The sequence below is a fragment of the Cynocephalus volans genome, chromosome 17 (genome assembly GCF_027409185.1).
Source record: "Cynocephalus volans isolate mCynVol1 chromosome 17, mCynVol1.pri, whole genome shotgun sequence".
In the NCBI taxonomy this organism is placed as follows: Eukaryota; Metazoa; Chordata; class Mammalia; order Dermoptera; family Cynocephalidae; genus Cynocephalus; species Cynocephalus volans.
Window position 1 is genome coordinate 37,960,759 of NC_084476.1, and position 71,142 is coordinate 38,031,900.

Here is a 71,142-nt window from a genome sequence, read left to right on the forward strand (position 1 = left end):
GAGCCTGCTCTTTCATAGGCAAGTTGTCAAAGTCAGGCGGCTAAGGACCTACAATGGAATCATTACATGTAAATCACATCAAAACCATGCTGGTGATAGAGTGACCAACTTGTCCCTGTTTGCCTAGGACTTGCCCAATTTTAACACCAAAAGTCCTGCATCCCAGGAATCCCTCCACAGTCCTGGGTGAACCCAGACAGCTGGTCAGCTACTTCCATGGAGCACAGCAAGGCCTCTTCTTGCTTTGAAGAAAGGAAGAAAACTAATCCTGTGGGGTGGGACCCTGAGGTTCTAGCAGGTCACCGGGTCCCACCATGTCACTTCAGACCCTGTTGCTGGTTTGTGGAAGGCAACAATAAAGACACCTTATGCGGAGAGGTGGTGGTTTAAACCAGGGTCTGGCCTCAGATGAACAGAGACTAGCTGTGGATAAAATGCGCACTGGGGAGAAGAAGCTGAGACTTGTGGTTTCTTCTTTCTGCCTGTGAGAAAGGAAGACTTCATGGGAATTTGCTGGTTAAGCAGGGGCCTGAGCTGACAGCAGGGCAGTCTTGACCCCAAATGGACCTTGGCTTCCTAAGCCAGATATCCTACCCCCACCTGGGGTGACTCAGAGGCCCAATAAGGATTCTGGATGAGTTAGTAAGGAGCTTTCCCATCAGGTTTGGGGTCAAGGCCAAGATCAGGATGAATTCTATGATGGATAACAGTTGGCCAAGGATTGGAGTCAAGGTGAGGGACCCACCAGCAGTTAGGAGCTTATTGTATTAATTCTTGGTCTTTGTAGATCATTTTCAAATAGAATTTTCTTTGCTCTTACTAACAGCGATCTTTTTTTCATTCTTTAAAATGACTGGGTAACTTGTGGTTCTAATCTCCCTCTATTAACTGTGGCCATGACGTAAGTGTGGTGGCTCAGACCCTCTTAGGAGGCACTTACAAGGGGCAGCTCACTTTGCCCATGAAGTCAAATTTCAAGGAAAAATAAATAAATAAAACTTCAGATAGTAGGTGTGGAACCACAGACTTACAAAGGGACAATGGTGGCCAGCAGTGCCAGATTCCTACCCATCCGGACGTTCAAAGACCAAATTAAGTAATTTCATTCTTTCCCTGAGGCCACAACCAGTGCAATTAGTGAAGAACCTATGATGCTGGTTTGTACCACACCCAGTTTGGGTTCAGTTTCAGCTACCCTGCAGCTAACCCTTGTCCTGCACTGACTTTAGGGATGGGCCTTTGGGAGAAAGCAGGAAAGTCTCTGCACCACACACGTATGTCAGAGAGCACAGCAGGAAAGGGGTCTCTGGACCAGGACTCAGCCTCTATTTCCCACCTCCACTGTGCATGCTAATGTGATTTTGGTCAAATTACTTTCTCTGCACCTCAGTTTTCCTATCACCAAATGAAGACAATAATTCCGATCTGCCTCACAGGAGAGTTGTAAGGGATGGGACAGGCAGTGAGCCATTCCACTGTCAGGCATTGAGAAATAAACTCAATGCAATGTTCAACCCAGAGATGACTAAATCCCTTTTTAAAATCCCTTTTGGGGGCGGGGAATTCACAGCCCCTGGAGCCTAATCCCTTGGCGTCAGGCCCGCTAAGCATGCATGAGATCACAGCAGCAGAATTGATGCCACCCCCTGTTCTGTGCCCCAGCAGGCTGGGCCCAAGTGCCACACCTGAGAAGGCCCACTGCGACTTTGATGTGGGCCCAGCTGGATGGATGGGGCAGGATGGGACAAATGGCCTGGGATAGACCTGGCCCAGATTAGCTGTTCAGGCCCAGCCTGACGGCGAAGGGCCTGCTACAGTCCTCACTTGCAGGCAAGTGCCTGCCTGTAGGGAAAATGAAATTCCTGTTCTCGGAATTGCTGAGTCATTAAAGTCATGAGTGCACCAATACACACATGCACACGTGCACATATATATACAAGGGTACTTCAAAAAGTTCATGGAAAAATAGAATTGAAAGATAATTTAAATCTTTCCATGAACTTTTTGACGTTCCCTCGTATATATTAAATACCTGGACAGATGTGCAAATACACGCACAGCCATGAGAGTACATGGGCACTCATGAAGTCCCTGATGAATGCAGTGCCCACACGCGGTCGTGCACACGTGCACAAGCTTCCCCCGTGTGTACACGCACACAAGCTTCCCCCGTGTGTACACGCACACTCCCATACCAAGCACAAAGGCAGAGATGCCCCGCCCCATCCCTCCCGCTGCCATAATTTTCCTTGCATGGCAGCAGGTCTGGAAGAACCTTAGCAATGGTGATAAGGGCTGAGGTGGGGAGAGGAGATTGGGGGGAGGGGTGGGGCGGAAGGGCATCGATGTCCACAATGCTGTGCTCCACTGCCAGGTGGTTTCATCCTTGGAGGTAGATAGCTGGGGTCCACTTACCTTCCTGGGCCTCTTTTTTCTTCTCTGTAAAGTGGGGGTGATAATTGTCATGATACTTCCCCTTAGGGGCTGAGGTGAGATGCAGGGGGTCATGGGTGTGAAAGAGCTATTGTCATCACGGCTGTTATCTGCAGGAACCTGGAGCTGGAGGCTCCCAGCTCTACCATTTACTAGCTGTGTGGCCCGGTTACTTGCCCTGCATCTGTAGTGAGGAGCAAGGTGGCGTCTACCTGTCCTGTTCATACATGGAAAGCACTTGGAATGGTGCCCGGCACATAGTAAGCCCTCAAGAACTGTGCATTCTTATCGCCAGGGAACTGACTGTGAGCTCAAGGGGAGCAGCTGCCCAGGCCAAGCCCTAGGCACCCCCACAGGTGCACCGGCTGTGAAGGGAGAGTGCTGGGAGCGGCCGGAGGGGCCAGGACTGATGATGATGGAAAGCCACACTGATTTCAGTGGCGCTGGCTGGCCCCCTGCCCACAGCTAGCACGTGCATGCAGGCGCCAAGTCTAACTGATCACATGTCCTTGGCATTTCACTATGCCTCGTCCCTACCCACGTCCCGGCCCTGCTTCAGCACAGGTGACCATTGCCTCTCACCTGTTCTGCCCTTTCCCCCACTCAGTAGTCAGAGAATCCATCTGAAACTTAGATCTGATCCTCCCACTCCCCTTCTTCAATCCCTCCAGTAGCCCCCTTCACCTGAGTCCAGTTCCTCAGGGGATCTGGGTCCTGCCTCCTTCTCTCTGGAGAAGCTGTGTGCCATCTCTGTGGGCTGGACCCGCATGGGCAGGTACTGGTCAGGAAGGGTAGGCCATGTTCCATGGTGAACAGCCCATATCTCAGCGGTTCCTTCTCCAAGCTTCTGTCACACTGTGTCAGTGTAGGGAGGTGCTTGGCTCCACAGTCCCTCAGGGAGCCTCCATCTTGTAGCTGTACGTCTGAAACGTGTGTCTTCTCATGCCTCCAGCCAAGGACAGGAGTTCTAGAGGGTCACAGGCAGGTCTATACACTTCGGCCAGGAAGTGAACATGCATCACTTCCTCCCATGCCCATTCGCCAAAATTAATGCTGCATGGGGCCTGGGACAGGAGCAAAGCAACGGAATGTCTGGTGCACGCCACCATCTGCCACAAAGAGAGGCAGCTGAAGCTGAGGCAGGGGTGGGGCCCCTGGAGCACAGCCTGCTGACTTGCTCCTGTTCTTCCACCCCCAGCCCAGGCCCAAGGCAGCTCCTCAGCCACCACCTATTTGCCAAGACCGTAGAGAGGCCATTGTCCTTGCTGTTCCTTTCCAAGAGGACCCACAGTACCCATGTCTCTCAGGACCCAGTACGGAAGAAAGCTGTGCTACTCCTTAGCAAGTGGTGGCTTTTATCTTACTGACACTGACCAAATCCCCTTCTGATCCTGTTTCCCTTGTCTAGTTGGCCACTAGGAAGCTCTGGCCCAAATCTAAAGTCCAGCTCCTCTGTGTGGAAGCCTTGGCAGCACACACTCAATAACTTAACTCCCCCACATTGCAGGTGGTCTCTTTTTTACCTGCAGTTTCCCTCTGTCCCTATTTCCTAGGCCGCAGCTTTTCCATTTCCATCTGTTTTGTGTTCTCTCAATTTCTGTAAGTCTTCTTAAAACTTTTCTGGGATCAGATGGGCATTAATTAGTCAGGACATCCCTGCATTCTGTGCTGCTTCCTGTAGCTCTGGCCAATGCAGCCAGAGTTTTAGGCAAAGCTCCCAAAAGGAGAACTGAAATTTCTGACCTTTGCAGGATAGAACTGCCCCTGCAGGGCCGATGGACTACCTGGTGCTATGTAAAGGGCTTGGCTCAGGGGTCAGACCCCTGATCACTGTGACCCGACTGAGGTCACACAGTCTCATCTTGTGCCTAGGAACTGAGCACAGAGAAGAGCCTCACAGGTAGACTGCCCAGGCTGGGAAGTTCTGGGGGCCTGGAGTGGACAGACACTGTGCCGGGCACTCCCCTCCCAGAGCAGAGCCCTGGGCCTCTCCAAGGAGCCTGCAAGCCAGTGGAGAAGATGAGACCTGACCCCAAACTCCAAATTGGGGCAGATAGTGTCAAGGGCTAAGGGCAGGGAGGAGAGACAGCTGTGGGGAGCAGAGAAGACTGCAATCTCTGCTGTTTGGGGCATCAAGGAGGACTCCGGAGGAGGTGTGGCTTGGGAGCTGGGAAAGGGGAGGGTTTGGGTTTGTGGAAATGGGAACCAGAGGTGGGTGGATGGGAAGGGCAAGCCTAGTAGCAGGAAAGGCAAGGACAAAGAGCCCGAGGATTGGAAATGCAAGAGCAGGCACAAGGGAGACTGGATGGTACCGTCTAGAGGGTGAGCAAGAAAAAATAAATCCTGGAGTATGGATGAGAGCCAACCCGAAGGTCTTGAGTGCCAGGCTGCGGAGTTCGGCCTTGATCTTGTTGGACAGCAACAATCGGGGAGCCTCACAGGGTGGTGTGAGGTGGGGATAGCGGGGAGGAATACAACCAGGCCTGGTGGCCGGAAGGATCCCTGTGGCTGAGTGTTTGGCCACTGATGAGGCCATTCAGGTCTGGCCCCACTCACCCCTCCAGCATGCATCCTCTTCCTTCACATCACCCAACTTATGTGTTTATATGTGTGTGTAGCGTATATATATTTTTCTTTTTAATATCTGCTTGCTATTCTCACTAAGCCACATGTGGTTTGTAAACATCCCACATTCGCTTCTGTCTCAGGGCCTCTGCTCAAGCTGTTCATCTGCCTGGTACACCTTCCCCCAGCTCGTCCTTGTCCTGCCTACATGGCCAACTCCTACTCATCCTTCAAATCACAGCTCAAGTGTCACTTCCTCTGGGAAGCCCTCCCTGGCCGCCATGTACAAACCTCCATTTTTGCCCATAGTACACTGGGTCCCAGCGGCCCAGACTCCCCTAGTGGTCTTGCCCACAGGACTCTTTGCTCCTATAGGGACTAGGCTCAGGCTTTCTGTCTCCAAACCCCCCAGTGCCTGGCACAGAGCCTAGGCACACGGAGATACTCAGTAAATATTAATTGAACAAATATAAGGCTGGGCGAGGAGCAAAGGAAGCTCCAGGTTCCTAGATGATAATAGTGGTAGTAATCGCTCCTGCTGATCAACTATCTGCCGTGTGCCAAGGGATCTAAATATATTATCTAATTTAATCTGCACAACAAGTCTATGAGACAGATAATTTTCTTATCCCATTTTTCAGACAAAGAAAACTGAGACTCCAGAGGTTAAGTCACTTGCCCATCCAGCTGGTAAGAGATAGAGCTGAGATTGGAGCCTGGCAGGCTGGCTCCAGAGAACACACTATTACCCACTTAGTTGGGCTGGGCTATCTGGTGAGATGGTGGGTGGGGAGAATGTGGTGAGTTCTCTTTACAGTTTTTCTGCCTTTTTGTGTTCATACTTGAAGGAATGAAAAACCTTAAAATGTCAGCAAACAGGTCAGTGGTAATTATACACCATCCCACCTTATCTCACTGGGTCTATAGAAATAACCACAATTATAGCATATCACTGCTCACATGGAACTGACCACTGTCCTGGTCGTGCCTTCTTATATAGTCTCAAGGTGAGGTCTCTGTGTGTCCTGCCATCAGGGCAATGACCTCACACCTTTTGTCCTTGCTTATCTCCTGCAGATGTCATGGCACCCCCAGTACCGGAGCTCCAAGTTCCGCCACGTCTTTGGCAAACCAGCCAGCAAGGAGAACTGCTACGACTCGGTGCCCATCACCCACAGCGTTCACGACAATCACTTCTGTGCCGTGAACCCCCACTTCATTGCAGTTGTGACTGAGTGTGCTGGTGGAGGGGCCTTCCTCGTCATCCCCCTGCACCAGGTAAGGACACCTGGTAGCCCCTGGGCCCAGACAGCTCTCTGGAGGCAGCATAGGACAGAGGGGAAGTTGAAAGAAAGAGCCCAGGTTTCAAGTCTCATATGATTTAAGTCCTAGCCCTGCCTAGTACTAGCTGTGTGACCTTTATTTGCATAAAATATAATATTATGCAAATATTATATATTTTTAAAGTATTACATTTGCATAATAAACATGACAAAGGATTCATTTCCTGAATGTATAAAATGGACGGGGCGGGGGGGGGGGGGCTGAGCAGGTGCTTCGTAGCAGAGAACATCGAAAGGTCCTTTCACCTCTTTGAGTCTTGGTTTCCTCATTGGGAAAAATACACCTACCGTGGGGTTTCAGCTTGGGCAGGTGGCCTAGCTACTCCTAGGACCGCACCTCCTAGAAATGATTCTGCAAGTTAATTAACTTCTGCATAAAACATAATTTTTAATGCTTTGCTAGGCTTGGAGGAAATTGGGGAAATCTGCAAAGCTACCTCCCCCACCAAAAAAAAAGGGAAATAGACATTAAGCCAAACCTTAACTAAGAGAGGTAAACAGTAAGTGAACAGGAAGGACAGGTTTGTCCTGAGGGCAAACGTTGATAGTGTAGGTCAGACCATATACAATTGCTGATGTTCAACTGTTTATCACCCCCCAAAACGACAGTTTCATATAGATCAACCTAATAGCGGGTCTTTTCAGGATACCAACCCGGAGTCTCTGCCTTAAGGGAGAACACCTGAAGGGGCCAGAGGGGGATCCTGGGTCGGGAGTGCTGTGTATGCAGCAGCAGCAAATGTGAAGCTTCTCCAGAGGAAAGTATCCCAGTGTGGACAGGATTCCTACAGATTAAGATCAGGGAAATATGAATTCACAAAGACCACCAAGCATGTACACCACCATCAATAAGAGTCAGCTGAAACAACAGATAGCAGACTTAGACCCCCAAAGGACTTCAGAAGTTAAAATCATAAATATAGATTAGAATCTCATAGACCAGGTTTTCTGATCACAATGCAATTAAGCTAGAAATCAACAACAAAAGATCAATGTAAAATTCCCATTCATTTGGACATTTAAAAACACATTTCTAAATAACTTACAGGCCAAAGACAAAATCAAAATGGAAATTTAAAAATACTTGGGACTAAATGGTAATGAAATATATCACAAAACTCATAGGATGCCGGGAAAGTGTGCTTCAAGGGTAACGTACAACACTAATGCTTATATTGGAAAAGGAGAAAGGCTGAAAATTAATGACTAAACATTCAACCAAATAAGTTAGAAAAAGAACAACAGGGTAAAACCAAAGAAAGTTTGAGGAAGGAGATAATAAAAAGCAGAAATCAAAGAAAGAGAATATAAAGATACATTAGGGAAGATCAAAAAAGCCAAAAGTTGGTTCTTAGAAAAGACTGATAGACAAGTCCCTGGAGAGACTGGTCAAAAATAAAAGAGAAGTAATGAACAACATCAGGAACAAAAAAGGCAGCATAATTGCAGAGCTTTAAAATCTAAGACATTAATATAAGAAATTTATTTATGCCAATAAATTTGAAAATGTTGACAATATGAGCAACTTTCCTAAAGAATATAACTTGTCTATACTGATTCAAGTAGAAATAGAAAACCTGAAGTCCTGTAACTATTTTAATAATTAAGCAATAAAAATTTCACTTCAAGAAAATGACAGAAGGAAAAGGCAAGCTATAGGGTGGGAAAGGATGCTTGCATAATAAACGTGACAAAGGACTCATTTCTTGAATGCATAAAATGAACCAAAAAAAAAAAAAAAGCTGAACAGTGCTTCATAGCAGAGAAAATCCAAATGGCTAATAAGCATTTGAAAAGTACCAACCTCATTAGTAAACCACAGTGAGATACCAGTGCACCCCAGATTGTCAAAAATGCAAATGTCTGACAATAGTAAGTGATAGCAAGGATATCAGATGCTTCTAGTGGGAGCATAAACTGGCACATTTGTTTTGGAAAAGAGGAAAATACACATACCTGTGACCCAGCAATTCCACTCCTAGGTAAATGCCGTGCAGAAATGTGTGCTTACATGCAATAGAACAGAAGTATGAGAATGTGCATAGCAGCATTGTTTATATTATTGCAAAACTGAAAAACCCATAAGTCCTAGGATTAACAAGTAAATTATGGTATACCCATACTAATGAATATACACAACCATGAGAAGGAACAAAGTATAAATATGTATAACAATATGATTGAATCTTAAAGATAAAGTTGAGTGAAATTAGCCAAACAAATTATCAATTATACCATTCTATTTACCTAAAATTAAAAACAGAGTACATTAAACTACACTTTAGGAATGCATAACTAAGTAGTACATTTTTCAAGAAAAACAAGAAAGGAACTACCATGAAAAATCAGAATGATGGTTACCTCTTGGGGAGGGAAGAGGGTTATGATTGGAAAGTATCTCTTAGGGAACGCTCCTCTGTGCTAGTCATGGTTCATGGCTTGACCTGGGAGGGTGGCAGTTATGGTTAATTTATTTTCCACAGTTCATTAAGCTGGTCGCTTATTTTCTATGCACTTTTTTGCATGTTCTTCATACTTCACATGTACATACACATAAGAAAGACTCCAGGCCTATATGGTTTTACAGGCATGTCCTACAAAACTTTCAGGGAACAGGTTATTCTCATCTTTTACAAACTCATCCAAGGATAGGAAAAGAGGGACTACTCCTTTCCTCATTCTGAGGACAGTGCAATCTTGATACCAAAATCAGGCAAGGACAGAACACAAAAGAAGAAAATATAGATCAATCTCACTCATGAAGATGAATGCAAAATTACTAGCAAAGAGAAGCTAACAGTGAATAAGAAAAGATACATTCTGACCAAGTTGGATCTATTGTAGAAACCAAAGGTGGTTTAATATTAGTAAATGAATAAAGGTAAATCATCATATTAACAAACAAAAGGAGAAAAACCATGTGGTTATCTTCATAGATGTAGAATGGCATTTGATACAGCTCAATACCCATCCATGAGAAAAGTTTCAGCAGACTAGGGATAGACAGGAATTCTACAAACCTATAGCAAAGAGAATTTTTTTTTTTTTTTTTTTTTTTTTGTCGTTTTTTCGTGACCGGCACTCAGCCAGTGAGTGCACCCGTCAGTCCTATATAGGATCCGAACCCGCGGCGGGAGCGTCACCGCGCTGCCAGCGCAGCTCTCTACCAAGTGCGCCACGGGCTCGGCCCAGCAAAGAGAATTTTAAAACCTTTTTATTTTGAAACAATTTCATCCCTACAGAAAACTTGCAGATACAAGTATAGTTGAATGAACTCCTGATTATCCTTCATCTGGTTTACCACTCATTAACATTTTGCCAGATTTGCGTTGTGTTTGCGTGTGTGTGCATGTATGCATGCGTGTGCGTGTGTGTGCGTGTATGCGTGTGTGTGCGTGTGTGTGTGCGTGTGTGTGCATGTATGCATGTGTGTGCGTGTGCGTGTGTGTGCGTGTATGCGTGTGTGTGCGTGTATGCGTGTGTGTGTGCGTGTGTGTGCATGTATGCATGTGTGTGTGTGTGCGTGTATGCGTGTGTGTGTGAGTGTGTGTGTGCGTGCGTGTGTTTGGAAACATAGAAGTTCTAGATATGGCCTCTCACCCCCTTAATACTGTATTTCAGTCTGTGTCTTCTAAGAACAAGAACATTCTCATATACTGACAATATAACCACATTCTGGAATTTTAACATTGATACAATGCTAATTATAATACACAACCCAAATTCAAATTATACTAATTGTCCCGATAATGTCCTTTATAGCAAATTTTTAATTAAACTTTTTATTTTGAAGCTGTAGATTCACAAGCAGTTGTAAAAAATACAGTGAGATCCTATGTCCTCTTTACCCAGTTTCCCCCAGTAGTAACATCTTACCAGACTGTAGTACACCACAATTAGGAAATCGACAAAGATACAGACAACATAAGAATATTTCCATTATCACAAAGATCATTCCTATTGTCCTATTATAGCCACATCCACTTCCTTTGGCCCCCACTTTCTCCTTAACCTTTGTCTTAGTCTGTGTAGTGTTGCTATAACAAAATACCTGAGTCTGGGTAATTTATAAAGAATAGAGGTTTATTTGGCCCACAATTCTGGTGGCTGGAAAGTCCAAGATTGGGCAGCCTCATCTAGTGAGGGCCTCAGGCTGCTTCCACTCATGAAAGCAAAAGGGGAGTGGGTGTGTGCAAAGAGATCACATGGCAAGTGAGGAAGCCAGAGAGAAACTGAGGAAGACAGACTCTTTTTAACAACCTGCTTTTGCTGGAACTAATCCATTCCCAGGAGAGCAAGAACTCACTGACCCCCCCCAAGCGGGGGGGGGGGCGGCATTAATCTATTTATAAGGGATCCACCCCCATGACCCAAACACCTCCCACTAGGCCCCAGCTCCCAACACTGCCACACTGGGGATCAAATCCCGACATGAGTTTTGGTGGCTGGACGGATCTGCATCCAAACCATAGCAACTCCGGGCAATCACTAATCTGTTTTCCATCTCTGTACTTTTGCTGTTTTAAGAATGCTATATAATGGAATCATACCATATATAACCTTTTGGGCTCCACATTTTTCACTCAGCATAGTTCTCTGGAGATTCAGCTGGGCTGTTGCACATATTAGCAATTCATTCCTCTTTATTGCTGAGTAGTGTTCTGGGGTTCAGATGCACTACAGTTTATTCAGCCATTCATGCACTAAAGCCACCTGCTTGTTCCGAGTTTGGGGTTATTAGGAATGAAGCTGCTGTAAACATTTGTGTACAGGCTTTTGCTTGAACATATGTAAATCTCCATTTCTCTGGGATAAATGCCCAGGAGGGCAATTGCTGAGTCAAAAAATATTTGCATGCTTAGTTTTATAAGAAACTGTCAAATTATTTTCACAAATAATTTTTTAGTATAAGTAAAATATTGCATGGGACCAACATATACTAAAAAATTATTTGTTGTTAATGTGAAATTCTAATTTAAGTGGGCAGCCTGTATTTTTATTTGCTAAATCTGGCTTCCCTACTCCTAGGTGATACCAGTGCTGCTGGTTTGCAAACTATGTTTTCAGTCGCAAGTCTCTAATCTAGTTCATTTTTATAATTATGAAAAAAGTCTCAAACACAAAAGGAGATAAAAACCATATAAGGAACTCTTCTACACCCAGAGTCTAGAATTACCAAGAGTTTGCTACTCTTACTTCAGCCATCCTTTTTCTCACTGAAGTATTTTAAAGCAAATCCTGGACATTTTGTCATTTTACCCACACACAATTCAGTATGCAATTCTAAAAAATAAGGACATTTTCTGACGCTAACCACAATGCTGGATTGCGACATTAACAATAATTCCTTGCGTCGTCTGATTTCCAGTTCATGTTAAAACGTCCAGATTGCCTCATAAATGCCCCTGCATGTGGTTGGTCTGAGTCAGGGTGCAGATAAGGTGCACGCGTTGTGTTTGGTTGGTATTTTTCTTACATAACCACATCCAGTATTACTGAGCAGACACCAGAGGCTGAGAGAGGGGAATGGACACATCTGCCCATCCATCCCATAGTATTCACCTGTGCAGACAGGCCTGCAGGGGCCCTATGTTGGACCCACACTGATGCCTTGTGAGCACTGGCCCATTTTGTTGGGAGCACTGCCCCATTGTGCAGATGGGGCTGCTGAGGCTCAGTGAGCTGACTTCCCAGAGGACCCTGAGCAGTAGGGCGAGGACCCGAATGGGAGCCCAGGCCTGGCTGTGGCCTTGGGACCTCGTTCTCACTTAACCCACCCATGGCTCCTGAGGTTTGGCTCTGATTCACATCGGCTCCTTGTGGTTACCAGGGATTACAGTCCATGCCAGGCACAGAGAGATGTCAGGAAATGAGCAGTGTGTGGACAAAGGAAGGGACAAGCTGGCTAATCATTTTATGAAGTGTATAAAGGAGTGTCAGAATTGGAAGCTGGAATTTATTCTCAGAGGGGCTGGGCTGCTCGGGCAGTGTCAGATGTCCCAGAGGGTGTGACGCTACATCAGGGTCCCTCCCCCCTGTACATCGTGACCCAGGTGAGCTATTGGAGGGAGGCTGGAAGGGGAGTTTCGCAATCTGCACCTGCAGCCTTGGCAGCCGAGGACTGTGCTCAGGGAACAAAGGCAGCAGTGGGACAGTGTGGGCAGGGCCCTGGGCCCAACCTGCAGCAGAGCCACCCCGCAGTGGGGGTGGACTGTGGAGGGTGGACTTTGCTGTGAGGTGTGGAGGGTGGGGAGGGATGGAGGCAAGGGCAGGCTGAGCCCCTGGGGGTGGGCCCTGGAACACTGCTGGCAGTGAACCGGGCCAGGACGGGGCCGTGGGCCTAAGGGGCCGAATGGACACCATGGCCTTTGGATGCCTGGGAGAAGGGGAGGGGGCACTTCACTGCTGTGCCCTCAAGCCTATGTCTGGCTGATTAATTCAGTTGGTTAGAGTGCAGCTTTGTAACACCAAGGTGAAGGGTTTGGTTCCCCGTAATGGCCAGCCATGAAAAAACAAATGCCTATGTCTATCCATGTCACTCCCCTGCTCAAACACCTCCCAGCACTCTCCATTGCCTGCAGATAAAGTCCTGTTTTCCTCATGAAAGCCCTGCATAGTACACACCTGTTCCCTCCACACAGATTCCCCTTCTAGAAATGCAGAGTTTAGGCTAGTCTGGTTTTTGGGGGGAAGACTCGTCCAGTTCCAGGAGTCTGCTCAGTCTGGAAAAGATCATACTCAAGGAACAAGTCCTCTGCCTTTGAATATGGAAGGAGCTGACCCAGGACAGAGGGGCAAGTGTGTCTGTGGGTCTCCAAAGGACAGAGCTAGGACCAGAAGTGGGGAGTAGGGGGAGTGGGAGGGGCCACAGGGATGTCACATTGGACTCGAAGTAAGAAGTGTTTTCTCAGAATTAACAAGGTCTGAAAGTGGAATAAACCACCCTGGGAGGAAGCGAGCTCCCCATCCCCACAGGTGACCAAGCGGGGTTCCCAGGTAACCTCTGCAGTTCACTACCTCCAGCCCTGGGTGTCGGATTCTACAGTAAACCCTCTGCATGCTCATCTGCGCACTCATAAGGGGGGGGCTAATGAATGACTTTGTGCCCTAAATCCTTATGGGAATGTGCTGTGCATTATAGAAGCCTGTGCGCTTCCACGGCCAGGGGACCCCTCTCATCTCTCCTTCTGCTCAACTCTGGCCTCCTCCGGGGAGGGGTCCCCCCCACCCCAACCCACTGGCCCCACATCTCACCCCCTCTAGATACCACGTGGCTCCTCTGTCCTCTTGCGCATCTCTCCAAGGGTCCAGCCATAGGCCCCGGGCAGGTGAGTGGACTCATGCCCAACCCTCACCTCTCTTGCTTGGCCTCCTCTCCCATCTCATCCTCCAGCCTGTCCTCCCCACTGGCTACGTTAGGAGGCTTCCCACTGCTTAATTAAAACCTACCTGTGGCCCTGCCTTTCTGACTTGAAATGCCTCCCTTCTACCTGGACTGGTCAAAGTCTCCCTCTCTTTAAGGCCCAATTCAAAGGCCTCCTCCTCCAGAAAGCCTTCCCTGACTCATCCCCCAGGCCCTTTGTGTGCCTTTCTCTCCAAGCCCTGAGTACATTATATCCTGCCTTCTCCATAAGGCAGGTGGCTCCCGTAGGGCAGGGACCGTGAGTACCCCATCTCTGCCACCACCTGCAAGCAATGGGGGGCCTGGTGTTTAGTAGGTCCTCAACAAAAGGCCTGTGTGATGCTGATGATGACTGTGGCATGAGGACGGCAAGAAGCAGACCAGGCCACAAGAGGAAACATTCCCAGTTCTCCTGGCTTTGCTGTGGGCTGGTTCTGTTGTCCTCAGTATGCCATCGTCACCCTCTCTGATCCCCAGCTTCTGCACTGTAAACGGGGATTCTTGCACTACTTCTTAGGGTGGTTGGGAGAAATAATATGGAGCAAGGCACTAGCTCTGGGCCTAGCACATATATGACCCTTAACCATGACTTCCAAAGAAAAACATTTAAAAATCTATTCCTTGTAGACATGTGAACATGGCTGAACCAACTACTTGAGTTCATCAGTTGGAATATGATCAAGCCACCAGTTTATTCACTGAGGTCACCCCTGGAACAACTGCCCATCAGTTGCATAGGAGGTGATGGGAGCCCCCCTGGAGAACAGTTTGGCCTCATGCTAAGTATATCCCTTGGCCCCTGAAACATACCAAGGCACAATAAAAACTGGGTAATTGTGATTAGCTGTGATGCACTTACCCTGGCTAATTTACTGAGAGCTTACCATGTACCAGGGGCTGTCTTAAGTGCTTTGCATGTATTGACTCATTTAATCCTCACAATCCCCTATGAATGAGGTCCTAGTACTGTTGCCATTTTGTAGATGAGGAAACTGAGGCACAGAGAGCTGAGATCACTTGCCCAAGGTTTCACAGTAGTACGTAGCATATCAGATATTCAAGCCCTGGATGCCAGGGTCCTCCTGTCTGCCTAACCTCTTCCACACTGTGTAACCCACTTCTGCCTGACCTACCAGCCCTGCCTCCCAGTCTCCACCCTGGGCTGTTGGGAGGCTCATTTGAGGCCATGACTATGCCCCTGTGCTAAGGGTCATGTTGGTGACCTCACAGCCTCTCCCATCCTGGTAGCAAAGGCCTGTCCCCCACCCACCTGGCTCTCCCCGCTGGGGTGCAACTGTCCTGTCCATTCCATCTGCCCCAGGACAGCCCCTCAGAGACTTGGAGGTTGTGCCTCTCCAGGCTAAGCAACCCAAGCCCAGGAACCTAGTCTGCGAGGAGAACAGATGTAACTCCCCTGATTTAGGGTTTGTGTCCCCAATAAATCAGAGGCCTGTCCTTGCCTGACTACTTGCCTAATGGGCAGGAAGGTGGAAATAGCCTCCTGATTATAAATGTTTCTGCCCTGACAGGCTTTTAGCAGCTCAGTCAATAGCCCATCAGACTGGCTAATGTCTGTGCCCAGTGGTCCTCAGCATAAAACCCTTTTGGACACAGAGCAGTCTGCAGATCTCAAGGGATATGTCTGCTGAGAAGGAAGGAACAGAAGCTGTCTGGGGCTGGGGCCTCTGCTCTGAGAGCTGCCCTGCTGAGCCATGCCTGGCCCTGAGGCACCATCCCTGAGTCAGTGGCTCCCCAGCCCAGGTGGAAGGCAGGAGGTGTGGCTCTGAATAGGGCTCCTGGGCAGTTTGCCTCCTGGCAACCCAAGGCTAACCTGGCAGCCAGCTCTTCCTGAGAAACCTGCAGGACAGAAGTTGGTTCATGGCCTTGGGCCAGAGTGTAGAGATAAAGGCCCTGTGAGCAATCAGTGGCCCATAGCAAAAGACCCAGTACTTCTCATGCCCTTTGACCCAGGAAATGATCCAAGAGAAGGGAAAGGCTGTGTGTAGGAAGGGGGCCCCGTCGGTGACTCAGAGAATGCTGGAACTCCCTGACGGCATAGTAAGTACATCACAGGCTCACACTTGGGGAGCTAAAGGCCTGGGCTGAAGCCCAACTCTGTCCCTCGCATTCCCAGTGACCCTGCACAAGTCCCTCCTCCAGTCTAGGCTTCCCCAAGACTTGGGTCAGTGAGAGAATGTGGTGATCCATTAGTGATGCCTGCCACAGGCACAGGATAAGAAAGCCCAGCTGTGTGCTCACCATTCCTGGTCTCTGAGAGCCCTTCAAGCATTTCTAACAAATTTTTGGCTAATTTTGAAAGAATTCATCTTTTCAGAAAATCTGTAGTTTTGTTTTTAAATATCTTTTTTATTGCAAAATTTACACAGCTAAAAATAAAAAAAACAAACAAAAAATAAAGAAGATGATAAAACCATCCATTCATTCCACCATCTAGATATAACTGCAATTAACATTTTGGTGCATTTCTTCCATTTCTTTCCCTCAGTTTTGATATACAGGTATACTTGTGTGTACGTGCACACATATGTATACACATAATAATACCTCCTATTATTGAGCACTTACTAAAGCACCTCACCATTCGACTTTTCATGCTCAATATCTCATTTAACCCTTACAACAATCCTGCAAGGAAGAGGTCATCATTCACAATTTACAGATGAGGAAAAAGAGGCTTGCAAAATTTAAACAGGTACACGACATGCTCAGATTTTGGTTTTCAAAAGCTCACCCAGATGACAGTGTGCAGAATGGCCCGGAGACTGGGCCAGAGGTCAGTGGCTGCAGCAATGGCCCCATGGAGGCCTGAGCAGGGCCCATAGGTGCAATGTCTTTCCTCCAGGGCCCTGTCTCCAGATGCTGCCCTGCTGGAGTGAGCACCTCTCTTCCCTGTCCAGGAGCCCACCTTTTCAGCTGTGGAGGAGGCAGACTATTTGAAAGAAATGGAATTTTTGCCCAGCTCCTTACACATCACTAACAAATGACACAAGTCCGAATTCTTGCCTTCTCTCTCTCTCTCTCTCTCTCTGAATGCATGTGTGTATATAATTGTTTTTTCTGAACCATTTGACGGTAAGTTACATACATCTTGCTCTTTACCCCTAAATGCTCCATTGTTTCCTAAAAATAGGACTATTCTCTTACATAACCACGTACGTTATCAACTTCAGTAAGCTTAACACTGCAACAATACTTCCCTCTAATCTACCATTCTTGTTAAAATTTGTTAAATAATCTTTTTTATAGGATTCTCCTCTCCAACAGGGGATCCAGTCTAGGGTGAGGTGTCTAATACCTATTTCCAGAGGGGAGCCCGGACCACCTCCTCTGTTTGCAAGCAACTGAAATGTTAAGCCTCCATGAACCAGGGGCTTAAGTTGTCTGCATTTCCTGGTTAGCCAGAGGTGAACCCCAAAGCCCTGCCTGCTTAGCAGCCTTATTAAGCAAGGTTAGGGATCACCGCTGCATCTTTGCTCAGTCACGATTGGGTGCGGCCTCAGCGGCATCACACAGAAATGCAGTGGTCTCTGCAGAGAAGGGGAGGTGGGAGAAGGAGAGGAAGTTGAGTGTTCCCTGAGCCCACCCTGTTTTTGAAAGTTCCTTTGCAAAAAATCCTGAGACTACTGATTCTGCAAGGTCAAGGACTGTCTTGTGTTCACCTTGCGTCTAGCACCTGGAATAGGGCCTGTTCTCTAGGTAGGTCATGAATATTTGCTGAATGGATAGATTTTGGTCAGTTTTCTTCTAAGCCGTCTCTGTCACTTAGATATAAAAATGGGCAGGGGGGCATTCTGGTGGATGGGCTTGAAGACCTGAGGCTGGACAGTGGACGTGGATGATGGCTGCATTGGCAGGCAGAGGCCTGGATCCTGGTCCCTGTTCTGCCAAGGCCGTGCGGGGTGATGTGCAAAATGAGGGATCTGTCACTGCCAGTCCCAAGTTTCTGTGGCTGGACCGATGGGGTACTCCTTGACCCCAGGCAATCCAAGTCTTTGGTGGAGTTGGAAATCTCAGCTTCCCAGCTGCATGGCATGGTCTACAGGACCTATGTGTCCCTTCTAGTACCTATACAGAAATTCTCAGCAGGAAAGGGGAAAAAGGAGCGAAATGCCCTTTCTTTTTAATTGAGATATAATTCACATACCATAAAAGTCACCATTTTAAAGTGTACAACTCAGTGGATTTTAGTATATTCACAAGGTTGTGCGACTGTCACCACTGTCTAATTTCCAAATAATTTCGTCACTCTGAAAAGAAGCCGCACACCAGGACTAACGGGCACAACACTGTACTATCTACCCTAACTGAATCATTGCGCAGGATATACACGTATTATTACAATAACACACTGCATCCCACAAAATAAATATAAATGAAATTGGAAAAAAAATGAGTAAATAAAATCAATCATGCACTTGAGTTTAAATTCAAAAAAAGAAAAAAGAAACCCCACATCCATTAGCAGTCACTCCCCATTTCTCCCTCTCCCCAGCCCTAGGCAACCACTAATCTGCTTTCTGTCTCCATAAATTTACCTATCCTGGATTTTTCATCTGCATTAGTCAGGGTTCTGCATACCAGGTACCAGGCGATGTGTTCATTTGTTCAAGCAATACAACCACATCTGGTACCTCATCTAAGTGGGCTCATACAACATGTGGCTTTTTGTATCTGGCTTCTTTCACTTAGCATAATATTTTTGAGGTTCGTCCATGCTGTAGCATGTATCAGAACTTCATACTTTTTTTGGCTGAATGATATTCCATCGTATGAATATACTACATTTAGTATATCCGTCCATCACTTGATGGACACTTGGGCTGTTTCCACAAGTTGGCATTATGAATGATGCTGCTATGAACATTGGTGAACAGGTTTTTTGTAGATCCCTGTTTTCACTTTTTTTAGGGATGTACATAGGAGTGGAATTGCTGGGTCATCTGCTAACCTACTGAGGGACTGCCAGACGATTTTCCAAAAGGGCAGCACCATTTCACATTCCCAGCAGCAGTGTAAGGGAAATGCCCTTTTATTGAACAATCACCATGTGCTAAGCACTGTGCCAAAACTTTCCACACCTCATCCCCTAAGATCCTCATGCCAACCTGCAAAATACCTATCATTGCCACCATCCTACCAAGGAGGACACTGGGGCTCAGAGAAGCAAAGTGACTCCCCCAGGATCCCACAGGGGATGAGTGGTAAGGCCTAGACTTACCCAGTTCAGTCCCTTACATTTTCCTGTTTACTCTGTGACTGCTGACTGACTGAGTCACCATCCAGGTGCTAATGTTGAACTAGCCTCCTCCTCAATCTTTCTGGGCACTGTTTTGCAGACAGGAAAGTTGGACCCCCACTACCCAAAGGTCTGCGGGCACAAAGGGAACGTCTTAGATGTCAAGTGGAACCCTTTCGATGACTTTGAGATTGCTTCCTGTTCTGAAGATGCCACAGTGAGTGTCGGCCCATGAGGTGCTTCCCTTTCCTGGAGAGAGTGGGACTGGAGCAGGGATGCTGGGACAGTGTCTGTACTCAACTCTGGTGCTCCCAGGGTGAGGCCAGCATGAGGGGGGGTGTTAAGTTAGACTGAGGAGGAGAAGTTCTAGGTGCTGTGGGACTTGGCACCTCTCCTCCTCTCTGTGGGCCTCAGTTCCCTCACCTGTAAAATGGGCATAATAGCTCCCACCCATCTAAAGGAGCTCCAGTGCGATTCATATTCTCATGGGAAAGTCTGTCTTTGGGGGGAACTATAAAATGCTATGAGGGGCATTTTTATTGAGGTCAGAAAATATTGTTCCACAATCTCACAGACAGTAAGGAAGTGAGCTTTAAAATGATGAGAGTGGGCTGGCCAGTTAGCTCAGTTGGTTAGAGTGCGGTGTTACAACACCAAAGTCAAGGGTTTGGATCCCTGTGCTGGACAGCTTCCAGAAAAAAAAAAAAAAAAAAGAATGAAAAATGGATGCTGAAACCATCTGAAGAACTTCAGTCCTACCAATTTTTTTGAGCTTTTGTTCTGTACCAGGGTCATAGTCCCTATCCTCACAATGTTCAGTGTTATTTATTTATAATTCATTTTGTACCTACTTCTAAAACATGGTGGGTATGTCTTAAAACAAAAAACACAGGTATGATCAGGTGATGAAAATAGGGATAAAAGTCATAGTTACCATCTGTTGTGAGCCTGCTGTGTTCCTGACTCTCATTACACTTATCATTTCACTGCTGGTCTTCCCAGCAACCCACATAGTAGGACATTTTTCTGATGAAGAAGCTGAGGGTCAGAGAGGTGCAGCAATTGACCCAGGGTTACATGGTTCATGAGAGGCAGAGCCAGGCTTCAAACTGAGGCCTGTCTGACTCCAGAGCCCATTCTCTTTCCACGGAGCTAGCTACACCATTCCCTAAAGAGCAGCAGCACAGATGGAGGAAGTGAGGAAATACTAGAAACGTTTGCTATGGAGGTTGCACTAACTGAGCTCCTACTTTAGCTCAGAGCTCCCTCGCAGCCAAGGTAAAAGGGGGAATAGAATGTATTGCAGAACGCTTACTGTTTGATCAAAGGAAACAGACCAGTTAATTGAGAAAGGAAGGCAGAAAGTTCTAAGAGGACTTGTATCAGTTTCCGTGTGGAAGATACTGAGGGACATGAAGGGCAGTGTCTGCCAAGGTGATTTTGCCAAAGGGGCAGTCAGGCCCTGTGAGAACTGGCCCTGTCTCTGGGTGTAGGGCTTCTGCCAGGGTGTCACATATCTGACACGGTCCCCACTTGTGTAGTATCTGCCCTTTCAGGCCTGCATTGAAGGCTCCCTTCAAGGTCTTATTTATTAAATCCCTAGCTGGCCTCATTGCCTGTCACTGTTCCTTCCCAAGTGACCCAGGGCAAGGAGAGTGGACACGATTATTGTGGGTGACAGTGCCTTTTCTCCCAGCAGCCGTGCCCAGAGTAGATTCATAGAGTAAATTCATTCTTGTAAAGTGCTCAGCTACCTCTTCCCTGTCCCCAGGACCTGGTTGAAGATGACCCTCTAGCCCTAGGGAGTGGGCAGTCAGAGTCTGTTTTCGAGCTGGGATCCAGTTCTATGCCTTAACATCCCTCACCAGACCTATCTGTCTGGAGCCTGGCAATTGCTCTTGTGGGGTTGGCTTCCAAGTTTTAAATCCAAGACCAGCAGGAAATAAATATTTGCTAAATTGAAAGCAAAGTCATCTACATGAAAAACCTGTCGATCTCTGAGGGAAACAGCACATACAATCACATAGGGGCCTGAGAACCTTGCAGGACAAGAAGGAACATCAAGTCAGCACCATCCCGGGCCTCATCCCCCTCTGTGGCACTGCCCTGTGCCTCTATTTGTACACCTCCATGACAGGGAGCTCACTCTCTACCATGGCAGCCTCTTCCATCCTCCGACAGCACTACTCCGGAAGGAAGCTCCAGCTCTCCTCTCAGGCCCGCATTATGAAATACAGGCCGATGGCTCTATCTAGCCCCTGGCCTTTACTCTTTACTCTTCCAGGCCATCCAAAGTGCCCCTCCAAAGCAAGAAGCTTGTCCTAGCCCAGATCTGCTCCAGAGCCTGCACTAGCTCCCTCGTGCCCTGTGGATGCAGCACAAACCCTTCATCCTGGCATCTCAGGCTGCACCCTGGGTCTTTGGGACAAGGAGGGAGTAGACCACTGTACTTCGGGGGATATTCTAGGCTGGGAGGCAGATGTGCGCTGGCATTGAACTGGAAGATGGGCCTGCAGGCCCCACCCCACCTGCCTAGTCCCTCAGCCATCAGGATAGCAAAGATTACCCAAGGGCAGATTTGGAGTCCTCAGCTCCTCTCTGGTCAACGACAGGCCCTGCTCGGGCTGGAGGACCTTGGTGAAACCCCTGTTCCACTTAGGGCCCCCAGCTGTCCCTCCACTGAGTGAGAGGTGGCTATGGAGGGAGCTCCCGTAGTCCTTCTGCTGGGCACAGCCAGATCTGTGGCTTAGGATGGCGAAGGTGCCAAGGTGTCCCTCGCTAACATGCCCCTGGGCCATGTCTCCCCTGCCAGATTAAGATCTGGAGCATCCCCAAGCAGCTGCTGGCGAAGAACCTCACAGCCTGCAGGAAGGAGCTGCTGGGCCATGCACGCAGAGTGGGCCTGGTGGAGTGGCACCCCACGGCTGCCAACATCCTCTTCAGCGCCGGCTACGACTACAAGGTGAGTCTGCTATTAGTTTTCTGCAGCTGCCCTAACAAATGACCACAAACTGGGTAGCTGAAGACCACAGAAATGTGTTCTCTCATAGTTCTGGAGCCCAGAAATGCAAAACCAAAGTGTTGGGAGAGCCATGCTGTCTCCAAAGGCTCTGGGGAAGAATCCTGCCGTGCCGCTTCTAGCTTCTGGTGGCTGCAGGCATCCTTGGTCTGTAGCTGCATCACCGCAATCTCCGCCTCTGTCTTTGTTTGGCCTTCTCCCTGTGTGTCTGTGTGTCCTCTCCTCTTCCTACAAGGACTCCTGTCATAGCACTTAGGGCCCGACCTAATCCATTATGACCTCGTCTTAACTAATTTTATCTGCAAAGACCCTATTTCCAAATAAGGTCACATTCTGAGGTTCCAAGTGGATGTGAGTTTTGGGGGGACACTATTCAACCCGTTATAATCTGCCTGGAGGAGATGGGCTCGGTACTGCCCAGAGAATCTTCCTCCTGCCCGTTGACTACCAAGCAAGCAGGCTATAGGCCATGTGGATTGGGAAAATTTGTGGTACAGGAGACCTAGATTCTATCCCAATTTAATCTGTAACTGGCAGTATGATCTGGGAAACTCTCTTGTCTGCTCTGGGCCTCAGTTTCCCAGGCTGTACACAAATAGGGTTGGTGGGACCATAGCTGTGGCTTTTTAACTCTTCCCTTTAACTCTGTAGGGGTTTACGGAGGCACCTCAGGGCCCTGAGTGATAGATAAAGGGTGGGGCGGGAGCTGTTGGAGGGCTCTGGTTCTTCCACCACCTTCAGGTCAGAAGTGCTCCTCTATCTGTTTACGGAGGGTATGTCTGCAGGGCTGCTGCATATGATTCTATATACAACTCCAGGAGGCGCTATTCACATCATGGACTATGGGAATGGATTGCACTGGAGCTGTGCAGTGCACAGTCTGTGCAGCTAAACATGGCAGCCCTGGGAACTGCTGCTAATAACTGTTTGAAACCCCCTGGATTAGCTTGTACCCTGGGGTTCTCACAGCATGATGTTTTGTTGCTCAAACGCAGATGGTGTTTTCCTTTCACTGTTAGACAGCCTGACTTCTGGCTTTCCCCTCCTGCCACTTGCAGCTTCCACCGGCAGACCCATCCTCCCACCCAAGCCTTCTTGGCCAGGCTGCCAGCTGTGGCTTCCCTCCTGGGGATACCATGTTTCACTGTGGCTCGGCGTGTAACTTTGGGGGCCCCACGTGGGGGGGTGGCCGCTGTGCTCAGAGCTGGCTCTCTGCCTTGCAGGTGATGGTCTGGAATCTGGATACAAAGGAGCCTGTAATCATAAGCCCTGTGAGGATAATTAACTGTCACCAAGATGTGATCCTTTCGATGTCCTTCAACACCAACGGCAGCCTGCTGGCCACCTCCTGTAAAGACCGCAAGATTCGGATTCTTGACCCCCGAGCAGGGACCGTCCTCCAGGTCACTGCTGGGCCAGGGTCTGGCTTGGGGTGGGAGGAACAAGGGGCAGAGTGGGGCTGGGAGAGGCTTCTGAGAACAGGACAATAACGCTGTCTGCATCTGGCCAGCCCTATACTAGTATCTCCATTGGTCCTCTTGGCATTGCTGGGAGGTAGGATGTGCCATCTCCATTTTTTAGACGAGAAAACTGAGGCCGAAGGGATGTCAAGTGACTTACCCACACTGAGAGCTGGCCTAACTCCAAAGCTTGCTGGTGTGCCTCCGCTCTGTCACTGGCCCTAGGGCCAGGAGGCCTGAGGGTACCACCGTTTATCCACTGTGTACCCTTAGGCAGGTGCTTTCTGCTCTCTGAGCCTCTGTCTCCTCATTTGCAACAATGGGCTATTAGCCCTTCTCAGAGGATTACCAGAATGCTTAACAAAAATACTGGGGAGAGACTCCATGTGGATGAGAGCGGCCCAGGAAGGCTTCCTGGAGGTAGTGCCCCTGGAGGATCTTTCAGGCACAGTTGGGTGAGAAAGGGGGGAGCAGCAGCATAAGCAAAGCAGGGAGGCCAGAAACCCCAGCTGCCACCCGGGAGTCCTCTCCCAGCATCTCTGTGACACCTACCACATATGTCCCTACAGGAAGCCAACTACAAGGGGCACCGAGCCAACAAAGTGCTGTTTCTGGGGAATCTGAAGAAGCTGCTGTCCACGGGCACATCCCGATGGAACAACCGGCAGATGGCCCTGTGGGACCAGGTGAATCTCACACGCACCCCACTGCCACCCCTCACCATCACGCCTCAGCTACGAGTGCTGGCCTCATTCATTCCTTCATTCACACATTCATTCCTTCAAATCTCACACACTTACTTAGCATAGTCTGCAGGTGCTGGGTATCCAGTGTGAGTGTCAGGGAGATGCCGACCGCCCCTGGGGCGAGCCCAGACCATGTGCATCTTGTCATTCAAGGAGGGAGATGAGTCAAGACCCAGGAGAGGCCCGGGTGTAGGGGAGGGGAGGTGGCTAAATCTGGGACGAGGATAAAGGGGAACAACAGAGGGAGAGAGGGCCTTCTGGGCAGAGGGGATAGCTGGAGCAAAGGCCTGGGATGAAATGCTAAGGGCGGTGGGTGGGAGGAGCTTGCCATTAGGGCAGCCAAGGGTGGCAGTGAGGGCCAGGGCCAGGCCAAGCAGCACAGTTTTAGGGAGCACTTTGCAGGAGTTTCGGAGACTGGACAAATCACTTCCCCTCTCTGAGTCTCCTCCTTCATCTATTAAAATACATTTTTAAAAAACAGGTGGGGGAGGATTGAAAGGAGACCAGGTGTGTCCAAAGTGATTGGCCAAGGGCAAGATGCTGACAGAGTAGGTGGTGGTGGTGTTTCAGTGCCTTTAAAACTATCATCTCTGGGCTGGCTGGTTAGCTTGGTTGGTTAGAACATGTCACTGATAACACCAAAGTCCAGGGTTTGATCCCTGTACTGGCCAGCCTCCCTCCCCCCCAAAATTACCAAAATGTCACTTGCACCAGGGGGTAGCCCACAGATTGGACCTTAAGAACCAGGGACATCTTCCCCTCACACATACACACAAGATCAGACTTTCTCTCTTACACACACACAAACCCAGAGCCCCATGGCAGAATCCTTATCTCAGAGTGCGCCACTGAGGGCCCCCAGGAGTGATTCATCAGCCTTCCGGGTCTCCCCTTCCCTTGCAGGACGACCTCTCTGTACCTGTCACAGAGGAGGACCTCGATGGCTCCTCAGGCGTGTTGTTTCCCTTCTACGATGCAGACACCTACATGCTCTACGTGGTGGGGAAGGTCAGCCTGGCACAGGAGGGTGGTGGCCACCTGGACCCCCCGAGGCAGGAGGCAGAAATATCTGAGCCTAGGCACCTGCATTCCCACCACTGCCACAGGGCAGGGTGTGGAGCTGGGAGATGGGAACTGCCAAAAAAAAACAAAAAAGAAAGAAAAGAAATATTCATACCTAGTCCCACTGGTGGCCAGACAGCAGCTGGGGTGCAGGGCAGGGACAGGCAAGAGTCGTGGCCCCTCTTCCCCTGTGGAACAGCACCCCACTCCCACCTTCCCACCTCCCAAGGAAAACCAGGGGCCAGAGCTGTGGCTGGACCCCTGAGCTAGTACCTCCCCAACTCTGGGTCCAGATGAGGAAGAACCAGTTGGTGTGTCTCAGCAGGGCCGTTCTGAATTTTGGGCAGAATAGGTCTTCATTGGGTAGGACTATCCCATATTTGGCATCCCTGGCCCTTAACCACCAATGCCAGGAAGAGCACTCTTCTCCCAACCCTGCCAAGTCATTATGACAATGAGAAATGTCCCCCAGGGGTAAGACCCACTGGGTGGTCTCTGAGGACATGCCATTTCTGGCCTCCATGTGCAGCTCTTGGATGGGAGTGGGATTTGGGCCCATGTTCCCAGAGCTTCTGCATGGAGGAATGAGGGTGTCTTGGGGTCCTGATTGGGGGGACTGAGTATTAAAATGAGGACCCCCCTTCCTGCCTTGGTGACAGGCCCTGAGTTCCCTGGGGTTCCCCTGTGGGAGGTGGGTTTGCCAACTGATCACTGCAAAAGCCAGGATTTGCTGCATGGCAGCGGTGCCCAGGAGGGCTGCTGATGGGCACCAGCTCTGAATCTCAGCCTCCTCTTCCTCCTCAGGGAGATGGGAACATCCGCTACTACGAGGTGAGCGCCGACAAGCCTTACTTGAGCTACCTGACTGAATACCGCTCCTATAACCCGCAGAAGGGGATTGGTGAGTGTGGGACACCGAGGCCACTTGGGGTCCGGGCTTCAGTGCTGGGCCTGGGGAGACAGGGATGAGTCAGACAGGAAGGGAGATGGCTCAGCAACACTCTGACTTGATGGCGGCTGTCCGTGAGGGGTGCAGCAGCAGAGAGGAGGAGGTCTGGGAAGGCTTCCCGGAGGAGGCAACGTTTGAGAAGCTGAAAGAGGAAGCAGAGCACAGTGTGGGGAGAGAAGAAAGTGTTCTGGGTCAAGGTTAAGCAGTTACAGCAACAGCAGGGAAATGGAAGGGGCTGACCTAAAAAAGCCTCCAAGGAGAAATCCCCACCTCCTTTTTAAGAGTATTTGGGGATTTCAAAAGACCCAACTATGTGTTGTCTATAAGAAACTCGTGTTAAACATAAAGAGACAGCTAGATTAAATGGGGCTGGAGAAGATATACCATGCTAACACTAATCCAAAGAAAGCTGGAGTAGCTATGAAGAGCATTTGGGACACAGGAGCTGTGTAGATGAAGATGGGAAGCTTTGAGCACAGCAAACTGCCTAGAAGAGTCTAGCTAAAATAATTTAAAGCCTTGAAAGTGGAGACAGAGTTTGATTATTCAAGTGCACTTGTCCAGCACAGGCCCAGCCCAGTGTAGGTATTTGTTCACAGGCTGTTTGTTGAGGGATGGAGGTAGAGCAGGGCAGTCTCCGTTCACATCCAGGTGTGCAGCCTGCCTTTGCCACTCACACTGGGTCCCTGGGGCTCCCATCCCAGCTGGAACTTCTTGGCCCTCCTTGGCCATCTGCCCACAGGTGTCATGCCAAAGAGAGGTCTTGATGTGTCCTCCTGCGAGATCTTCCGCTTCTACAAGCTGATCACAACCAAAAGCCTCATCGAGCCCATATCTATGATTGTGCCCCGGCGGGTAAGGGTAGTAGGGGCTGTCTGGGAGGGAGGTGGGGAACCCATCCTGGAGAAAACAGACCCAGGGGTGTCAGTCCCAGAGCCTGGAGCCCATGTTCCTAGAGCAGCCAAGGGAGGCCGAGAGCCACTCCTCCAGGAGAAGGCCTTTCTCCTGGTCAGTGAGATGTTCCCGGGAGCCAGGAGTCCCGGGTCTCGTCCTACCTCTGCTCTTGAGCTGCTGTGTGACCTTGGGCAAGTCTCTTTGCTCTCTGGGCCTCGGTTTCCTCGATTCAGAAGGAGTCAGGGCCCTCCATCTCTGGGCAGCCTACCCTCCTCCCGCTCCTCACTGTCTGGACTTCTCCTGCAGTCAGAATCCTACCAAGAGGACATCTACCCCCCAACGGCAGGGGCCCAGCCTTCCATGATGGCCCAGGAGTGGCTCAGCGGAATGAATAGAGGTGAGGAAAGTGGAGGAAAGGCCTCAGGCAAATGCAGTGGGAACATGGAGTGCCCAGTGGCTCCAAGTAGCTGGGACAGGTTTGGCCTGTCTCTTTATCCTCCTGTAACCTCAGAGGACAGGCCCTTAACAGTCAGTCCCCAGAGGCTAGGATGGTCACATGCAGGTCCAGGAAGGCAGGAGCTTGTCCCAGGTAGCTCAAAAAACTCTGTCCAACTCAAGGGATCTTGCCCCATGAAAACCTTCTTTACCCTCTGGGGCTATACAGGGTGACTAGATATTCTCAGCTGGGGTCCCCCTGCCTGTTCCCTCACCCCTACCTCTGCAGTTATTCTTTGACCCAAGAGACCCTCTAGGCAGCAGCCCCACCCAGGCTCTTTGGCCCACCCTGCCTGGCCTGACTCGCTGGCCCTCTCCTGTCAACACAGGGGCCAGCCCTGCAGAAGAAACAAGGTGTGTTCCCATACCTGCCCCAGCAACGCCCTCTCCCTCCCTGCCATTTCCTTCACACACACCCCGCCCCACCAGTGGACTGCAAGAGCCTCTGCCTGAGTGGCAAGTCACGGTTTTGTAAACCCTTAGACAGGTCTCGCCCTCCCTGAGCCTCAGTTTCCTCATCCCTCTCTGTGATGCCTGCCTCCCCTGCTTCCTGGGGGTGTTGGGAGAATTAATAAACTTGGGAGATGGCCCAGTGCAATGTGGGTGGGAATGTCCTTACAAAGCAGAGTTTGGGGGCAGCTCCAGTGCACACCCCATGCTGTTCCTACAAACCAAGCTGCACTTAGATAGTTGCACACGTGGGTATTTGTATCCACTTGCCCTGGTCTGTGGGTCTGTGCCTGTCTACCTGTGGCTGTTTCTCCTACACCTGTTGTGTGCACCTGTGTGTCTGCCTGTGTCTCCGAGTGCCTGCCTGTGTGAGTGCCACCTCATGCCACCTGCTCGTGGGCCTCTAGTCCTCCCACAGCCCTTTGCTTCCCTCCTAGGGCCAGTCCTGGTGTCCCTTAGACCTGGCTCCGAGCTGCTGAGCCCCCTGCCACTGCCTTCAGAGAGACCCATCTCCAACTCTGTGGCCCTGGCCTCGCCCCAGCTGCTGGACCAGACAGAGAAGCTGACTGCAGAGGATGGCCAGAGGACCTTCTCCCGGCTGGAGAAGGCGCCGAGGTGGGCAGCAGAACACAAGCTGGAGGAGAAGAAATCCTGGCTCACAAACGGCTTTGACATATTTGAATGCCCTCCACCAAAGACAGAGAACGAGGTGTGAACGAGGGTGGGGTGGGCCTTCATGGGGGGCATCCGGGGCAGCTGGGGGGATCAGCACCCCTCTCCAACCCCACCCCACAGAAGAAGGGCTGAGGAGGGAGAAAGTGAGGGGAAAATAAGCAGCTGTGTGGCCTGGCCTCGTCGCTCAACTCACTTTGTTGATTCACTCAACAAACGGGCAATGAGCACCACCTGTATGCCAAGATGGTGGGTATACATACAGATGGTGGGGAGCCATCTGTAAATAGTTCAGTATCTGCAGAGGCTTTGACCTGGTGGGTATTAAAGTCCCTTCCAGTTCTGATGTTCTAGGATTTTCTGTGCTTTCAGAGTCAACATTTAAGTGCCTCCTGTGTGCCAGGTCCCAAGGTAGACACGTTAATATAGCATGTGGTTGAATTCTCCCACCAGCCCTGGAAGTCAGTGTGTAGTGTTTAGAAACACAAGGGCTGGCGTCTGCCAGAGGGATTCTGATCTTGTCTCTGAGTACTCACTCCAGGGCCTCAGACCTGGTGGCTGAATGTCTCTAAGCTTCAGTTGCCACAGTAAAGTGGGGGTACTAACACTACCATCCTCATAGGGGTGTCACGAACATCCAGTGGGGTAGCAAAGGTCCTTAGGAGAGCACCCAACATCTAACAGCCATTCTGTACAGTGGCAACAATTATGACGATGATGAAGTTAGTTTTCTGACCCCCAGTTCCCAGAGAAGGAAATTGAAGCGCAGAGATAAGTACCTCGCTAACCGTTTAGTAGTGATGAAAACACCAGTCTCCAGACTGCAAGGCCAACTATCCTTTCCTCCATCCCATGGGGGGATCTATGGAGGCAAACTATGCCTGAAACATTCAAGTCTTTTTGAATTTCATTTATTGGGTGCAATAAACAAGGTTTCTGTGAAAGATCTATGGAATGACTGTCCCCTCAGGACTCAGCCACGTTAATTTCATCACCTCCACTTGTCTGAGTCAAAACAGGGTAGTGTTTTAGCCTTTCTGCTGGTGTCCTTCCCACTCGTGTCCCAGGACACACAGGTGATCTTGCCCTCTGATGTCTGCTTTCCCAGCTGCTGCAGATGTTCTATCGGCAACAGGAAGAGATCCGAAGGCTTCGGGAGCTGCTGACCCAGCGAGAGGTCCAGGCCAAACAGTTGGAACTGGAGATCAAAAACTTGCGGATGGGCTCAGAGCAGTTCTAAGCAGAGATTTCTACCCTCCTCACCCTCAGGGACACCACTTGGCTCCATGGGGAGGTTCAGAACCAAACCACAAGTCCCCCGAGAACAACCACTATTTCTATATTTTTTACCAGAGAATGAAACTCTCAGTCGCTGAAAGAGATTCCAGTGGGACGTGGTGCCGTTTTTCTATCTGCCTTCTTGCAACAACAGTTTCTGAACTGACTTTGTTTTTACACGATACCTTGCCTCCTGTGTAATTCTGTTTTTAAGGGTCCGTGACGAGCTATAACTTCTCAAGGGGAAAGAACATTGTGGAAAGGTAGAGCTGGAAGGATCTAGGAGGTCAACCTGCCTGTGATTTTCAAACCATGTTCCATAGAATAAAGGGAAGACTAAGCAGGAGGGCTGTCTCCCCTTCCCCACATCCCCACCCCATTCCAACCAGACAGCTCCCCTTCTATCTGTTTTATATGTCAGGCTACTACGGAATACATAGTTCTGCTACTAAAAACATTCTTAGAAGTTTGAAAACCAGTGATCTAGCCCAACTCCCTCATTTTATAGGTGGGGAAACTGAGGCCCAGAGAGAGGCAAGTGAGATTTGTTTCCTGGCTGGACTGGGCTGTGATCCTGGTCTCCTGGATCTGTCTTTCTGCTGATTCTGGTCTGATGCACAGAGAAGGAATCCATTGGTTCTGGCTTCATCTGTGCCCGACTTCCTCAGCAGCCTCTTGCAAGGACTTCCTTCTCTGATCTCAATTTCTCCATCTGAACAAAGGGATCCTGGAACAAGCTGCCCTCTGTACAGGATCTGCCACCTGAGGAAAACCACATGTGGGGTGATAATCTGGGTTTGCTGCAGAAATTCCCAGATACTGGCCAAGGGCCAGAGGGATTCAGCCCAATTCTAGAACACAGACAGGAGGTTGGAACAATCCACTTCAATAAGAATCATTGAGAAGTGGATAGACACTCTCCACTTTGTGGGGATGCAGACACAGAGCCGTGCCCATGACTGCTGACTGCCACCACCAAGGCCCTTGGGTACACAGCCTGCCTCCTCCAAGATGATGTGAGCAGAGGTCAGCCCAGGTTAACAGAAAAGGCCCTCCCCAGGAGGTAGAGAGCCCCCAGCACTGAGTGGTATGCCAGCAGAGCCCCATGGCCATCCACCCATGAGGGCTTCTGGAGAGGGATGACTGCACTAGGTAAGTAGGGTCAGATGGCCCTAAAGTTCCCTCCTGGCCCTAAGTTTTTCTGCATCCCTCCTTTTTGAATCTGTGTTCTGAGCCCTGCTGTAAAGTTCTTTCTTTCTCAGTGGTCAGTACAAGAGCCCAACAAGAGACTGGGAATGATTAGAAGTGAAATTTGTTCCTGCTTACCAAGAAGGGCAGACAATAAGTTTTCTCCATCGCACAGGGTGATTCTGGAGTCAAGATAGGGACTGCAGGAGGCCACCTAGCCTAGTAGGTTTCAACCCAAGCTGTACATTAGAGTCTCCTTGGGAGCATTCAAGAAATAGAGACACGCAGGCTCCATCCCAGACCGATTGAGGCTGAGTCTCCAGAGTAGGGCCTGGACTTCTGTATATAAGCTCCCCAGGTGATTCTGCCATACAGGGATGATGGAAACCCATGGGACAAGTCCATCTATAGCCATATGCAAGAAAGATGAAGAGGACAATGAGTGCCAGACAGGAGCTCGGACTCAACCCCAGATCCTCTTAAGTCCTGGCTGCTGGCTCCTAAAATGTCAAGAAGTATTGTCCCAAACCCTCCCCCAAGATCTCTAGGACCCTCACCTGCAGCATGATGGGGGCTCTGTGTTCCCGTTTGCCCCTTCCCCTGGCCATGACTGATTCCCTTTGTCTGCACAGGCCAGACATCCATGTTCCTTGTCTCATTCTTCATTTACTCAGTCCCTGGGACTCCCACCTGAAGCACCAGCCAAGCTTGCCTTAGTGTGCTCCAGAGCAAAAGCCCAAATCCCAGGCACTGTCAGGGAAGCAGAGTTCCACTGGATGGGGCTACCTCTCCTACCTTATTTGTGGCCAGCACTGCACAGTTTACAAAGCCCTCCCACCTCCACTCATTGACACATGCCACTCTGAGACAGGTCAGGCAGGCTTTTTAATCCCCAGGTTCAGAAGGGAAGACCTAGCTGCAGAGAAGTGAAGAAACATCCTGTCCAAGGTCACTGGCTGCCAAGTGGTAGAGGTAGGGTTGAGTTCAGCGAGCTCCCGGCATGCCTCTGCACAGCGCCAGCCCTTCTCAAGCTCTCCCCACCCCTAAGGGACCCAGACCTCACACTTAAAAACAGGACACAGGCATCTTTGAATAAACTTGTTTCCTTTTTTTCTTTTTCTGTTTTTTTTTTTACATCTAGAATAAATTATTTAAATTATTTCACAGCAAGGGAGAGGGATAGGTAATTTTTATCAGATATTTTTTTAAGCCATCTTATTTTTAAATTACGTTTTGTTTATGTTCTTGAGCTGATGACGTGAAACTTGCCCAGCATTTGCAGGGTCCAGCCAATTGGCAGTGTGTGCATTTGGCTCCTTACTCCATACCCTGGGAGTCCCCTTTCTGTTGACTCAGGAACTTTCTGAGAACGAGGACAGGACTCGGAGATGAGCTTTAGGGGGTGACCAACCTTATCGCTACAATAATTGTGCTTCCTGGAACAAAACTTGAGATTGTATCATAGAGAGAAACAGGAAGTCAGAAATTGATCTATGCTTTTAATAGGAAACCGTGCCTGAAACAGTTTGAATGATTGTTTTAATGTTGCTTCTGAAATTCTTTGAACCTTTGTTAAAAAAAGATAAAAGAAAAAAGGAAGAAAAGTGAAAATTAATACATGTGGAATCGTGTAATGGAAAGAATGTAATAAAATAATAAACACCTGGCTAGACATTTTACTAATGGAGCTTTCCTTTTCTTGATTTGTTCTGCAAATACCAACGAAGCACTTACTGTTTGGGCCAGACACCAGCCTGGGGAACAGGTAGGACAGAAATGGTCCTTGCCCTCTGCAAAGTTTTCAGTCCTGACTGGAGGAATGGGAAGGGTCAGGATAGGGGACATGCAGACTGCTCTGGGAGGAGAAGCAGGGAAGGCTTCCTGGCAGAGGTGATAGGAAGAAACCTGAAGGATGAGTAGGAGTAAGCAGGACAAGGGGCATTTGGGGAACAGAAGAATGTTCCAAGCAGAGAAAATTGCATGTTCCCCAGTCTGGAAACAAGCAAAGGGTGAAGTATAGACAGGGCAGGGACCAAGGGTCTTAAGAGAAGAGGCAAGGGCCCTATGGAAGCTGAGGTTTTAGCCTGGGGACAACCGAAGTTTGGGGTGGGGGATGTGAAAGTTGTCAGTACTGAAATGGAGTCACTTACATCAAAACCAAACTAAATGTGGCCAAAAGGCCACGAGGGAGAGGCCTTCAGGAACAATTTGCCTGATATCAGGAACTATTGCAAGAGGTCCACCAAACCACAACCTCGCACAAAGGTCCCCTCTATGAGGGCATCTGCCCAGCAACTGCCTGTTCAAACTTGGGCTGACACTACCCTTGTTATTAATTCTTGTAACCAAGGATTATTATTTTAAAACAACGTGTGCAATCCTCCTCATTTTGCCTTAAGTAAACCCTGCTTTTCTTTGCCTCGCTGGGTAGCCCGCGTCCCCCCTGCGTATCACGGCAGGTGTGTCCCTGGATTGCAATGTTTCTGCTCCTTCCGGAGGAAACTCATTAATCTTTAGAGAATCTGTTGATTTACGCTGACGGGGTTTCCTACCATTGTGGGAATGGTTATCTCATCTGAGGAAAGGGCAAGAGGGATCAAGGAAAAGTGAGAAGTGTAGGTGATGCACACCCTCCAGGAAGGCCACAGCCAACCAGGGTCCCAGTCGCAGGGTCTAGCGTCACTAAGCAGGAAGCCCACCTTCTTCCAGTTGGCCCATGAGGCGCGAGCCCCCCATTTCTGCTGTGGCCACCTCCAGGCCAGGCCGGGCGAGGGGAGCACCCTCCGAGGCCCGAGCCCACTGGGCGGGACGACGCTGCCGCCCCGGCGGCTGGTGGCGTGGTCCTCCCGTCCCGGATCTGGGCCGACCCAGGGCCGCCCCGCCCACGGCCGACTTTCCATTCCCCGTGGGAGCCCGCCGCCCTGGGGTGAATGGCGGGTGCAGCGGCGCCGAGCCGGGCTCCTGGGGGACCGGGCCCCGCCGAGCCCGAGGCGGCGGGTGCCTGGCGCTGTCCAGAGCACGGCGACCGCGTGGCCGAGCCCTTCTGTCGCCGCTGCCGCCGCTGCGTGTGCGCGCTTTGCCCCGTGCTGGGAGCGCACCGCGGCCACCCGGTGGGCCTGGCGCTGGAGCAGGCGGCGCACGTGCAGGTGGGACCGCGGACGGCGCGCGGGGGGCGGGCGAGCCCAGGCGCAACCGGCGAAGAGGGGGCGTGCCGGGGCCCACTGCCGGTTCCCAGTTAGAACCTGGAAACCAGGAGGTGTCCCACAGGTCATCTGGGTGGTGGACCTGTTGTTCAGAACGGGAAACCGAGGCGCAAGGAAGGGCAAAGGCGAGCCAAAGCCATCAGTTAAGCTTCAGAAAAGAAGTGGGTTCGGGAGGGAGAACTTGGGAGTCCAGGCTGGTACCAAGACGTCCTTGAACTCGTCCACCATGGCGGGGCCACCACACTGCCTCTGGGCTGGAAGAAAATCTGCTTTTTAGTTAACAAAGGTGAAAACCCTCCCTGTCAGAAAACAGGTGTGTAGCCCCCCAAAGCCACACAGCCATCTCCTGGTTTACTCTATGTAGAGTTCACAGAAGGGGCTGTGTGAACTGACGACTGCCTGATTGCCCTGGGAGCAGCCCGTCACCTCTATCTACCCTGCCACTCCCCTGCCCCCAGCAGACACTCGCATTCCAGCTCATCACAGCCTTGTGCAGCTATTACTAGTATTACAGCTATCTCACAGATAACAAAGGAAGGCTCTGGAGGCGGGGCGGGCCTTGAACCCAGGACCCCAACCAGCCAACTGTCCCCCGCGGGGCCTATTCCCACCTGGAGCCTTCGCCCATGCCTAATCCTCACAGCTGCCCAGGTTTCTGGCCCTGTCCACTTTGCAGGTGATTTGTTCTGTGGGCTTGATCAAATCCCTCCAGCTCTCTGGACTTCATGAAGGCTGGGCTAGGCAGGCCCTCCTATCTCTGAAAGACATCGATTCTACCACTTCCACCTCCAACAAGTCTTCTGTGACCAACGCAGCCCCAGGATGACCCCCCTGCACAGCATGATGACACCGCCACATGGTGACAGCCTTGGAACTCCTTGGTGAAAATGGGTTCAAGGCCCTCTCTCCACAGCCTTCCTCTTCTTAGGTATAAAATGGCTGTGATAATAATAATAACAATAATAGCACCTCAGAAAACTGTTATTCAGAGTTATCAAGGCTCTGTTCCAGAGATATGGCTCAAGGGTCTCACCCAGTTGTCCGTCTGTCCACCCACATACCCCCACCTATGAGTACCCATTTTTGCACACATACCCCCCCCCACTTGCTCACCTATCCATTTAGCTGTCATCCAGCCATCCATTCATTCATTCATCGAACATCTATTCAGCACATACCTTGTGCCGTGAGTCAAAGTATAGATCAAATCCTTCCTTGACCTGGAGGGGCTCCCTGGCTGATTGGGGAGAACAGAAAGTGACAGCCCGGTATGATATGTACTAAAATTGGGGAGCCCAAGGCAGTGGTCAGTGGGAGCCAAAGAGAAGACAGTGTGAACTGGGACAGAAAGCCTGGGAAGGTGTCTTGGGGGAGGTGCCATTGGAACTGGCCTTGAGGGATGAGAAGGGTTTCACCAGGTACCAAGAGAGGAGAAGCAGCTGTGGCTGGAGGGCACAGACCCCTGGAGGTTGGGGGTATCCTTGCGTGATGGACAAGAGTTAGACTTGAATGCTTAGAAATCACCTGGGGTAAGGACGTGCTCCTGGAAGTTGAGGCCTTGGCTTATACTTGAGTTATGAACATCCCCCTGCCTACCACCTTGGCTAGAGTAAAACTGTGCACAGGTAGCAAAAGCTTGTTGGTTGTTAAAAGAACAATAAGAGCTACATGCATTGAGCGCTTGCTGTCTGCCAAGCACTCTGTGTACATCTTCTCACTTCGCCCCCCAGCAACCGTGTGGGGTAATCCCTGTGTTTACAGTGGAGGAAACCAAGGTTTAGAGAGGTGAGGGCACAAAGCTGGGACTCAGACCTAGGTTTCTTTTGGAGCTTATGCTCCTGACACCTTGCCCAGGCACTTCCAGCTCTCCACTTGAAGTTGGCAGCCCCTGGTAATTCTGTATGATTCAGCAAACACTTCCGGGTCACTCCCTAGTCCCTATGGGGAGTCAGGACTGGAGCAGGTCTGCCCTCAGGAAGCTCTCTGTCATCCTGTGTAGCCAGATCTGGCCCCAGCGGCTAAGTGTGAGGCCAGCTCTAAGAAAGGCCAAGATAAAGATAATGTCACACCTGTAGGGGAGGGGGATGCAGAGCAGACCTTTGGAAAAGTAGCAATTTCAGAAAGCAGAGACATGAAAGGTAGGAGGGAGAGGGGAGCATGAACCCCATGGACCTCTCACTCAGTCCGGGGCTAGAGGGCCAAAGACTTTCTGGAATGTATATTTCATGAGGACTGTTCCTGGACAGGGCCCAGCTCATAACAGGTGCTCAGTTAATACTCACTCAATAAGGGAATGCTTTTCCCCAGACCCAGCTGCTTGCCTTAAGGATCTATTTGAGGGGATGGAAAGGCAGTTCCCAAGCAAGACTTGTTCTAGAAAGAAAAGTGTGTGGGGGGTGGGCATCAAGACTGGAGGAATACCTAATAGGGGCCTCTGAGGATCAGAGGGGTCCTAGCCTCAGCTCATCCTTCAACTTGCCACGTGACTTTGGGCAAGTCACCTCACCCTCTGAGTGTCAGGCACCTCCACTGAGAAAGAATACAAGGGTAAGAGATGACCCTGTGGGGTCTTATTGTCTCGAAAGTGACAGTATTATGATTTTTTTCCTAACTCTTTCACTTACAGAAACTCATCCAAGAATGTTTAAAGCAGTTGGCAACCAAGAAGCACCAGCAAGTTGGTAACATAACCCAGACAGAAGGTGCTGCCGAGAAGCTCAAGGCAAGTGGACATTTCTTCCGTATTCCAGTGGAGATGCCCACAGGTCCCCTCCGGCACAAGGGTCCCCCCAGTATGGGGCTGCAGAAAAATAAAAACCAATCTCAATCAGGTTTGGTGAGGCCTGGGGCTTCTAGAATTTAAGGGCCCCTCTTTGAGAAAAAGAACACAAAAGTACAGACAAAAATAGGTGGAGGCCATGAAGGGGCCGTGCAAGTGACAGACCCTAAGCTCCTGTTTCATTAGCTTGGTGGCAAATCTAACTCTGCCCAGCACCCCAGCCCTGCCCCCAACGCCTCACAAAATGGAGGAACAGTTTTTTCTCCCGCCAGCTCCAAGGCCTTCCTCTGCATCAGCTGCCCATTCTCTTGGGGGAATCGTCCTCCGTCCCCCGCAATCCAGATCACCTAAAACAAATCAAAACGCAGCCTAAAGAATATGCACATATTTCTTTAGGTTTCATTGCCATGTTGAAAGAAAGTAGATAGGGTATCAATATATTCCATTCATATGTGCTTTCTTCAGGTTTCCCCTTTCAGAATGATGCTTATTTAATTGGATTCTATTGTGGGGTTTGAATGGGAAGTTGAGGCTGAGTATTATTCTTGTGAATAGCCATTTTGACTGTGAAAACATTGTTGCATTTTGAGGAGACTTTTGTGTGAACTCAGCCGATCCCTTCCCCTCTCAGCTTCAGCCACTTCCTCCTGCAGTGAGGGCTGGGGTGGGATGCTGTCCTGGGGTCTGTCCCACTGAGCTGTAGGAGCTCGACTGCCTCTACAAGTTGAGCGGGGAGATGGGCTCCGTCAGTGGGAGTCGCTGGCCCCCAGTCTTGCTGAGGCCGGGCCCATCTGCACAACATCCCTTATCTCTCAGCTGTCTACACACCCCAGTATGCTGGGGACATTGTGGTTCACACTTGTGGCCCCAGCTTAATTATTAATAGTGTCCCTCATGGCCTCAAGAGCTGGACTCTGAGCTCAGGAGGGTATCTCAGTTCATGGATTTGGGAAGTGAAAGTTGGCACACCAAAGGGATGGGGGGGAGGTCCTTGAGCTGTTCCGCCTGAAGAACAGAGTTGGGACACAGTTCACTATCTGCAAATCTCGGAGCAGATAGGGTTTGGGGGCCTCCAAGGAAGAATTAGGACCAGTGTGGAGGGTCTAAGGGAAGGTCTGGAGCAGGTATTAGCCTAATTTAAGAAATGGTTTTCTTTCTTTAGAGCCCTCCCACAACTTCTTAACTTTTTACTTTGAAAATTATAGATTCACAAGAAGTTGCAAAGATATGCAGAGTTTTGTGTACCTTCACCTAGCTTACCCCAAGGGTTACATCTTGGATAACAATAGTACAATATCAAAAAAAAAAAAAAATTTGACAGTGTGTGTGTGTATAGTACTGTGTCAGCTCATCACATGTGTAGATTCGCATAACCACCACTACCATCAAGATGCAGAACCATTCCATCCCCACCAACACCCACCTCCTGCTACACCTGCACAGTCACCCCACCATCTCCCCCCAATAACCCCTAACCCCTGGAAATAGCTGATTTGTTCTCTATCTTTATAATTATGGCATTTGAGAATGTCGTCAAAATGAAATCATACAGTACATGATCTTTTGAGGTTTTTTCACTCAGCTAATGACCTTGAGATCCATTCAAATTGTTGCGTGTATCAATAGTTCATTCCTGTGTATTGCTGAGTAGTAGTCCAGTAATCCAGTAGTATAAATGTACAATGGGTTTTTGTGGGGTTTTTTTTAACCATTCATCAATTGTAGGATATTTGGTTGTTTCCAGCTTTTAAAGCTGCTCTTAACAATTGTTTACAGGTTTTCATTTGGATATAAGTTTTCACTTCTCAGGGGTAGATGCTCAGGAATGTTGTTGCTGAGTCATATGGTACTTGCACATTTAGTTTTTTAAGAAACAGCCAGAGTGGCTGTGTTATTTTACATTCCCATAAGCAATGTATGAGAGATAGTTTCTCCACATCCTTGCCAACATTTGGGATTATCACAAGTTTTTATTTTAGCCTTTCTGATAGGTGTGCGATGATATCTCGTCATGGTCTTAATTTGCATTTCCCCAATGGCTGGTAATCTTGAACACCTTTTCACGTGCTTAATTGCCATCTGTATAGCCTCTTTGGTGACATCTCTCTTCATGTCTTTTACCTGTTTCTTTATTGGATTTTTTTTTTTACTGTTGAGTTCTAGAGTTGTCTGTCTATTCTAGACATGAGTCCTTTGTCATATGTGTAGTTTGCAAATATTTTCTCCCAATCTGTAGATTGTCTATTCATCGTAGCTTGTCTTGTCAGGTTTTTATTTTCAGAGAAAGTTTTTAACTTTGATGAAGTCCAACTTATCAATTTTTTTTTCCTCTTATGGATTATGCTGTTAGAGTCATGTCCAGGAACTCTTTGCCTAGCCCTAGATCCCAAGTATTTTCTCCTTTTTTTTAAATAAAAGTTTTGTAGTTTTACTTTTTACATCTAAGTTCATAATTCATTTTGAGTTAATTTTTAGATAAAGAGTGAGATTTCGTTTAAGGTTGTTTTGGTGGAGGTTTTTTGCTTATGCGTATTCTATTGCTCCAACACCATTTGTTGAAAAGACTATTCTTTCCCCATTGAATTGCTTTTGTCAAAAAATCAGCTGGCATACTTGTGTGGGGCTACTGCTGGGTTCTCTACTCTGTTCCATTGATCTATGTGTTTGTCTTTCTACCTGTGCCACACAGTCATGATTACTACAGTTGATATAATAGGTCTTGAAATAACTGATGCCTACTATTTTATTCTTCTTTTTCAATATTATTTTACCTCTTCTAGTTCCTTTGCCTTTCTGTTTAAATTTTAGAATGATCGTGTCTATGTCTATAAGAAAAAAGACTTTGCTGGGATTTTGATGTAAATGGAGTTAAACCTATATATCAATTTGGGGAGAACTGGCATCTTTATTTTGTTGAGTCTTCCACTCCATTGACATGGTATGCCTCTTCATTATTTAGATCTTTGTTTTCTTTCATTAGCATTTTGTAGTTTACAGCATGCAAATCCTGTACATGGTAGAGTGTGGTGCTGACAACACCAGGGTAAAGGGTTCAGATCCTCATACCAGCAAGCCTCCAAATAAACCAAAAACAAATCCTGTACATGTTTTGTTAGACTTACACCAGTCAGGCCCTCATAAGGTAACAAGAAAATGAAATTAGTGGTCAGCACTTTAAAGTGAGAGGTATTTGTATGAACATTTAGATTTAGAACAGAAGGAAGATGTTGCCATCCCATGCCTGCACTCCCACATGGGCGCTGTTGAAGCTGGGCAATGGGTGCTCCCATGAGAAGGGATCTCCTGGCACCCCCGTCCACTTCCCTCCCTGTGTCACTAGCCTGGCTCCTGTGGACATTGACATTTCAACTTCTGATTAAGAAGCAGATTTTTAAAATTTGGCCATAATCCTGCCACTTCAGGCAAACCACTATTTATATTTTGAGATTTTTTTTCAGTATATGTATATGTTTTTATATAGTTTGAGACATGTTATTTATACAATTCTAATATCATATCCCAAGTCTGGAGGTGAAGGTGGTTGGTTCATTTCCTTGTGTGGTTTGTCACCTCGGTGTCAGTGGTTATGTACCATGGATGGCTGATATGTCCTGGGTTGTGAGAGTGCCCTTCAGAGCACTGTGGCATGAGCATCTCCAGGGGATGCTATAAGTTTCTGCAGTTTCAGACCCATTTTCAAATTAATTTTTCAGTTTTGAGGTTCCATGAATTCAGACTCCAAGCCTGCTCAATGCAAACCTGTTGTTCTGTTTGTTTTGCTGGTGATTTTCTTTTCACCCATGACCCTGATGGATGACCAGATTCCTTGCCCTTTCTTCCTGGCCCAGTGGGTGGAGTTTTCCTGGTGCCTGGTTCATGGATGGAACGGCTCTTTGTGAATCCGACTGGATGCAGATCGTCCCCTTGCCACTCCCAGCTGGAATGGAGCCAGGTGCCCTGGGATCCCCCCACATAGCCAGGCCCCAGTGCCATGCGGTTCTCACCTACACAACCCTCCACCTTCACCCCTGCCTGGGGCACTTGGTTTAAGCTCCTGCCCCGGCCTCTGACACTTTCTTTTTTATGGTATCTGAGAATTTCCTTTGCTTTGTATGGTTGTTTTATTTTGAGCGTGCTTATACAATTTTAAAATTTGCTCATTTTGTCAGTATTTCTCTAGTGTTTGAAGTAGGAAATGAAATTTTCCATGTCAGCTCCTTCTCCCTTATTGACCAAAGGTATATGTCACTTTATATATGGGTCTTTGTTATTGTTTGTTAAGTTCATAACAATTTCCTAGGTCATCCAAAATTCTTTGTCTATAGAACATGGTGCTGATAACACCAAGGACCAGGTTTGATTCCTATATCGGTCAGCTGCCAGAAAACAAACCAAAAAACAAATATTCTTTGTCAATGTCAGTATTTGAGGCTATGTATTCCATTATATGGATCTGCCATGATTCTTTAAGGCATTTTCCTAATGTTGAACATTTAGATTATTTCCAGATTTTCACTAATGTAAAATAACAGTGCAGTGGACATTTTTGGCACTTAGATTTATTTCCTTTGGGATACAATCCTAGGAGTGACACATCTGCAGTAGGCACAAACGTGTATAAGGATCCTAGTGCATTCCATTGAGTGGTGGTTGGCGTAGCATGTGGCAAAGAAGCCTGGGGCAACCATGCTGCTCGTTACTTACTGACACAGAGGCAGTATCGATGCTCTTCGACTGACGATGGGGTGATGCATCCCGATAAGCCCATCGTAAGTTGAAAATATCATAAGTTGAAAACGCACTTAATACACCTAACATCATAGCTTAGCCTAGCCTGCCTTAAATACACTCAGAATGCTTACATTAGCCTACAGTTGGGCAAAATCATATAACACAAGACTATTTTATAATAAAGTGCTGAATATCTCATGTAATTTATTGAATACTGTACTGAAAGTGAAAAACAGATGGTCGTATGGGTACCCAAAGTACAGTTTCTATCAAATGGGTATCGCTTTCACACCACTGTAAAGTCGAAAAATCCTAAATCGAACCATCATAAGTTGGGGACCATCTGTACTGGGGGAAAGGCCATTCACCTGAAAACAAATCCACAAAACGGCTTTGTAAACAAATTAAAATCAGTAAAGTTTATACCTGGTCTAAAGTCCATTCTTTAGAAGCCAGTGACTAGGCCTAATCAACCAGTTTTTTCCAGAGAACAATTAAAAAGGACTTGGTCATTAATCCCCAACCAACACCCATTAAATGATATTTTCTTACATCCTTGTTAATAGGCTGTCTGCGTCCCCCATCATAGCTCCTCAGGGGCCAATACATCCATGTAGGGAAAATTCAACACGTGCCTGCTACCCTAACTTCTTACTCACCCTAAGATTAGATGGTGATATAGCAGAGTGATTATGTTCTTCTGTCTGAATCTTCCACATTTCTACAATGAGCTTTTGATTCTTTTATGAATGAAAAAAAGTATGCATGTGTGTATATATATGTGCGTGTGGCATACATATATTTAAGATTGGTTACTATTCATTGAATCCAGAGATAGTCAGGAATTTAGAATGTGCACCGGCTGTTAGAGCTGTAAGGTCCTTGGAGATGGGAGTGCCCAGGAAGAGGAAATCCTTTATCATTGCTCACATAGCAAGGTAGGACCTGAGGCCACGGCTGTATCCCTAAGTCCACCCAGGGAGCTAGAAACCACTTTGAGGATTTCAGACAAGAGGGGATTAATTCAGGGAACGGTGACACAAGCGTGGAAGAGGCTGAGAAGCCAACCAGAATATGTGAGCCAGGTGCAGGGGCCAGGGCCACCTAGGCAGAAGCTGGAACCAGAGTGAGCCTTCTTGTGGGAGCTGGAGGGTGGAGGGGACTCAGGGAGGCAGCCACTCCTGGAGACACTGCCCTGTTTGAGGGATGCCCTGGCTGCTTCCTCCCCATTGCCCTCACCCTCTTCCCATCAACTCAACCAGCCTGAGGAGGATACTGGAAATGCAGCCTGCAGGGCTCAGCCCCTCTGCCCTGCAGAGCAGAGCCGAGGACAGGCAGAAAATGGACCTGAGACACACAGGCTCAGACTGGCACAGGCCCCAGTAACTCCTGGGGGATGGAACAAATAGCCTCAGTTCTGGTTCTGTGGCTTTCCCAGGGTCCCAGCATGGGGTCAGGCAACCGGCAAGGTGATGTGAACCAGGCTTTGCCAGACTGGGGATGGGAGGAGGAGGACTCAGGCATACTGCTGGCCATGATGATGCTGCTGGTCTCCACCATACCTGCTGGGCATGGCCACCCCTCTGCCTCCTCCAGCCAGGCACTGCCACCTTATCAGAGTCCTCAGGGCCCAAAGCTGAAATGGCCAGGGCAGGGCTGGAGAGCATGACCCCCTTCCTGGGTGGTACACTCCACAGCAGGCACCCACAAAAGGGTTGTCCAAAGTCATACTGAGTTTCAGCAAAACAGCTCCTACCGTTCTCCTCACAGGCTCCTACTCTCCACAGGACCCAGCAATGGATTTGCATAGCAGCCAGCACTCCATATTGCAAAACCCCTCGACCTCCCCAACCAGGGCTTCATGGCTGGCCAGATTCTTTCTCTCCCCAGTCCTCAGACTCTGTCCAGCCCTCACCCAACTACCAGCTCCACCCAGCCGTGTCCAAACCCCAGCCCGATTCAGCTGGGATCCAGTTTCACTCTGAACCAATGCGGCCCAAACCAGACAGTGGACTTCCTTGTTTTACTTCTAGACTATTTTCTCTCTCACCATATTGTGTAATCAGCATCATCTGCTTACATCTTAAGTATTCTGGTGGCTGTTTTCAAATAGTTATTCCTGTGCTGAGAGTTATGACAAGGTGTAAGGTCCTTAAGCTCCTTCTGTATATTCTTCTTTACAAAGTGGATCTGTAGAAACTGCTTGGAGCATTGCTTGGTTGGGAGGAGATATTTGCTCTCTTGGTTTCTCACATTTTCTTTCCTTCATTTGGTCATTCAATAAAGATATATTTCTGTGCAGGCACATTGACCCATTACAACCATGTTATAAATGTGGACTAATTCCCAGCTAGCCCAAAGCCAATTTAATCCATAAGGGCTGTGGTGTGAGCTAGCCTCAGAACCTAACCACTGCCTAGAGCATTGTATAGAAAACACAGATTTCGGGAACTCATCTATCTCCTGCCAAACCACACATTGTCCCACTAAGAACAGAACATGGTGTCACAGGGGAGCCTGCCCACCACCCATGACTGGCTGAATACCAAGGGTTGTTCTGCTGTGTGGACCGTATAGATATTTGGGCTAAGGAAAGGGGCTGGTCTATGTTTTTTTGAGTGTTGGGGTTTTTTTCCAATTGATTTTCTGTTTTATTTTTTCATTGTATAAGTAATACATGAATACATGCTCTTTTTTCCTTTTTCTTTTTTTTATTTAAAGATGACTGGTAAAGAAGGGAGGGAGGTTTTGGTGATGGGGAGCATTAATCAGCTACAATGTATATCGACAAAATAAAATTAAAAAAAAAAAAAAAAAAAATAAAGATGACTGGTAAGGGGATCTCAGCCCTTGACTTGGTGTTGGCAGCACCACACTCTCCCAAGTGAGCCACGGGCTGGCCCTTTTTTTTTTAGCGGCTAGCTGGTACAGGGATTGAATTTGGACTTTGGTGTTATCAGCATCTATGCTGTAACCAACTGAGCTAACCAGTCAGCCCACATGCTCATTTTTAAAAATGTAAACAATAGTATAGTATACTCGTACTAGGGCACTTCAAAAAGTTTGTGGGAAAACAGAATTACAAGATAATATGAATCTATGAAAAGGGGTTTATTTGGCTTACGATTCTGGGACAGCTGCATCTGGCACAGGCAGCAGGCTGCTTCTACTCATGGCAGAAAGTAGCAGGCAGCTGATGGGTACAAGCAGGTCACATGGAGAGAGGAAGCAAGAGAGAGACAGAGAGGAAGTGCCAGGGTCCTTTAAACCAGCTCTCAAAGGAACTAATAGAGCGAGAACTCACTCACTATCTCCCCTCCCCCAGGGAGAGCATTCATCCATTCATGAGGGATCGGCCCCCACGACTCAATCAGTTTCCAGCACTGCCACATTGGAGATCAAATTTCCACACGAGTTTTGGAGGGGACAACACATCCACACTCCATCACCCCTTAATCCTACACCTCTTCCCAAATGTGTCAGGCCAGCCCGTGGCTCATTCGGTAGAGTGCGATGCTGATAACACCAAGGCCACGGGTTCGGATCCTGTATAAGGATGCCCCGTTCGCTCACTGGCTGAGTGTGGTGCTGACAACACCAAACCAAGGGTTGAGATCCCCTTACCGGTCATCTTTAAAAAAAAAAAAAAAAATGTGACCACTACTAACCGGCATTTTAATCGCACTTGCAAACATACAGATGTATATATCCGCATATAGTTTTTGTTTTATGTTTGACATAGATGGGACCATCGTATATGTATTATTCTGCAGCTTGCTCTTTTTCACATGGTATGTTGGAGAGCTCTCCATGCCATGACAGAAAGGTCTGCTGCATTTTTTTTGGCGTTTTTCCCTTTGGTGTTTTTTTTTATGGTGGTAAAATATACATAACAAAGAAGTTGCCATGTGCTCAATTCAGTGGCATTAATTACTTTCACAATGTTATACAACCACCACCAACCACTCTTTATTTCAAAAACTTTTTCATTACCCCAAACAAAAACTCTGCAACTATTAAGCAAAATTGCTCCCCCTCCCCCTCCCCCTGCCCCTGGTAACCTCTACTCTACTTTCTGTCCCTATGAATTTGCTTATTCTAGATATTTCGTGTAAGTGGAATCATATATTATTTGTCCTTTTGTGTCTGACTTCAGTCAGGATAATGTCTTCAAGGTTCATCCATGTTATATCATATGTCAGAATGCTGCATTCTATTTAATCCCTATAGATGATTTCATTTTATGAATGTACCATTATTTATATAATTAATGTATGTACACATTTCATTGGAAATTGTGAATTGAAAATTATGACCAACTGTTCTCTATCCTCTGTGTATAAATGCTGTGGTGAGAATCCTGGTACACAAATAAATCTTCATGCGTATGTGAAAGCCTTTTCCAGAATCAATTCCTGTAAGAGGAATTGCTGCATGAAAGGATATATGCATTTTAAAATTTGATAGGTATTTACCTATTGCCCTCAAAATGCAGTACTAGTAGACCCTGCCACCCACAATGTATATGAGTGCCCTGTCCCACATACCCTTACAGATTCTGGTATTTCAATTAGTTGAAATTCTTCCAATCCAGTGGTCAAAAAATATTTTCTGATTACACTGCCCACTTCCTTGAATTCATCTGTTTATTGGCATTTGCATATCCATGTCTTATTTTTAGTTAAATTATTTTTTTCTTTACTATATATTACAGATAGAAGTCTGTGTATTTTGTTACTGGTCATGTAGCTTTTGTTTATAATGTCTTCTTAGGAAAAATTTTATTTTTTGCATGGTCAAATCTGCCTTTGTCTCCCTTTTCTGCTATTTCAGTTTTGGGTTCCATCGATGGAGTCCTTCCTCTCCCAAATTTACTTTAAAAATTGTTTTGTGGGCTAGCCAGTTAATCGGTTGGTTAGAGTACGGAGTTGTAACACCAAGGTCAAGGGTTCATATCCCCATACTGGCCAGCCCCCCCACTCAAAGATATTGTTTTGTATTTTATTGTAATAGATTTATTATTTGGGTTTGTTATTATGTACAGTGCTTTAATCTATCTGGGCTTTCTTTTTTGTTTGTTTTGTTTACCTTTTATTGTGGAAAACCTCAGGTATACACACGTTATTTTGGAGCACATCACTGACATACCATTTTTTCTGTAAAAGTTTCAGCACATTATATCTGAAAGATAACTCATTTTTAAAAAACACACAACCAAAGTATGATTACACACCTAAGAACATTAATGATAAATAGTTTTTTAATATCATTAGATATCCAATCAGTGGTCATATTTCCAATTGTGTTGTAATGTCACATTTTATAAAAGTGTTTGAATTAGGAGTGAAATAAAGTCTTGAAAATACAATTGGTTTGTACACTTCTTAAGGTGATAGTTAACTTGTTCCTCTGTCCTTTATATGTCCTCTAAATTGTATCTTTTAGTTAGATCTAGAGGTGTGATCAGATTCACATTTTTTGACAAGACTAGTTCATAAAGGGTTTCCGTCTAAGTTTATTTTTGTATACAATATCAGGTGAAGGTCTAACCTGAATTTTTTTTTCATATACATGGTTAATTGTATGTTGTACCAACCATCATATAGTCAATAGGTCATTCTTTCCTCCCAATAATTTGAAATGCCACTGTTATACCACAGCACAAAGAGCACACACATGTGCACATACACTTACATCTCTTTATGTATAATTTGGATTCTTTTAAAAATTCTTTCTTCTGAGCTCTTGACCTTGCCTATGCTTGAGCCACATAATTTGTTTTGTTGTCTAATAAGGCAGTTTTTTTCTTTATTGATCTTTTAAAAGCAATTTGGCTTTTCTTGTGCTTATTCTCCCCCGTAATAATTTAACATTTTTTAATCGTCATGCTAAGATATTGATTGGGATTTCATCAAATTTACAGACAAATAGCATCTTCATAATAATGAATCTTCATAGCCAAGGAAATGGTTTTTTCTTCCATGCAGTCAGACGTGGTTTTTTTTGTTGTTTGTTTGTTTTTATGACTTTCAGTACAATTTTGTACTTTCTTTATCTAGGTCTTTACAGTTTTTGTTAGTTTTTTTTGTTTTGTTTTGTTTGTTGTTTGTTGGCTGGCCGGTAGGGGGAACCGAACCCTTGACCTTGGTGTCACAAGGCTGCACTCTAATCAACTGAGCTAACTGGCCAGCCCCTGGTTGATTTTGAAATATTTTGCTATTTCCTCCCCCACTATTTTAAAAAGGATCGTTATTTCTTCATGCATTTTCCAGTTGGTGATGGCTGGTGCTCAGGCAAACTTTGGTGTTTATAAGTTATCTTGGATCTGACTGGCCACCTTGTTGAACTCACTTATTAGATGCTATAATTTTTTTTCATGTTGATTATTCTGGATTTTGTGGCTGGAAAACATACCATCTGCAACTGGTTTTCTTTTTAGGCTCATGCAGAGTCAAGCAAAACCTGGCTGGTGGGGAAATTCACTGAACTCAGATTACTACTTGATGAAGAGGAAGTGCTGGCCAAGAAATTCATTGATTAAAAACACACAGCTCACTCTCCAGGTGTACAGGGAGCAAGTTGAGTCTTGCGAGAAGCAAATTGATGTCCTGAACGATCTCTCCAACAGGGTCTGGAGTATCAGCCAGGAGCCCAATCCTGTGCAACTGCTTCAGGTAATGCTAGGGTTTCTGCTCTTACAGATGTCCCCTGCCACCCACAGTTCATCTTGGTTTTTGTGGCTTCGAACACAGTATCTACTCACTAAGTAAATACACAGAGAATTGCCTTGTGAGGATACAGACTTTGTTGCCCTCCTGTAAGTGGTCAGAGAATATACATTGTTAGGAATAATATACATCTCAGTCTAATTAAATAATACTAACAGCTACCATTTTTGAGGGCCTCTGTGTTTCAAGCACATTATGTATCTCAGCTCTAATATTTATGAGAACTCTGCAAAGTGGATATTCTCACCCTATTTTATGAGTGGTAAACTGAGGCTCAGAGAGGTGAAGTAACTGACTCACCCATGCTCACATGGCTGGTAGGTAGCAGAGCTGGGATCAGAACCCGAGTTGGTCTGACTCTAAATCCACAAGGTGCATTGACTGGCCCTCAGCCTGTATAGTCAATTGAAACACTCCTCCTGAAAAGGGAGGTGTCCTTTCAGCTACTGTGCACATTCCAAAAGCTAGTCACAATCTGCTCAGGAGAGAGCAAAGGATAGTGCTCCTTAGCCGTTGGGCGTTGTTGAAAACATGTCTAAGAAATAGCCTCTGTGGTACTCAATGCTTCATTTAGTGTAGGATGGTGTTCCTGTCTTCATGGAACCATGGGGGAAACTCTGGTGTCAATACCCCTGTGTACCTGTGCGCTTGGATTGCTTTTCCATTAGTAAGTTCCTGTTTTCTTCTTTGCCTTGGCTTCTGGGAAGCTCAGAGCCAAATATGCTTCAACTAGCTAGGCTAAAACTTCATGGCATACGTTTTGTCTCATCTGACTGTGGCTTCTTTACGTTCTTATCCTGGTTTTCTCTTTGCTTCATTTTTCTCACTGTAAAGGAAAATCTCGCAGTATCAGCTGGCCTTTGTAAGGTACTTTAAAGACCGTGAGACATAGCAGGGTACAACTAAAGGTGGCACTGAATCTAACCGCAGATTAGCATGGGCTCTGGCTGGAAAATAAGGCAGACCAATAAATCAGACAGTACAAAACTAGTCAAGCCAGTCCCCAGGTGGATAATTCCACTCTTGTGCTTTCACGTGGCCTCAGTCTATTCGGCCTGTGCCTCATTACCAGCTAGGAAGCCAAATTCTGGGTGAGATGCTCTCCTAGGCACAATGGGTACTGTACTTTAAGAGGGACAAGATGCACAAAGTGGTACATTCGTTTATTTCTTTCTAAATATGTAATGATAATTTTTAAGGAATAATACAAAGGAATGCTTCCATGGAGAAGAATGCTTTTCTCACATCATAAAACACAGTTTCAGGGCTTTGTCATCTTTTTTTTTTTATTCTCTTGTGCCAAAGCTACTGATTTTAATTGTTCATCACTCCTTCCTTCTATTTACTCATTTATTTATTCATCAAATACATACTGAGCCAGGCCCCTTGTTGGACATTAGGAGCTCATAGTTGGGTGGAGAGACACACTCAGAAGCAGTAATGTACAATATAGCTCAAGTGAGCTAGCAAACATATGTCCAAGAAATGTCTAACTCTCTATGGCAGGGGGTAGGGGGTTAGTGGTCAGGGAAGACTTCTAGGAAGAGGTGATGGTGGAGCTGGGTGTAGGAAATGAGTAGGAGGAGCTCACCAGGTATACACAAAGGGACAAAGCAGAGAGGACATCCCAGGCAGAAAGGAACTATGTACATGTGAGAGCTTGGCAGGCTGGAGAGCTACCTGGGGTCCAGCCTGGCTTGAGGAGGGGTAGAGGTGTAAGCGAGAGATGAGCTGGATTGGGAGGTCAAAGTTAGTTCATGGAGGGTCTTATGTGGCAGACCATGGAATTTATACTTTGTCCTATAAAGAGATAGGAGCCAGGAGAGTGCTTTGAACTGAAAAGTGAAAGCATTAACATGGTCAGGTCATTGCTTTAGAAAGGACACTTTAGTCTGGAAGGATGGACTGGGGAGACCAGGACCAGAGTCTGGAAGGGAATTTGGGAGGAGACCACAATGTCCAGGATAGAGATGATGGTGGCCTGGACCAGGGCAGGGATAGTGGGGATGGAGAGAAACAGGCAGGTTCCGGAGATGCAACAGGAATGGTGATTGGAAGTGGGGAATGAGTAGGGGGATCCAAGATGATGCCTGGGTTTCTGGCTCAAGACGTGGGTGAGCTGTTCCCTGAGTCTGCAGAGGCAAGAAGCAGATGTGCTTTGTTTCATTCATTCATTGATTCCATCATAAATATTTATTAAGAACCTTCTATGTGTCAGGCCCTGTGCTAGAGTTTGGAGTAATCAGGTGGTGACAATCGTCCTCTATTGGTCCCCACTCCTAGCCCACCTATTTGCCCTCTGGGCTACCTGCCCCCCTCCCCGGAACTGCTCCCTGCTCTCCCTGGACTTCCTGCTAGTACTCTGACTTCCTCAACAGCCAGCTCCACCCCAGCGCTCTGGGGGTGACCTTAGCCCTGGTTCCCCACCAAAAGGAGGATGGACTCTAGATCCTCGGCTTCTAGGCGGGGTGGGGCTTGGAGGCCATCCCCCAGCCTCCTCCCAAGGTACAGCTTCCTGCCAGGTGAGGCCTGCTTCTGCCCGACAGCCAAGTGCTGGGCCACCCCGGCTCCCTCCTGAAGCCCACCTGCCCATCCCTTCTTGGGCAGCACTGCCTGCTAGCCAAGGCCTACTCACCGAGGCAGTCTGCTGTCTTCCAACCCTTTGACCCTTCAGAAAGTGCAGTCAGGCTTCTTACCTGCAAACATGAGTATCTACTGTAACTGTTTTAAGCAAGAAAGGAGTTTATGAAAGAGTATTAGGTAGCTCACAGGATCTCCAGGAGCGCAGAGAATAAGGATGGAAGGCCAGGCAACAGGAATGACGTCCCGGCCACAGCAAGGGTTTGCACCAGAAGAGACCCAGCTATGCCCCTGCTGGGCAAGACATCACAGCTCACACCACCGACCCAGAGGCCCTACCACTGCTGCTGTCACCACTTGCACCCTCACTTCCAAATCCAAGCCTTGGATTGAGGGTGTCTCATCACATGCCTGCACCCTGAGTACAAGGGGGGCTGGTAGAGTGAGTTTTATGGCTGCTACTTAGCAAAGCCACATAATACAGGAAGGATATTTAAGAGGTGCTATATGGGCAGGAAACAAGACACATGTTCGCTGTGTTGGCCGCACCCTCTCAGTCAGCGCTGCAGCTGAACTGATATGTCCAGGGTCTTTGCCTCCCTCTTGGGACAAGGTTTCCTGCTCCCTCTTTTGGACAAGCCTCAGGGACTCCTTCCCCAGAAAGACTGGCCCCTCACTCCTTTTGTGCCCCTGGACCTGAGGCAGATGCCTGTTACAGTCTGTGGGAGGCTGAAGCCTCCCAGCGAAGGGCCACTCAAGGGCAGGGGCAGTCAGCCCGACCTCCCCCACCCCTCACAGCTGGCACAGCGTGGGCCTCCATATGTCTTGCGCCTCAACAGGGCCTGCTGTGTGGTCTCTCTGGGGCTCTGCTCCTGGTGGCCCGGCCAGTGCAGGGTGGGGCCTGGGCTTGTTCCTGGGGGCAGCCTGCAGCTCCTGAGCCACCCTGACGTCCATGCTCCCACGCAGGCGTACACGGCCACCGAGCAGGAGGTGTAGTGGCAGATGCATCTCGGGGAGCTGTGCCACCCCGTGCCCCTCTCCTTCGAGCCCGTCAAGAGCTTCTTTAAAGGCCTTGTGGAAGCCATGCAGAGCACATTACAGACGCCACTGGATGCGCGCCTTAAGGAAAGTAAGTCGCGTGGGACCAATGTCGTGTCCTTAACTCCCCAGTGCCCTCTAGCCCAGAGACAACCGCAAAGCTCTCCAGCCTAGTCATGTCTCTCACACAGAGGCTGTGGTGGGGCGGTCAAGGGTTCCTGGGCCTGGTGCCAACCCACCCTTACGACTCCACCTCCTGCCCTTCTTGAGGCCATGTCCTGCCTCCCTCCAGCCATCGGCTCTGCTTCTGCCCCTCAGACCGCTCCAGGTCCTGCCACGCCTCAATTTTGCCTGCTCTGGGCTCCCAGCCAGAATGGCCACCTCTTCCTCCTTCTCTTCCTCTGCCTGGGGCCAAGTCCCACCCCCTGCAAAGCAGACTGGCCCAGCCTTGCTCACCTGGGAAGCCTTTCCCTGCCACCCTGTTTCCCCAGCTCACTCCCTCTCCTGGCCATCTTCCCTTTGCCCTTCCCCCTCCAGGGCCTGCCCAGGGCCCACCTGGGGGTGCTCATGAGGTGGACACATGAACCCCCTCCTTGCCCCTTGTGAATGTCTGAAGGGCCGAAGCCATGTCAAGTTGAGCTTTGATGTCCTCGCAGGCCTGGCACAAAGCAGGTACTCAGAAATATATGTTCATTTATTCATTCTTTGATCTCTGCTATTATGGCTCATTAAGAACATGTATTGAGCTTTGTTGTGTACCAGGCTTAGCAGGGAACAAAACAAAGCTCCTGCTTTTGTGATGCCCACAGTCTTTTGTGGGGAAGACAAACAACATGCAAATATATGTCAGGGATAAGCATTGCCATGAAGAAAAATAAAGCAGAGTAAGATGAATGGAGAGTGACAAGGAGGAGGAACTATTTTACGTGGGGCAGTTGGGAAGGCCTCTCTGAGGAAGTACTCTCTGCAGGCTCTGTGAGTCTGAAGGGCAGGAGAGCCCAGTGGTCACATGCATGGCCTCTGGACCCAGACTGCCTGGGGTCCTGTCCCAGGTCCACCACTTCCTGACCCTGCCATCTTGGGCAAGGCACCTAACTTTTCTATGTCTGTTTCCACATCTGTAAAATGGAGAGAATAATATAGTCCCCTTTCACGGGTTGTTGTGAGGATTAAATGGGTTTTTATATAAAGTGCTCAGGCGTGATAAGCAATATGTAAGCGTTAGCTGCTACTATTGTTGTGGGCAGCGGGGAGGGACATATTCCAAACAGAGGCAAGAGCAAGTGCAAAGGCCCTGAGGCGAGGTAGGAGTGAGCCTGGCACATTGAAGGAGCAGCAGAGAGACCAACAGGAGTGGAGATGGAGTAGAGAGAGTGCGGAGGGAGAGAGAGGGGGATCGAGGAAGCTTCAAGGGTTTTGGCCTGAGCAACTAGTAGAGTCACTTTCCATGTCGTGTCCTGACATGGAAGAGAGCATCTAGGATTGGAGGGAATGAAATCTTTGGACCTGTTTGGTTTGAGAAGTTTGACCTCCTATGTGGTGATATCACATAGGCAGCAACAGGATCTATGATTCCAGAGTTCTGGGGAGAGGCAAGAGGGGTTCACCTAGAGGTGTGTTTCCCACAGATCTCCGCAGGCCCCTGTGGTGCGTGTTGTGAGAGAGGGATTGGGGAAGGGGCTACTGCAGATGAGCTGGTCAGGGAAGGTGGGAGGAGGTGAACTGCAGCCCTCACAGCTGGGAAGGAGGCAGCACAAGCCCATGGTTGAGAGGGGGGCGGTGCTCCAGGCAGAGGGAACACCGGTGCCAGTTCCCGAGGTGCAGGAAGAACTTGATGAGTTATTTGCACGGAGAGAAGGAAGCCAGAGTGACTGGAGCACAGCGAAGGAGGAAAGATTGGCGGGAGATGAGGTTGAAGAAGTTGGAAGCCACCTTACCAAACGGACTGGCAGAAGAGTTCCAGCTCTTAAGATCAGGAGAAAAAGAGAGGGACAGAGGTGAGAGGAGGTGAGACAGAAATGCTACAAGCATCCACTGAGCACCCTCTGGATACAGAGAGAGATGAAGCCAGACAAGGGACCGTGGGAGCTCAGAGGAAAGAGTGATTCTGATGGGTAAACCTGGAAGACTTCCTGAAGGAGGTGGCACTTGAACTGGGCCTTAACAAACCAGTAAGATTTTGACAGTTGGTCCTTGTTAGTATAGTTGAGAGAGAAAACAATAGGATTTCGAAAGTCAGAGTGAACAGAGAAAGGCATTTCAAACTGAGACAAGAATGCTAAAGCATGTTTGGGACATTGTGATGCATGCAGTGGGGCTGAACAGTGGGTTTTCCTGGTTCATTAAGGCAGATTTTTTTTTTTAAAGATGAGCGGTAAGGGGATCTTAACCCTTGACTTGGTGTTGTCAGCACCACGCTCTCCCAAGTGAGCTAATCGGCCATCCTTATATAGGGATCCGGACCCCACAGTCTTGGTGTTGTCAGCACCACACTCTCCCAAGTGAGCCACAGACCGGCCCTAGGCAGATTTTTAATTTATGGATGGTGTTCTCTTTTCCCTTAACTTCCACTGGAATTTTGGATGCACAGTCCAATTGAAAAATTCTTCTTGAGATGTAGTTATTTTTAAAAAATCACTTGTCAGGATTTTAGCAGACAACATATCTCGATTTTTAAAAAAAGAATAAGTCATCCATAAAAATATGGAAAAAGAAGAATCTTAGCAGTCTACTGGAGAAAGCTCTGGGCTTGTCAGTATCCAGTGAGTAGGCACTGGCGTCCTCGCCCCCCACCTCTTGCAAGAAGTTACTCATATGCACCCAAAATGCCATTCACTCACATTTACATTCTCAGTGGTCCATTCCCCCCAAACTGGCAGTGTCTGAGTCCATGAAAACAGCTAACACTTGCTCTGTGAGGTAGGTGCCTTCATTATTCCCATTTACAGATGAGGAAACTGAGGTTCAGAGAGGTTAACTGATTTGCCTTAGATTGCACAGCTGGTAGGTGACAGAGGCAGAATTCAAACAGATTCTGGTTCCAGGGTCTGTGTTCTGATTCCCTGGACTCTGATTCCTGTCAGGCCATCACCCCTCCTCTACCTCCAGATGAGGCCACCATTCCTCACTATCCCAGGTAATTCTGAGAGGAGCTGACTCCCAGGAAGGACCCAAGGAGGTGTGGGGGTCTTGCATACCGCCACCCTTCCAATGCCTCACCCATGTCTCCACCTGTATGTTTCAGATACTGCAGGCTCAACAGGATTGAAACAGGAATCCAGCACCTCCCCGCAAGTCTGCTGCTTCTTGACTCCAATCTGCTCTTTGATTCCCCACTCCCAGTAACCTGTTAAGTCCTGGCACTCAACCCAGCCCCCTTCTCCATCCCTGCTACCCCAGTTCAGGCTTGAGCCTCCTACCAGGAACCCTTTCCTCCAGTCTTACCCTGCCCCATCCATTCCCCACCAGAGAGATCTTTGGAAATTGTTCTGCTCTTGTCGTTCCCTCACTCAGGCACCTTCTGACCCCTCCAAGCCCCAGAGCCCTTTCACCTTTCTTCCCTGTGACCTGGAGCACTTTCTGCCTTGGGTCATAGTTCCAATGAGTCCATTTCTCACCTCACTTTCGTGACTGAGCTGTAGAGAGCAGGGACCATATGGCTTGGGTATTCCTTCTCGTCTGAATGAGACCTGAATGTGTCCTTTCTGAGGACTCAGCTCCAATTTCTTGTTTTCCATCGTTATCCTGGAATTTTCATTTCTGCCTTGCGGTTGCCTCCCACCCTTGAGTGCTGAGTACAATAGCTGTTTGAGCTTCGGCTGGCTGGCAGGGTTATGGCTCACCCACAGCCCACCACTGCTGACTTCACTTGTCCTGGAGGTCTCCTGTCCCTGTGACTCCTGTACATTCCCTACTAATGTGCATGTGATTCTTGGGCAGAGATTATGCACATCCTCTGTTGTATAGTATTTTTAGTATGTTTTATAATTTGTGCTGCTTGCATGAGCTCCAGACACTCATTTCTCACAATTCATTACAGACATGGACTGCCAGCTCTCGGGCTCCTCCAGTGCCAAGCCTGGTACGTTGTTGAAAACAAACTCCTCACCAGAGCGATCGCTCTTCTTAAAATGTAAGACCCGGGAGTGGGGAAAGGGTGGAGAGGGTGGGAGGCTGGGGCGGAGGGGGTCATTGAAATGGAGGCCCCCCTTTTTTTTCCTTTTAAGAGCCCCAACTTGGTTTTTTTTTTTAACTTTTAGTAATATTTTTTTAAGACAGAAATAATACATGTTCATTGTAGAAAAATCAGAAAACAAAAGCAAAAAGAAAATTATTCATAATCCCTCTGCCATAGATGGCTACTATTATTACTTGTCCTTTTTCTTTGGCTTATCTAATATGCATATAATGGTATATTTAATATATTTTTTTTCTTTTACAAGTACGGTGTCATACTAGACATGCTGTTTTGTAATCTGGTTTTTTGTTTACTGATATAGTGTGAACATCTTTGTTCCCTTAAAAAATTACACAGGTAATGCATGTGTCTTGTAGAAAATCAGAAATTACAGATATACAAAAAGAAAACAATTGCCTCTCCCAGAGATAGATGCTGTTAATATTTTGGCATATATTTGTCCAGACATTTTAAAGCACACAAATGTACATATTTTTAAAAATGGGATCATATTATAGATGTATTAGTCCGTTTCTGTTGCTTACCCAACAAAACACATGGAACTGGATATTGTATAAAGAAAATGAAATGTATTGCTTACAGTTTCTGAGGCTGGGAAGTCCAAAGTCCAGGGAACACATCTGGTGAGGGTGTTGGTGGTGGCGACAGTGACGCAGGGCATCACATGAAGTGGCAGAGCAGAGAGAGAGCAGACACTGACTTCCTCACTCTCTCTCTTTTTAAAAGCCCTCAGACCCACGCCCACGACCACCATTATTAATCCATTCACTACAGCACGGTCCTGCAATCTAATTACCTCTTCACCGCCCCACCTTTCAATTACCATAATCTGATGTCCCACCTTCCCAGCAGTCACAGTGGGAGTCAAGTTTCTAATACATAAAACTTGGGGGACACATTCAAGCTTCAATGAGTTTGGGGGGGCCATTCAATCCACTAAAATAGATTTAATAAATTTTTTTTTTTTTGGCAGCTGGCCAGTACAGGGATCCAAACCCTCAGCCTTGGCATTACAAGGTGGTGCTCTAACCAACTGAGCTAACTATCCAGCCCTAGTAATTTTTTATTTACTGTTTCAACAGTATAGCTTGAATGACTTTCTATTTCAATAAATATAAATATTATCATTGTTTTTAAAGGATGCAAGGTATTGCATTGAATGGATGTGTGTCATATTTAACCAATCTCATAATGTTGGATATTGAGACTGGCTTACATTTTCATTTCTATAAACAGTGCTGCAATAAACATCCATTCTTGTATATATTTGTTGAATTAATGAATGAGTAACAATACACCTTAGCTCATTTTTGGATTATTTTTTAGGAGTAATTTCTCAAAGTGGAATTACTGGGCGTGCATTTTTTAAAGTAAATTTTTTTTGAGATATAAAATGTGTTGCTTTGCCTCCTACGGATTTGTCACCCCTTTCCCCCTGGGTGACGGAGCCACCAAAGATTACTCAAAGCCCATCTCTTTTGAGCAGTGAGAAGCCCCAGAAAGGGGTTAATATTCCAGGACCCTCAAGCACAAGGCGTCCTTCCATTTAGGAAATTAACCATGAATTGGGGTTATCTTCCTGCATTTATTCTCCAGACCAAGAAGCTACAGGAAGAGACATAGATGGGGTTTTGCTAAGTACAGTTTAACAAGATTTAAAATAGAAGCTGGTAACATTCAGTCAAAACAAGTCAGATGACATTCTGTTAGGCAATTAAGTGATCCACTAACAAAGGCTTGATTTAGCAAACATTCCTTTTCCCTCTAGAGCTTTTTAGTAACTTTACATATCAATTAGTAACTTGTCTGTCTTAGAACCAGCCGCCTTTGCTGTGTTACAATTCTTATCTTGCAACAGAGACTCAATGCCCTGGGGGAAATTTCCTGTCCTTTGCAAGGTCAATATTTGAAACTGTAAAGCTTTGGAAAACCAGGCCCTGTGAGGTATTTTTGCTTTATGAATCCTCTACAAAAATGCATAAAGAAAAATGCACAAATTGAAGATGTGCAGCTCAATCGTTTTTAAAAAGTAAACACATTCTGTAACCTCTCTCAGATCAAGAAATGGAAATTTCTAGCTCCTCAGAACCCTTTATCTTGCCCCCTCTTATTTACTAATGCCAACGGATATCCACTCTCCTGACTTCTAATACTATAGGTTAATTTTCCCTGTTTTCGAACTTTATATATAACCAGATCATTCAGACTGTACTCTCTTGTGTCTTGCTTCTTTCAATCAACATCATATTTATGAGATTTATCCATATTATTGCGTGTAGCAGTAGCCTGTGCATTTTCACTGCTGTACAGTATTCCATTGTATGGTTATAGCACATTTTATTTATACTACTGGTGGACATTTGGATTGTTTTAGTTTTTCCTATTGTGAATAATGTTGCTATAACATTCTTGTGCATGTCTTTTGATGCACATGTGGTATGCATTTCTGTTGAGTATTTATCCAGGGTGGGAGAAAGTGATGCCCACTATAAACACTTCTATTCAACATTGTTTTAGGTGTCCTAGACAGTAACTCAAGGCAAGAAAAAGAAATGAAGGCAAGAATAAGGATTCGGAAGGGGGAAAAAAAGATAATTATTCAAAGATCACATGATTATTTACAGAAAATCCCCAATACTCTATAGATAACTTAGAAGTACTAAGTGAATTTAGAACAGCTGCTCAATATATCAGTATACAAAAATCAATTGTATTTATTTATATTAACAATAAGTAATTAGAAAATGAAATTTTAAAAATACACTATTTTCAGTAACTTTTTTTAAAAACTAGGAATAAATATAAGAGATGATGTGAAAAATCTCTCCACAGAAGTTTCCACAACATTACTGAAATTAAAGACAGCATAAATAAATGAAGGGATATACCATGCTCATGTACTGAAACACTCACTGTGTTAGTTTCCTGTGACTGTTGTAACAAAGTATCACAAACTTAGGAATTTAAAACCACACAAATTTGTCATATTACAGTTCCCTAGGATAAAGTCCAACACAAATTTCACTGGGATAAAATCAAGGCTGGGGTTCTTTACTGGAGGCTCTAAAGGAGAATCTATTTCCTTGCCCTTTCTAGCTTCTAGAGGCTGCCTGCCCTCCTTGGCTCGCGGCTCCTTCTTCCATCTTCAAAGCCAGCAATGTTTCTTCTCTCTGACCATTCTTCTGTAGTCACATTTCCATCTAACATTCCTGTTCTGCCTTCTTCCACTTTTAAGAATTCTTGTGATTATATTGCTCCCACCTAGATAATCCAGACTAGTTTCCCTTTCTTAAAGTCGGCTGATTAACAACCTTAATTCCTCTTTGCCATGTAACGTAATATGTTCACAGGTTCCAGAGACTAGGATGTGGACAATTTTAGGGAGCCATTATTCTGAATACCACACTTACTATTGTAAAATATCAGTTCTTCCTAATTGATCTATAGATTCAATTATAATCCTATTCAAAATCTCAGAAGGCTTTTTTTTTTTTTTTTTTTTGGTAAGTGACAAGCTGATTTTAAAATGTATATAGAAAATAAAAGAGTAGAAAATAGCCTGACTAGCTTCAACAAGAACAAAATAGAAAGTTTGGAATCATATTCACTCATGGTCACCTGATTTAGGACAGGAATTACATGATGGTATAGTAGGAAAAAAATAATCTTTTTGATAAATGATACTGATTAGTTGGCTATCCATATGGAAACAAATGAATCTAGACATCCACCTCACACCAAAAACAAAAATAAATTCCAGGTGGATTGGAGGCCCTTATATGAAAGATAAAACAACAGAGCCTTTAGAACATAATGTAAGAGAAATCTTCATGATCTTAGGAGGCAAAAGTTTTAAAAACAGCACACAAAAAGCATTAACCATAAAAAAAAATTGGTATGTTGGACTTCAATAAAATTAAGAATTTCTGGGCTGGTGGGTTGACTCAGTTGCTTAGAGCACAACCTTGCAAATCCAAGATCAAGGATTCAGTTCCCCATACCAGCCAGCTGCCTCCGCCCCCAAAAAAGAATTAAGAATGTCTGTTCATCAACAGACACTCTGGAGAGTGAAAGAAGCAAGCCTCAGAGTGGGAAAATATATTTGAAAAGATGTTGGACAAAAGACTCATCTGAAATTTGTAAAGAAGTTCTTCAAATTCATAAGTAAAAGGCAATTAATTTAAAAAATAGGCAAAAGACTTAACAGGTGCTTCACAAAGGAGGATATCTAAATGGCCAAAAAGATATAAAAATATGAAACATTAGTGATCAGAGAAATGCAAATTAAAACCTCAGTGGGACGGCACTGCACACCCACCAGAATGGCTAAACTTTGAAAAACCAATACCACCAATGGTTACCAAGTATGCAGATAGCAGCAATTTCTCTACACTGCTGGTGAGAGTGTAAACAGTTTGGAAAACCGTTTGGCATTATCTACTAAAGCTGAACGTCCACATACATGGTATAATACAAGGAGAACTGTTAATGGGAGTTTAAATCACTACAGGACAATTCTGGAGGACTGTTTGACAATATTTATCAAAGGCCTTAAAAACAGTCATATCTGTTGCCCCAGCAATTCCTCTTTTAGGAATATACCCTAAAGACGTAATCAGATACATAAAAATGTAACATTAGTGATTCTAAAAGCTTTTTAAAAAGCCTAAGTATTAAAAAAAAAAATTAAATTATAACGTGTCCATAGATCAGAATTTTATGGTTATCATTGAAATGCTTGTGTAAAAGAATATTATTTTATATGGTAAAGCGTTCATGAATATATCAATGCATTTTTAAAAGCAGATTACCTAAGAGCATGTATGGTATGATACCAACATTAAGAAAAACTATAAAGCAGCAAGTTAAGGGGGAAAAAATTGGAAGGACATACACCCAAGTGATAAGTAATAGAATGATTTTTTAATTACATTTTTAGAAATTGGCAGTAGATTCCATGCTACACAATTCAAACGGTATAAAGGGTGTACAGGAAATTTTCTCTCCTTCCCGTCCCCCAGCCACCTCCCCAGAGGCAATCGGGGTTAAAGGGGTTGCCTTTCAGTCTCAGGCGATTTCCGTGCTTTCCCTTTTTGTATCGTGCGTGTGTGCGGGCCCGGGAGCGGGCGGGCCCTGGGGGCGGGGCGCAGCGCAGGCTCCGCCCATCAGGCGTGGCTCGGTGTCCCCGCCCCCTGCAGACGCGCGCACGCCCACGCAGGACCCGGACACGATGCACGCGCGCCTGCGCCTCTCCGCCGACAGGCTGACGGTACGCTGCGGCCTCCTGGGCTGCCTGGGGCCGACGCCTGCGCTGCAGTTCGACGCGCTCTGGCAGGTGCTCAGTCGCGACTGCTTCGCCGCCGGCCGCCACTACTGGGAGGTGGATGTGCAGGAGGCGGCCGCCGGCTGGTGGGTGGGCGCGGCCTACGCCTCCCTGCGGCGCCGCGGGGCCTCGGCCGCCGCCCGCCTGGGCTGCAACCGCCAGTCCTGGTGCCTCAAGCGCTACGACCTGGAGTACTGGGCCTTCCACGACGGCCAGCGCAGCCGCCTGCGGCCCCACGACGACCCCGACCGGCTCGGCGTCTTCCTGGACTATGAGGCTGGCGTCCTCGCCTTCTATGACGTGACGGGAGGCATGAGCCACCTGCACACCTTCCGGGCCGCCTTCCAGGAGCCGCTCTACCCGGCCCTGCGGCTCTGGGAAGGAGCCATCAGCATCCCCCAGCTGCCCTAGGGGCCAGGGCTGGAGTGACCGCTCCCAGGCCCTCCTTCCGCCTGCAGCCTCTCTGGTCTCACGTACCCCAGACCTATTGATCTGATCAGTAGGCTGATCTACTCGCTGCCTGCTTTCTAAGCCCCTGTCCCTGCCCCAGGCTTCCCCCACCAATCACGCCCAGTGCTTTGAACAGTTCCTCTCCTAGTTTCAAACATGTCCTAAACACGTCTCTCAGCGGACCTCACCTCCACCACTGTCGCTTATACTGTACTACTTGTAGTCCAGGTTCCTGTAAGTGACACAGCCACAGGTGTGCCCTAAGCATCCTGACTTTATCAGAATACATAATCCTCGGCCTCAGAACCTTCTACCTCATACAGCACCTAGAGGTGCCTGGCACAAATAGGCACACAGTAAATATTTGTGAATGAAAGAGTCACCCAGCCTTGGCTCTTCTGTCCCTTCAGGTTCCTTGGATCTGCCTCCTCCTTTCCTCCTACTTCAGCTTGTCCACATCACCTCCCTCCAGAGCAGCCGCAAGGGCTTCTTAACACTTCCTGGTCTGAACCCTCATCCATTCCAAAACCAGAGTGATCTGCCTAAAACCTCACTTAAAACCTCTTGGAACCATGAAGAGGCTCCCAAGGACTACAAGGAAAGACAAAAAATAAGCACTTTACCTTAGCATTCAAGGCTTTTCTAGTCTGTCCCCAGACTACTTATCTCCTCTAGATCCTATTGCGCTTTTCAGAGACCCTGAAGGCATCGGCAACTGTGTGTCACATCGTTCCACCTCTGCACCTGTGCCTTTGCTGCTGACCTCCTCCACTCCTCATACACACACATTTAGGCAGGAAAACCCTTTCTTCTCTTTGCCTGTCTTCCCCAGGCCTATCTGCCCCGGGAAGTCTCCCCAAGCTACAAGAATCTCTGTCAAAGCTACAAATCTGGGACCTACCTTTCCAAGTAGTTTGGAAGCTTTCTGAGGGCAGTTGTGTCCTACACCATGGCCACCTTGAAAAGTTCAGAAAGTCCCTTCAGTCCCAGGCAGTGAATGAATGACCACCGGGTGATTATCACCGATTTACAGAACAGCCAAGCTGGGAGGACCTCACAGATCACCCAACCTGACCCCATTGTACATTTGGGGAGACTGAGGTCCTGAAAGAAAGCTAGACCTTCTTCAAGTTACCCATGGTGATTTAGGGCTGGACCAGGCCTAGAGCCCAGATCTGTGCCCCACCCACCAGCTCCCAGGCAAGTGTCTGATCTGTCCCTTGGCCTAGTCCTTCAGGCCCAGCTTTCAACCTGGGACATTTTGCTGCTGCTTCATTTCTCAGGAGATTTTGGGAAGGAATCAGCAGTTGACTGTTGCTAAGCAACTGCATGCAGTTTTCCCAATGGTCTTCAGACAAAAAGGAGAAGAGAGATGAGTGGGGTTTGGGTAGCCCCAGACACTCCCATGCTTCTCAGATCCCTCAGATCCAGATGTTGCCAAGGAAACCCAGAAAGCCCAGTTTTCTGGAACAAAGTGCCAGAAATAGAGAAGGCCAAGTCAGCTGGACCTCACAGGAAGGCCAGCTCCTCTAAGAGGGAGGGGTTGGCCTCTTCCCAGGATCTGTGCCCTGGTTCTGCAGGGTCAGCATCCTGATTTGTCAAGTCCCTAGGTGGCTCTGAAGTGGTCCTGTGTTAAAGCATCTTAGGTGCTTGGTGGGAGGGCAGTGAGAGGGTGAGGAAAATGCAAAGCTGAATTCCCCTCGTGGTTCAAACAGACTCAGTTTGGACCATATAAAGCTGCCAATTTCCAATAGTTTTTTACTTAAAAATGGCACTTTCATATGGGACAATGTAATATAAGTAGAAATAAAGACAGAAAACCCCCTAAAAGTGCCCTTATTTCCAACCAAATAATTTAAAACCCTAGCTGGATAGATACCTAAGCACTATTCTCTGGGAATCCTGAGAAAAGGGAAAACAACTGGGAATGGCTCAAAGCTGAATTGTGACAGGCAGAGGACATCCTGACAGAGGGAAGGTGAGTACGCTTGAGCCCACATCTCTGTCCATCCCTGAAGACCAAGATCTATTCCCAGACCCACAGCTGCAGGGGCTGAGTAATAATAAATCTTAATATTTGTGAGGCACTGTTCTAATGCTTCACAACTAAACTCATTTGACTCTCACTTCATCCCTAGGAGGGAGGAAGTTATTCCAGTTCTATACGTGGCAAAATGGAGACACAGAATGAGTCATTTGCCCAAGGTCACACAGCTAGTGGTAGAGCTGGGGTCTGGGCCCAGGCTGCGAGCTGTGGGTCTGTGCTCATGTCCCCCTGGCATACGGTCCAGGGTGAGCGCAGCTGGTCTCTGGCCAGCACCTGGTTGCCCAGCCCCTCTCTGAGCTCTCATCTGCTTTTGCCAGGCTACTGTATGGGCCTGGCAAATGACTACCTTTGGACTACCTTCCTTGGGCTCCGAGATGAGGCCTTACATCCAGAGTGGAACTTGTTTTGAGAGTTTGGGATTCATGTGGCAGACAGAGCTGGACTATAAAGGATAAAAACTGGCTTTGTGCCAAGGCCTTGCTAGCGAGAAACCTGCAGTTTCAGTCCATAATCAATTATGTGACCTTAGGCTCATCACTTTCTACTTCTCAGAATGTCATCATTTGTAAAATGGATACATTTACCTTATTCTCTTTCAGATTTGAATTTGTAGAAATTTCTTTATTGACACAGCAAATTGTAGATATTTTTAAGTGACAGCAATTTTCTAATGTGTGATTTGTTTTAATAAAATATAAATACTGTCCCTTTTAACCATGTTTTTTTTTTTTTTTTTCAAAAGATGACCGGTAAGGGGATCTTAACCCTTGCCTTGGTGTGGTCAGCACCACGCTCACCCAGTGAGCAAACCGGCCATCCGTATATGGGATCCGAACCCGGGGCCTTGGTGTTATTAGCACCGCACTCTCCTGAGTGAGCCACGGGCCGGCCCTTAACCATGTTCTTTATTGGGAGTTAATGATGCTTCAAGTACATAGCACTCAGGCCTGCACAGGCCCTCACTCATCTCCTATTCTTTCCACATCTTTCTTGCCATAGTCAGCTAGTCCCTAACTAAATATCTCCAGTATCTCCAGTGATGGGAAGTTCACTACTTCAGAAGATAACTCACTAAGTTCTTGTTTATGTGGAAACAAATTCTGACTCCCAGCTGTTCCTATCCAAGATGGTATTATGTAGCTTTTGGTATCTTTATTACCAATCTTTAGCAACACCGAAGCCATTTGTGGTCATCTACCAATTTTTAGAGATTTCAGGAACCCTCCCTTCCCTGTTGTAGCATCTCTTCTGTTTCTGCAATTCCATTTTATCAGGGAGCAGGAGACAGTGATGTCAGCCTAGTGGAGGCACAGCCTAGTAGAGGGGGCACACAGAGATGGCCCTGCACAGCCTGGGCCTGGTGGCCAAAGGAGTCCATACATGATGAGGGGACAGCCTGCTCAAGAAAGCAAGCTGTATATGATGGGGAGTAAGCATGAGAGTGGAGGGCCCAGGTCTGAGTCTACTCTGTCCTGCTCAGAAGCCTTCCATAGTGGCCCATTGCCCATAGAACAAAGCCAATTTAGCAGGCTTTAAGCCCTTCCTTCCTTCTTCTCCATGTGTCCACTCCCTGCCAAACCCATCACTTGCTAGTCCTTGGGCACTCTGGGCATTTCCCAAGCCTGTGCCCCAAATCACATGATTCCTCCCTCAGTCACTTCTCAACCTGCAAGGTTGATTTAAAGTGCCACCTCTCCTAGGAGGCCTTCCCTGGCCAACACTCCTTTTCCCATCCCTACCCCGGTCTTGGCTCCTATGGTAAACATCTCAGTAATTCATACACATGGGACACTGTGTGTAGAGGTGCCTGCACCCGATAGGCTGTGACCTCTCAGTCAGGGAACATGGGCTGCCACACTGTGGGCCCAGCACTGCACCCCCACCTGGTGGGTGTTCAGGAGTGTGTTCTAGACCTGAGCTTCCCAACTGGAATGGGCGAGAGGTGTGCCCAGATATCAGTCCTTTAGCCATCGGGGCAGCCTGGTGCAGCATGAGCACAAGCAGCCCTGAAGTCTACCCATGCATGTCACACATGCTATCATTTCCTCTGCCTGTTTTAGAAAATGGCCCGTCTGATCAGTTCTCTCCAACATATTACTCAAAAGCCATTGAGTTAAGTTCTGTGAGCTCAGGGGCTCTTCCAACTCTCAGCTTCACCGATTCCTCCCCTCTGGGGGAATCCAGCTGGGGTTTGAGAAACAGCCTGGGCTCTTCTGACATTCCAGTCTGCCAGAGCCTGGAGGCAACCCACTGGTTCCTGTTGGACAACCCCCCACTGTCCCACCCCCCAGCACATTCTCAGCTAGAGCCCAGGCCAGATCCTCCCTTTCAGGTCCCATCCTGATTCCAGGCCCTGGAATACATCCCTCTACCACCATATTACGTCTCTCCTTGTTAGGAAGTCTCAGATATTTGCTTAAATGTCACCTCTACTGTTGAAAAAAAGTCCACGGAATAAGAAATTGATTGTTCACTCCATCTCTGCTTACAGGGAGAAACTAAATGTGTGAACACCAGCCAGAAATTGAAACTACTGCACTCTAGTTCTTAGGACATCACTTTTACAGGTTCTCTTCTACACGAGAACAATTCAGGATTCCGGTGCCAGCCCCCCACACACACCAACACGCATGCCTTTCCGGAAATTGTTTTGGGATCCACAGAAGAGGGAGGCTCTATCCTCACAAGTAAAGAAACTTGGGCTAATTATATGCATTTGAAAGGAGACTCAAATATACACATTGAAATAAGAGGAATTACATAGTAAACAAGGTCAAATCAATATGAACAAAGATTTAAAATTTGAAAGTACATTTGAAAAGAATTATTAATCTCAGTATTGGTTCAAAAGAACAAAAGGGAACACGACATTGGATCTCTATAAAAGGTGCATACCGCTTGTTCAAGGAAGGAAAACAATGAGAATCTTTCATTAGCTGGGTTTGTACCTTTATAATATGTGACAAAATTTTGATTATGGAAGGGCTGACTTCAGCATTACCCCCATATTTACAAACTGAGGCTCCAAGCCCCACACTCCCCATCCCTTTCACACTGATCTATTTTTCCCCTATGGCCCGTATCACCTTCTAACACACCATGTGACTGATTTCCCCACTGTGCTAATGGTTTATCCTGCTGTCATCTGAGTGGAAGTCCATGAGGAAGGGATTGGGGCTGTTCACTGCCATGTCCTCAGAGACTAAAGCAGTGCCTGGCACACAGCAGGCTCTCAATATTTGTTGAAAGAAGGAACACGTGCCACTTCCCTCTCTTTGCTCACAGAGATAGGAGTACTTTCAGCATTTCTCTGCCTACAAGATCCCGTGACCAATTTCTTCTTTAATGCTTGTGACTCTTAACTGGACATAGAGCCCACGGGCAGGCAGGTGATTAGGGTGAAAGGAGAGACAGCAGAGGCCAGTAAGGAAGTGAGATCTCAGGTCATTCAGGTTTGGTTTGGCAGGGAGTGAGCATGAAGTCTTCAAGGAGAGGACCCATATGCCAGCTTTTGCCTCCCTGTGCAGCCAGAGAGACACTGGATGATACTGCCTTGCTTCCGGGCATAGCTCCCCTCTGGGCTGGCCAACTTGAAGCAGAGACTGCCTTGTTCTCTCTATATCTCTCCAATGGGCTTGACAAAGGGCCTGGCCCAGAAATGTCTGCTGTCTCAGGAGGGATGGTGGTAGATGAAAGCCAGGTCTCTGGAGACCTCCACTCCTGGCCCACATCACCCAGCCACACCCAACAGTACCAGGAAGGCAACTGAGGATTCAGAGAATGGCACTTTATTTTAAGACTTAATTTTTTTGCCATGATTTTCTACCAATTCTTCCATGATGGTGTCATCTTCTTCAACAGTGACCAGAACCTTCTTGCCCACTAGATTAAAGATTTCTTCAGGAGGACAGCCTTTGGGCTCACCCACCTTCACAGTAAGCATGTCCAGTGTTAGAATGGTGCCTTCTGGAATTTTCACTTTGGCCACCACAGACTTGCCCAGCTGTGGACAAAATTAAGACTCAGTGCCAGTTTCAAGGAAGTAACTACTGCACATTGCTTTATACTCAAGGTCCCTGATCAGTCTTCACAGGGTACCTTGTGAGCAGGGACTCTGATGTCTCCCCCAGTGCCCGGAACAACAGCTCCTACATGGTAGGGATTCTGCCAGTGGGGGGGGGGGGGGGCAAATTCAGAGACTCCAAGGAGGCCCCTTTCAACAAAGTACAAAGAAAAGAACTCAGGCTTCATAGCTAGACAGAGCCAGGCTTAAATCCCAGTCAACTGGGGTAAGCCATGTTTTGGTCTCTCAGTGAAATGGGAAATAATGGTGCCTCTATTTTGTCAGGTGACTGTAAGGATTAGTCATCATGTACAGTGTGCCTGGAACACAGAATGCACTCAGTACATGGACACTATGATTACTTCTGTCATTATCCAGCTCAACATCTCATTGGAAACATGGGCAACCTGAGGCCAACAGTGGGCGGGTGACCTGGCCAAGGTTGCCCAGGATGAGAACCTAGAGCCACTTTGTTTGGTAAAATAGGGATGTGAAGGGCTCATGAGACAGTGAGTGTGACTTATTCAGAGGACAGGAAAGGGGCCTCCTAGGGAGGGGCAGATGGGACAGGCAGGTGAGGGGAATGAAGGATACATGAAGCCCATGGCCAGTGTTTCCTGCCTTTTCCATAAATGCTTTTAAACAAATTACCTATTATATTACTCTATATTCTCCATATAAGCACCTAAGACATCAATTCTTTGAATTTACTGCCAGGAAAAAATATCTATCAAATGATGATTATCAAATTATGTATCCTGGTGTATTTCACTGTTTGCCCAGGGAGCCAAATTAAGGGCTCAGCTGATGTAACTCTCATTCCAGTTTCTGATACGATTCTCTCCCCTTTTCCTCTGTGAGGTAGTTTGTTTCTTTTTGCTATTATTCTAATTTCCCGGTATATATGTATCTTTAATTTGGAGGCAGCAGGTAGGCCCCACTAGAATAAAAGATGACAATATTTTCCACACATGCCTAGCATTTATCTTTGCCTTGATGAGAAGCCTGCAGCAGTCTGGACACCTGGCTGCCCCAGATCGCCTAGCTTGAGGACTCAGAGGCCAAGAAGGTCCAGGCCATGGCTTCTAAGAAGCCCAGGTGGTCAGTGTGCCAGGCAGTGTGCCTCACCCTCAACTTCCCCTCTGTCTGACAGTCAGTGCTACATAAGGAATACGTGCATCATCACCAACCAACCACCGACTCGCTGCCCACCCATCCAGTGCCTCCCATTTAGGGAATGCTACAGGCTCTTCTCCCAATACCTCAGTAAACCCCTCACCTGAGTGTTTCTCAGGGTTTACCTGCTCCAAGGGACCCAGACTTGACCTATCCCAGGGCCTCACCCCTCTTACATCTCCTGGAGTCTAGGAGCACTGGGGCCACATGCTTCAGAGATTTAGTGAAAGACTCTAACGTGATCCTAGGTGACCAGAAAAACTGCTCCTCTTAAGTAACACGTTTCTCCTGCTGCTAATACAAGCCTGAAGAAACTTGGAGGGGTCGAGCAGCATTCCTTTATCATGTTATCAGCCTGGCTCAGGTAGGGTCGGTACTGACTCCACCTCTCAGGTAAGTCCACTGAACAGAGGAGCCAAGCAGCCTCGGGCTGGACCCACCTTCTCATTGCAGGCCACCTCACAGGGCAGCAGCTGCTTGGTCGGGGAGCCCATGGCCTTCTCCACAAGGCGCACAGACCGTACCAGCTCAGCCAACTCTTCAGGCTCCAGCGAGGCCGAGTGGTCACTCCCCTTCCAGGTTTTGTCCAAAGTTATGTGACGTTCCAACACCTTGGCCCCCAGGGCCACTGCGGCTACAGATATCGCTATGCCTGTTTCATGCCCAGAATAGCCTATGGGAATGTCAGGAAAGAGCTTCTGATATTCCTTTAAAATAAAAAAAGGAAAAAAAAAAGGTTAACTCCTGTGGCACTTTATGCAGCCTCTCCAGAGTCAGGCAGATCTGGGCTAAGCCCTAGTTCAGCTGCTAGTTTAGTGCAGCCATGGGTAAGATACTGAGGCTCTCTCAGCTCTCTTTCCTAGCAATAATAATAGTTCCTAATGAGGGTTGCTGTAAATGCATGAAAGCACTCAGCACACTGTAAATGCTCCAAAAACAATGGTTATTATTATTAAGAATGCATTTTTAAAATGTTTGACATGGCACAAACCACCAGGAATAACAACAGAACTATAACCAAATGCCTAAACTCATTCAAAAAGCACCTGTCACATTTAATTAGCCTAAGCTGCTGAAAGCAAGTGTGCTATATGCACAAATATCATCATTAATAATATATATAGCCCAATCTCAAAACAATTCTTTGGTGGAAATGCCAAATAATTTATTAATCAGCTATCTATAATTCAGTGAGTGCAACAAAAGACATTCTAAGTCGGGTGAGTCTTGTCAGTGAGTGTGTCCAGAAAGCTTAAGTACAGTAGAAGGACTCAGGAGGGGTTTAATAAAAGATTAGGACAGTTGGGTGGCAAAGTCTTTGAGAACCAGGCCTAAGGATTGTGCATTGAGTGCGGGTTGCTGGTCAGAGAATTCAGGCTGCTGTAATGTTGGTGGGCTGGCAAAACAACTATCTCTATGGTATCAACAGAGAGGACTTGACGGCACCTTGGTTGGGGATGCAGGGAAAAGGATATCTATGATATACTGAGAAAGAATATCAAGAAAAGCATTTGTGGACATACATACTAAATTGTTAATTATGGTAATCTCTGTGGGGTGGAGTTACAAGTTACAGGGGATGTTCACTTTCTGCGTTATATATTTCAGAGTTA

The 71,142-nt window shown here is 47.4% G+C and overlaps 3 protein-coding genes across 4 annotated transcripts in view; 2 read left to right on the plus strand and 1 right to left on the minus strand.

The window, feature by feature from the left end:
* The first annotated feature begins 5,643 nt into the window (after positions 1-5,643).
* CORO2A (coronin 2A) lies at positions 5,644-29,987 on the plus strand. The gene is made up of 12 exons (XM_063081680.1): positions 5,644-5,688; positions 6,076-6,276; positions 19,101-19,217; positions 21,813-21,962; positions 23,243-23,422; positions 24,049-24,165; positions 25,129-25,233; positions 26,092-26,188; positions 26,979-27,091; positions 27,437-27,527; positions 28,513-28,784; positions 29,856-29,987. Exons 2-12 carry the CDS (start codon positions 6,076-6,078, stop codon positions 29,985-29,987), a joined length of 1,575 nt encoding a protein of 524 aa, XP_062937750.1. The 5' UTR covers positions 5,644-5,688.
* A 4,156-nt stretch (positions 29,988-34,143) lies between these two features.
* TRIM14 (tripartite motif containing 14) lies at positions 34,144-62,204 on the plus strand. Its single transcript, XM_063081681.1, is given in 7 exon segments — positions 34,144-34,359; positions 37,043-37,138; positions 48,366-48,464; positions 48,466-48,600; positions 52,201-52,363; positions 56,312-56,404; positions 61,669-62,204. Coding segments are annotated over 7 exon segments (1,338 nt in total).
* Positions 62,205-68,062: 5,858 nt separating this feature from the next.
* NANS (N-acetylneuraminate synthase) overlaps positions 68,063-71,142 on the minus strand; it is a 22,435-nt gene continuing 19,355 nt past the window's right edge. For both annotated transcript variants that reach the window (XM_063082317.1, XM_063082316.1), the window contains 2 exons: positions 69,970-70,236; positions 68,063-68,293 (listed from right to left, as the gene is read on the minus strand). In XM_063082317.1, the coding sequence (XP_062938387.1) occupies positions 68,084-68,293; positions 69,970-70,236 (477 nt within the window). In that variant the 3' untranslated portion in view covers positions 68,063-68,083. The remainder of the gene's footprint in view (positions 68,294-69,969; positions 70,237-71,142) is intronic.

Bases quoted from the DNA above. Each gene is read 5' to 3' on its own strand.
- CORO2A (XM_063081680.1), top strand. From the start codon at position 6,076: ATGTCATGGCACCCCCAGTACCGGAGCTCCAAGTTCCGCCACGTCTTT. The intron at 21,963-23,242 runs GTGAGTCTGCTA...TCTGCCTTGCAG, and splicing joins GCGCCGGCTACGACTACAAG to GTGATGGTCTGGAATCTGGA. The intron at 24,166-25,128 runs GTGAATCTCACA...CTTCCCTTGCAG, and splicing joins AGATGGCCCTGTGGGACCAG to GACGACCTCTCTGTACCTGT.